Source organism: Telopea speciosissima, chromosome 11 (assembly GCF_018873765.1).
Source record: "Telopea speciosissima isolate NSW1024214 ecotype Mountain lineage chromosome 11, Tspe_v1, whole genome shotgun sequence".
Taxonomy (NCBI): domain Eukaryota; kingdom Viridiplantae; phylum Streptophyta; class Magnoliopsida; order Proteales; family Proteaceae; genus Telopea; species Telopea speciosissima.
The window spans coordinates 38,923,994-38,990,459 of NC_057926.1; the positions used below are offsets into that span (position 1 = coordinate 38,923,994).

At 42.1% G+C, this 66,466-nt stretch overlaps 3 protein-coding genes across 3 annotated transcripts; 2 read left to right on the forward strand and 1 right to left on the reverse strand.

Moving 5' to 3' along the window:
- Positions 1 to 10,000: 10,000 nt before the first annotated feature.
- On the forward strand, positions 10,001 to 16,259 carry LOC122645080 (palmitoyl-acyl carrier protein thioesterase, chloroplastic-like). Its single transcript, XM_043838428.1, has 6 exons — positions 10,001 to 10,366; positions 11,869 to 12,002; positions 14,372 to 14,485; positions 14,629 to 14,806; positions 14,910 to 14,978; positions 15,997 to 16,259. Exons 1-6 carry the CDS (start codon positions 10,001 to 10,003, stop codon positions 16,219 to 16,221), a joined length of 1,086 nt encoding a protein of 361 aa, XP_043694363.1. The 3' UTR covers positions 16,222 to 16,259.
- Positions 16,260 to 27,915: 11,656 nt separating this feature from the next.
- On the reverse strand, positions 27,916 to 28,545 carry LOC122645081. The gene has a single exon (XM_043838429.1). The coding sequence runs from the start codon at positions 28,543 to 28,545 to the stop codon at positions 27,916 to 27,918; it is 630 nt and encodes a 209-aa protein (XP_043694364.1).
- Positions 28,546 to 32,720: 4,175 nt separating this feature from the next.
- Positions 32,721 to 47,866, forward strand: LOC122645082 (putative disease resistance protein RGA3). Its single transcript, XM_043838430.1, has 6 exons — positions 32,721 to 32,772; positions 33,095 to 33,204; positions 35,860 to 36,391; positions 36,531 to 37,805; positions 37,939 to 38,113; positions 47,236 to 47,866. Exons 1-6 carry the CDS (start codon positions 32,721 to 32,723, stop codon positions 47,864 to 47,866), a joined length of 2,775 nt encoding a protein of 924 aa, XP_043694365.1.
- Positions 47,867 to 66,466: the final 18,600 nt, after the last annotated feature.

Here is a 66,466-nt window from a genome sequence, read left to right on the forward strand (position 1 = left end):
AACTCCCAAGGCGCATGGCGCCTGAGGTTGTGGCAAAGATTAAGGACAAAATTGAGAGACTTCTTAAGGCATGGTTCATTCGACCGACTCACTATGTTCAGTGGCTGGCGAACGTCGTACTTGTCCTTAAGAAGAACAAAAAGTTGAGAGTTTGTATAGACTTCCGGGACCTGAATGCCGCAACCCCAAAGGATGAGTACCCAATGTCGATGGCCGATATGCTTGTCGATTCGGCCGCAGAGCACCAGATCTTGTCGTTCATGGATGGGCACTTAGGGTACAATCTGATATTTATCGTCGAGGAGGACGTGTCCAAGATGGCTTTCAGGTACCCGGGGGCTATTGGGACGTTTCAGTGGGTCATGATTCCTTTTGGCCTGAAGAATGCTGGAGCCACGTATTAAAGGGGAATGAATCTCATCTTCCATGACATGATCAGTCACTTTCTAGAGGTGTACATTGATGATGTCGTGGTTAAATCCATGAGCCAAGAGGAGCACCTTGAACATCTTCAGAGATCCTTTGAGCAAATGAGGCGCCATGGTCTCAAAATGAACCCCTTTAAGTGTGACTTTGGGGTATCAGCAGGAAACTTCCTGGGGTTCCTGGTGCATCAGAAGGGGATTGAGGTCGATAAGAACAAGACTAAGGTGATCCTGCGGACGCTAGCTCCTGGGAATAAGAAAGAGCTTCAGAAGTTTTTGGGATAGGTCAACTTCCTCAGGAGGTTCATCTCCAATTCCGCTGGTCGAGTAAGGGCCTTTTCTCCATTACTTCGGCTTTGGTCAAGCGATGAGTTCCACTGGGGAATTGAGCAGCAGCAGGCCTTTGAGGAATTAAAGTGCTATCTAATTGAACCCCCAGTATTGATGCCACCACGAAAGGGAGTGCCGCTTAAATTGTATGTCTCAGCCTCAGAGGAATCAATTGGCAGCCTACTCGCCAAAGACAATGAGCTTGGCTTCGAGCAGGCTGTTTACTACTTAAGTCGTGCCTTAATCAATGTGGAAAGAAAGTACGTGCCCATTGAGAAGCTTTGTTTGGCGTTGTACGTCGCCTGTACCAAACTCAGGTATTACTTGTTGCCCACGACAGTGTTTGTTCTTTGCCAAACAGATGTTATCAAGTATATGCTCTCCAAACCAATTATCAGAGGCAGGATAGGAAAATGGATGATTGCCTTGACCAAGTTCTCGCTCTAGTATGTGCCCCAAAAGTTGGTCAAAGGTCAGGCACTGGCTGATTTTCTGGCTATGCATCCTTCTTTGGAGTTGGGAGAACCAAGCGTGAGCGAAGGGGTAAATGCTGTTGCGCTGGCGGCCTGGAAATTGTTCTTTGATAGGTTCAGGACTAGTGCCTCAGCAGGCGCGGGGATAGTATTGGTGTCCCCAGTTGGTGTTGAAACCCACCTTGCTTTCCAACTGTGCTTCCCATGCACAAACAACCAAGCTGAGTATGATGCCTTGATAATCGGCCTAAAAACCCTCAATGCACTCGAAGCCCGAAATGTAGAGGTTGTTGGCGATTCTCAATTGGCCATTAAGCATCTGGCCAAGGAATACTGTTGTGAGAGCCAGGCCCTGCCCCCATTTCTGTCGCTTGTCCAGCAATGCTTGGTCAAGTTCGATGATAGCTCGATCAATCACGTTCCTCGGTCAAAAAATAGCGTGTCAAATGGTCTCGCCCAAGCCGCATCTAGTGTCTCATTCTCGAAGGGAGAGATTGATAGGTTGTTTATTATCCTGAAGAAGGCGTTCTCATCCATCGTGGAAGAGGGAGCATTTGAGGTGGAGAACTTGGACGAAGTCCAGCCAGATTGGAGGTCTCTGGTCATCCATTATCTCCAAAATCCAAATGCTAGAGTTGATCGGAAGACAAGGTATCATGCATTGAACTATTTTCTACTGGGTAATGAGTTGTACAAGCGAGGTTAGGATGATCTCCTGCTGAAGTGCTTGGGGTTGAACGAGTCAATGCTCGTTATGGCCGAGGTTCACGAAGGGATTTGTGGATCCCATCCGGCCAGCATCCTGATGAAATGGTTGCTGAGGCGCCATGGCTATTACTGGCCAACCATCTTACAGGACTGCATCAAGTACGCAAAGGGGTGCCAAGCGTGTCAGAAGCATGCACCCATGCAAAATGTGCCAGCGATGCAGCTCCATCCCATCGTCAAGCCGTGGCCATTCAGGGGATGGGCCCTTAATTTGATTGGGAAGGTGACTCCCCCATCGGCCCAGGGGCATGTGTTTGTCATTGTGGCAGATGATTACTTCACCAAGTGGGTAGAAGCTGTGCCAATGTAGTCGGTCAGCCATGCTGATTTGATTAAATTTGTAAAGCGTGAATTGATACATCGATTTGGCCTTCCTGAGACCCTTACCTGTGACAATGGATCAGTCTTCTCTGGTGGGGAGGTGTTCCAGTTTGCACAAGAGTATGGCATAACAGTTACCTTTTCAACACCCTACTATGCACAGGGTAACGGTTAAGTGGAGGCAAGCAACAAGGTCATTAAGGCAAATTTGTCCAAGGTTATTGATGATAACCTAAGATCTTGGGCGGAGATGCTGTCAGATGTGTTGTGGGCTTTTAGGACTTCAAAGAAGACGGTGACAGGGACAACCCCCTATGCGCTGACTTTTGGGCATGATGCTATCCTACCTATGGAGGTAACTGTGAAGTCTATACGGGTGGCAAGACACTACAAGATATCTCCGAGTCAGTACAAGTACTCTATGATGGCCGAACTCGACGACCTGGACGAGGAGCGTCTCTTGGCTCTTGACTGGGTGCAGGCTTAGAAAGCCAAGGTAGCTAAGGCCTATAATAAAATGGTCAGACCCAAGGCGTTTGCTGAGTCTGATCTTATGTTGAAGGTTGTGTTGCCGGTCAGGCACAAGGACCCCAAGTTTGGGAAATGGTCACCCACCTGGGAAGGGCCGTTCATGGTGCATCAAGTTCTAAAAGGTGGGGCTTATCGCCTGAGAACAGTTGATGGACAAGTGCAGTTAAGACCACTGAACGGCAAGTATTTGAAAAGGTATCACCCAGCAATGTGGGAGGTTACAAAATGATAAAAACCAACTGTCGGTCACCAAAAAAAAAAAAAAAAGAGATTGTCCAAGCCGAGACACCTCGGCTACCACAAAATAACATGTATCAAGGGCTAGATCACCAAGGATCGGCCAGAGAAAAGGAAGAGTGTCCAATGGCATCAGGCAGAGTCTATCTTGCCCTCCAAGTCTTCCCGGATCTACTTCAACAACTTTTCAACCCTATTGATTTTCGACTGTGAAAATGCAACCTGGTGAGAGAGTTTTTCCTCTATCGACAGAATGATGCAGTATGTTTCTTTTTTAGCGATGACAGAGGAAATTCCAGAGGTCAGAGCGGCTTTGAACCTCGTCAGCCTCTCAGAGACAACCTTTATGTGATGCTCCAACTCAGCTAAGTTGTCTTTGAGATTGGCTTCTTCCTACTGGTACCCTCGCAGCTTGGCCGAGAGGGTCGTGAACAAGACCTTCTTTTCAGCCTTCAGCACTGAATTATCCCGTTCATCTTGCAGCGACTGGAACGCTGGGGGCAGGCTATGAACTATCAGACGAAGAAGCTCTGTGTAGCTAAGGGCTGCTGTACGCTGCTCATGAGTGGAGCTGGGGCTGGCAATGATTGTTTGCAGTGCGTCGATCATAGACTCGGCCTTGTTGTGGGTAAGCATCTGTTCCATGATCAGAAGGCTGTTTTCACCCATAGTCTGCCAGGCCACTGCAACTTCAAGGGTACCCGACGGTGTCAGTGCAACCTCTTCGGTGGTTGGAGCAACGGGGGAGCCTTTGGCAAGGAGGTCATACAGAGAGTCCAAACAATAGAGCAACGGGATCTTCTTCTCCTTCTTTCTACAAGAAAGTCTAAAGGTTAGAGGGGCCCCATTCATGCTGCTGAGTGTGAGGAAAGGACGATTGACGTACCTGAGAAGCAGGCTCTGGGGGAGGCGTGGCCTGGCCTTTTGTTTCCCCTTCTTGGATGGGGTGCAACACAGTCGATTGTTTCTCAGAAGTTGGAGCTATCTGCAGAACCACAGGTTCTTCTTTAACAGGCTTGTCAGGGATTGGTGCAGCAATGGCCAAAGGGGTAACGGCCTCAGGGGCAGCAGCAGTCCTGCTTGATGGCTGTAAGTCCAATTTCAGAGGGCTTTCTTCCTTAATACTCCCTACAGGAGGGGAAACGTAGGAGTCTATCTTGGCTGGAGATGCGTGGGAAGTGACTGGAAATGAGAGTTCTCGCGGCACGAGCTGACTTTTTTTACGGATTGATTCTGTCGGGGATGCAGAACTTGAATCTTGCTTGGATGGAGTAGACAATAGGACAACTGGCACGGCAGAGTCCTTGGGTGCACCAGACTTAAGAGTGGAGGAGGTGGACTTGCTTGAGCTTGATTGAGAAAGCCTGGACGATGAGGCTTTATCGGTCCCTTCACTCTGTTGTTTCTTCACACTTGATTAGCTTGGCTGGGGGGCAGGCCTGAGCTGTGATCGACGGGTCATCACAGTCTTTAAGGGGACATGGTCTTCGCTCTCACGGGTGCCTTCACTCTTGGCCTTCTTATTTTTGGCCATTTTTGGACGAACCCGTTTGGAGACCTACTGCTTCTTCTCTTTCATTTTTCCTTTTCTTTTCTTATTTTCTTCCTCCTCATTTGCGGAGTCCATGGTCATTACATCTGCAGTCAGAGACCGGTCAATGGGGGGCTGATGCATTCAAAGAAATCTCTCGAATTCAAAATTAACTATTAGATACAGTACCTTCACTGGGTGCCGGTCATTTCTTTGACGAAGGCAGCAATTTCAAACCCTTGGAGCCAAGTTGGTTGGATGTGGAAGATTGCCTCAGGTGTCGGCTTCATCCTCACTCGACCGATGGAAGTATTCAGACCACCATGCGTCAAAGCTCTCAGTGGTTACAGGTAGAGGAGAGAAGTAACACGGCTAGAAGGCTGAGAGAGCTAAGCCACCCAATAGGGACACATCAATAATCTGGTGGTAAGTCTTTAGGAGCTCTTGTCTAAGACCACCGTTTGACACAAAGAAAAAGCAAGGGATGGGAATGGCCTATGTGAGGCCGAACTGGTGGGTTAGAAATTGGTGTAGGGCTCTATGCTGCACATGTTGTTCATAGTGTGCTCAAGAAACACCCCGTAGTGAAGGTCTCGACAGGTCAGGTAAGAGCCCCAAAGATCTCCATGGGCGGCTGGGTTAGCAATTGCATCATCGAGCCAGTCGGGTAAACTATTCGAAGAATGGAACGGAGTGAAAGCGGTCGAGGGCCGGTCATCCTTGAGATGGAAGAAGAAATTAAAGCACTCTATAGTAGAGCGTAGCGGCGGTGGCCAAAGTAACTTGAAACCAATGACTGGGAACTCGGCAGCCAGGGGGGCTAGACTGAATTCAGGGAAGTAGGCATTCAACCACAGCTGCAAGTCCCAGAAGGGGCCCCCGCCATGAGCGAAGCCGGACTCAACCAGATCGTTGCAACCCCTGTATAGAGCGGAGAGAACAAACACTGCGAGATTGATAGAACGGGCAGCAGCCAAAGCATTGGCAAGGCCGAGACACGCTTTAGTGATCTTATCTGCCGGGGTACAGATAAGGCAGCGACAGATCCAAGACAACAGAAAAGCGACGTATTCTTGCCTGCTTACAGGACCACTTTGCTTCTAGCAGAGAGACAGATAGGAGGTGTAGCTGGCATTCTAAGTAAGATTCAGGTCCTAACCAATCCGGGAATAGTCAGAGTTACCATTGATCTCTTCACTGACCAACTTCAGGCCCAGTAGTGCGCCAATATCAAGGAGGGTTGGCCCCATCATCTCAAAGCTAAAATGAAAGCAGTTGGTTGAGCGGGACCAGAAATGGAGGGCGGCATGGAGAAAATCGACGTCGTAAGGATTGTATGCGGTGGACATTTGGATGACATCGTAGATGCCAAGTTTCTCCCAATCCTCCTTCTTAGCAATAGACATCCTTCTTACCCACTTGTCCCATTCAGGATAGTTGCCAACCTAATGCCGCTTCACGGCACTAGGTTTATACTTGAAGTTTGGGATGCCTTTGCGAAACAGAAAGCGTTCGGTCGGATGAGCAGGAAAGTCCTTGAGGGACTGAGTAGCAGAGGGGTCCTCAAAGGAATGGCAAGGCAAATGGGTTGGAAGGTGTTGCAAAGTGGAGATGAGAGGTTGTCACGCAATCAGGCGGGGTTGAGGGTTTAAGAAGGGTTCTCGCCTTTTTTGAAACTCAAAGAGGAATTATGACTACCTTGGGAAACAGAGAGGATAACCCAAAAGGCGCGAGTGTCGGAATGGGATTGGACCACGTGTCCGTAAATAGCGACCCTTCAACAGCCGCAGTCATGTCATATTATGGTATGCCAGGAAGATATTTTGAGCAAAAATTGGGACGGGCACGAGTTTCGAGGGCTCCCCTAATCGACCTCCTAACTCATGGGGGGCATTATTTACACCCAGTTTGTGCTCACGCCATCATGGTCGAGAGAGGGGCCTCGGTCGAAGGACAGCTTGGCCAGGAGAGTGACCGATCGTGCTCTGACATCTTCGATCAGGAGTCATTTCATCGGCCAGGAAGAAGTGGTGGCCTGAACGTGGCTGGACTATGGCCGATAATCAAGGGAACCGTCTCCGACGGTTACACTCAGTATAAACAAGCAGGAGGCGTGGAGAAGAGGCATCAATTAAACACATAACAAACCTGCAGTTTTGTCTATCTTTCCTTTTCTTGCATTTTCTTTCCTTTACTTCCAAGATGGTGTGAACTTAAGGTTTTCTTTCGCTTTATGCACCCTTTTGTTTTGCACTATAGATTATTCACATCAAGTAATCCAAGTGCAATTCTCTCCCAGTGTTTGGGACATTTGTTGTTCTGCTATCCTTGAGAAGTCCTCGAATTATCGGGGCACGAGTAGAACCCTAGATAGCCACATTCGGTCAGTGTCTCATTATAGATTTGACCATACTGCACCGATTGCAGGAAATTTAGCATAACAGAATGGGATCCCATTCACCGGGGGGCGGGTGAGGGCGAGAATGGGTATTAGGAGGGTGTTTTTGTACATACAAAAACCCTAGGAGTTGTTTGTGAACCCTAAGAGGGTGGGTGAACCATTCTCAATGGGTAGAGGAAAACTTTGTCCATAAACAATTTACATTCACTTCATAAAATACATTCAAAGCATTTCCATTAAAACATAAGGCATGACATTTCAAAATATTAATCCATTTTCCATTCTTGACAGTTTTAGGCAAAAAAACATTGAAGATAAGCAGCTAGATGTGCAGGTGCAACGAGTGATGCATTTCGTAAGACCTGTCGATCACGTTATAACCCTATCAAACCCAAAACATACAAAAATTGCCACCTTATCGAAACAACAGGTGGCACGTCCCATTCCATTCATCCTACGTGCATGCATACAAGGCAATCTGCTTTCTAAGCAAAGCATCTCACCCGAAGGCAAGAATTCCATTCATCCCAAACAAGCGAGGTAATCGGCCGGTCAAGCCAAGCATCTCACCCAAAAGCGAGAAACCATCAAAAGTGCAACATCCAACAACTAACCCCTATAGGAAAGGACGTGGAGGTCGACCGGCAATGCATGAAATATACCAAGTTAGGTTTTTATTTCATTTCAAGATGTTTAAAAAATAAGGAGAGATATAGAGAGAGAGAAACCCCTAAGCACCCTCTCAAAGAGGAGAAGAAGGAGAAAGAAAAAAAGGGATGGAAGCTTGAGAAACATTGTATGATCGAGGGGAAAGGTACCTTGGGTCAAAGAGGATCGATAGCAAGTTTCAAAGAGGGTTCAAAGAGGTAACCCTAAGCCCCCTCTCGATTTATGTAGGGTTTTTAGTATGGTTTGATGGCTTGGGTAGTATCCTAGTAGTGGTAGTGAGGTATTAAAATGAGTAATTAGGGTAAGAGGGAAGTGATTCCCATGAAATTCTTGGGGAAAAATATTTGTCGGTCGACCAGCCTGACCTGATGGTCGACTAGTTATGCCTAGAATGCCCAAGTAGGGCTACATAAATAGACTTGTTAAGTGGGTATCTTACCCACTATTCCAGAGTATAAAAGATAAGTTTATGTCTATAAAATATCGTATAGGGGTCCAGTTTGATCCAAATGTGACAGAGAACCGATAGATACACTATTTGAGGATAGTAGAGATATAATAGTACAGTAGAGACATAGAGAAGTGAGGAGAATTCTATCATATCATTGCATGTTTTTCCCAGTAGTTATAAGTATATCATTTCCTCTAAGATTATGAATGCTATTATTGAATGAAATGCTATTTTGTGAATTGTACAAGCAAGATGAAGAATGATAAGTTAAGTAAATAGTAATGAATAAAAAATAACTGAAACTGAATATTTTATCAATGTCTAGTTTAACAAAAGGAAATGGGAGGGAAAATGGTCCCTTAATATCCAGTTCACCAGCTGCGAGAGGATAATAGGGATTCTATCAATATCCAGATCACCCTAGAGTTGAATTAGATAATATGGACTAGAAGTAGAGGTTAGCAAAGAAAGTAAAGGAGCATTAGAGGCTCAAGAAAAGAAAGTCAAGTATAAAAAAGCATAGCAAACACTCTGTGACTGGTGACCCTTTCGAGTAGAGGTTTAGGTATTGGATGAGGCACAAAGATTAGGGCATGGTCTTCCCGGACGTTTTGGCGAATGGCTAGAGTGGAGACTAGTCTCCCCCGACGCTTTGACGACCGGCCAAGATGGAGATCATGTACCTTCTGAGATAATTGATGTCTCACAGGTCCCCAGAGTTACAGATTATCGTATGCTCACACTTATACAGCTTACCGGTAGTTCATACACATGACCTAATTAGTCAAAGAAAGAGAAGAAAAGATAAATGATGTGCATCATGCATGCCAGTAAATGTATGATCAAATATAGTATTCCAAATTTGATAGATTATGATAGTAGCATGTTCATAGCATGATTTGTTACATTCATGAGCATGATATGAACTGCATTCTTTCTCACAGAGCTAGTTTAGCTCACCTTATAATTTATGAATGTTTTACAAAGCATGCACACGTTGAGTGCTAGAGAGAGAGAGAGAGAGAGAGAGAGAGAGATTTTGATGTTTGATGTACTATGAGATAAATATATTGAGAAATATTACTTGACGTAATTAACAGAAGATAGTAGAGATGTAACCAATAATGTGATAGTATTCTGATACAATATACAAATAGATGTTGAAAGTGCAATGGGTGATTCTAGTGTTTTATAGAAATGTTTATAGTTTTATCATTGTGATATTTTAATGTCTCTGATATAATTATAGTTTTCGCATCCTGAAGATAATAGAAATAAAAAACCAATTGTTATTTAACGACGGCCTTTGACCCATATCTTCTATCCGGATTTGGGGGCATTACAAATAACTCATAATTAAACACTAATGATAGTATTGATGTGTGATTGTATAAACAAACATGAGATATGGATAATAATCCTAATGGACCGTTAATGTGACAAAGAATCCACACATACTTATTATACATAATGATTTCATGTACGACACCAAAAAAATCAAACAAGTACAAAGAACATTTTTTATTTTTTCTTAGGGTAAAAAAGTACAAAGAACAGATTGAAGAGTGAGAATACAAATTCGTGGAAAGACTTTCTTATGGTCAAATAATTTTTAATCTTGTTTTTTACTCTTACTACACATTTGACCACCTACCCATCTCCTTTTTCGGTGAACCTTCAGAGCAACCGAGGCAGATGGTTCTATAAAAGCCGCTGGAAGTAACAAGAATTTTGTCGAACACAATACACTTTGAACTTGTTGAAAGTTCTGTGGCTTGTTTTTCCTTCCTTTCTCCATTTTGATTTGCAAAATTGTTAAAATAGAAGTGTTTTAGTTAAGCTTTTAACACAGTTACATCAATTATGGCTGCCACTGTCGGTGGTATCACATTGCTTGTTCCATTTCCGACATCTACTCCGGCAAAGAGAACTACAAGAATGATGCTTGGAAGAAAATCTGATTCTTCTTCTTCTTCTTCTTCTAATGGTGTTTCACCAGTTAAGGCAAATGGGGTTGGGACAATCTTGAAGATGGCAACAGAGAAGCAGTGGAAGCTACTTGACAGAAGGGAGAGGGAAGATGATCAGCACGTTATGATTGGAGACCCATTTGGTCTTGGTGAGGTTGTGAAGGACATGCGTATTTTCTGTGAGAACTTCACAATCAGATCTTATGATATGGGTCCTAATCGCACGGCATCCATAGAGACTTTGATGAATCTTTTACAGGTTTGATTTAGAATTCATATTATTAACACGTTTTCACCTTTCCCACACGAGCACACAAGGGGTATGGGTCCTCTTGATAGAGGAGCTCTCTCACAGATCTTTATCCTCTCAAGTCTGGTGTATCGCCCGGTGCATCTAAAAGGTGCATCAGACGGTGTGCATGCACTTGGGGGGCACTTTAAGGTACAATACCCGATGCACCTTTTAGCTGCACCAGACCAGTCTTGAGGTGATAAAAATCCGCTATCTGAGTCGCTTTACTATTCATGTCAGCCATAGACAGATAACGGTAGAGCTAGAAAAACATAATTTTTATCTTCTGTTGTAACTGGAGTGCTGCTATGCGCATCGTGTAGCGCAGCAGTGGCCATGTGTGCATAGTGGGCAACACTGTGCACACATGACCGTTGCTACGCCGCATGATGCGCACAATAGCGCTCTAGTTACAGCAGCGGATTAAGGTCCAAAAAAACAACTATAGATTTTGTTATCAATTTTTTGCTGATAAGATTTTTTGATAAATTTAAAATTGAAATTTGACCATTGAGAGTCTTGGTCTATAGTTGTAGGCTTGTAGCATAGATTGGCTGATGTTATCTATAGGCATCGTTAGTTTAACGGACAAAAAGGAGTTCAGATCAGCTATGCACCTGTCCATGGGGCATGGGTCCCACACCCTAGAGGCAAGTCCCACATCCCATGGAAGGTTCAGATCTATCCCCACCCGTTCCCATGTGGGTAGCAGATCTAAACTCTTCTGGATCAACTACCCACATGAGAACGGGTGGGGACAAATCTGCCCTCTCCATAGGGGTGTGAGACCTGCCTTTAAAGTGTGGGATCCATACCCAATGGAGGGGTCAGATCTGTCCCCACCCGTCCCCATGTGGGTAGCTGATCCGGATTCGATAAAAAGGGATGGAAAAATATATGACATGGGCCCTAACTATGAAAGGAGTGAAAAAACAGCAAAGCCGAAGGAAAACAATCTATTATAAAGTGGTGGGAAACGATATGACATGTGCCGCAAACCGTAGGACTTTGTAGCGTAGGGAGGGTGCATTGAAAAAATTTAGGAGCATGTCTTTAGACAAAGTACTATAATTAATAAATGTTGTCTCCTTGATTCCCTACCTATGCAAAGAAACAAGTGGACTTTTTGATGTTTTATGGAAAATATCAAAATTATTCTATCGATTTTTTCCTATCCCAATTTTACCCGCCAAACAAATGGGGTCTTATTTTTTTCCCATTCATTATGTTTCACTTGAGTGAAATCTGATGATCTAGGGCTTGCCCTGCTGTTTGACACTTCACTCTTGGGATAGTGTTTCAGGGACTTAATGAGTGAATCAAGTTAAATGATATCTTTTGTAATTTTAGCTATTTCCTCTACTCATTCTTAGGAAGAAAACTGATTTAATAATATATACAATTTATTTTTAGGTTGATTATGTTCTAATCAATATTAATTATTCCTTCTTGATGGTACTAATGTGCAGGAAACGGCTCTAAATAATATTAAAAATATGGGGATTTTGAAAGATGGATTGGGTTCAACACCAGAGATGAGTGGAAGGAGCCTTATATGGGTGCTCTCTAAGATGCATGTTGTCGTGGATCACTACCCTTCTTGGTAAGCCACCCCCAAAACACTTTTTTATGAATATGAATTTTCTTGTTGACATCCATCAAGGTGTTAAATAATTTCTAATTTTATTATTTTGTTTTTTAATATTACTTTTATCCTTTTAATATTACATGCAAATTTTTTTTCTGATACAATATAGATAAGTTTTTCAATAAGGGAAAAATGATTATTTCACATGTTTATTCGAAATATATACATGACAATGATGTCTTTGAGACCCATTCACCGTGGGACAGGAGAGAATTGGAAAGGATATCAGAAAGATACTTTGGAACATACCAAAACCCTAGAAAGAATTTATGAACCCTAGGATCGATGGTGGGTGAACTATCTTCCATGGGTGAAGAAAAACTTAGTCCTCACATAATAATATAACTTTAAGTCTTTGGAACCTAATGTGATATATTACTATAAAAAATATCAAATTTCAAAGAGAAACCATGGTGGAAGATAATTCCTGCTTCTTCGGTCCATGCACTACCAACAAAGTCTACTGCTTTGCCGTAACATTCTTGAGTAGTGGGGAAGGAAGAGTGGAAGACCAATATCTATTTCAATTACTAAATAAATCAATTTCAATGAACCAATGACTTTTCAGAATTGAAGCTAAAGTTCATGTCTCAATGACATTGCTTTCACTAAGGTTGGCTAATCTCTGAATGCTAATTGTTTTTTCCACATTAAAACAAAGTGATATATTTAAAAATTTGATGTCACAAGCAAGGTTTAAGAGATGGAATAGGAATTGGTCCTAAGAACCTTATAATTGGTCCTTGGATCACAGTGATTCTAAGAATTTTAGGTATGAACAGGTCATATAGAATTGACCAGAGTCAGGATCTGTGAATCTATTAATTCTGATCAAATCTTGAAACCATGGTAACATTTTATATTGACCTGGTCATGTTTAGGGTGATCTATCAAATCCTTTTTTTTAAGGGAAAAAAATTATTTGGGATTCAAAAGTTTTCAAGCTACTAGTAATTGATTTTTATTGGAGTATTGGGTAGAATCTAAGGAATATCGAATTCGTTATAGTATCTTTCAAGTTTCTGGATAAAAAGTGTTGTTAATTTAAAGGGAAAATCTTCTTTGTGCAGAGGGCGTAGATTGCGGCCAGACATATGGGGATGGGAAAAATGATCACCCCACCCCTTGAATGGTGGAAATGTCGCCCTCATGTATTTGAGCGCAACCTGAGTTGTGACACAAAAAACATCAACACTAATTTAAAAATATAAGTCAAATACATAGTATAATGTGTTTTTTCACCAAAAACCTGGGGAACTCTATTAATACCCAATAAAAAAAATAGTGAAAGTTAGATTATTTTTAAATTCTGGGCATGTGATGATAAATTAGTCTTTAGTGGATTGCAAATAAGACATAAGAATGACATCACTCTATCTATGTCATGATTAGGGGTGTAAATGAATAGCCAAAATTCGTTTCTGTATCCGTTTAGCATTATTCGAATCCGCCCAAAAATTAAACGGATGCGGATATGAATGGCTATAGCTATCCAAAAAGCTATATTTACATGTAAACGGATAAAATATCCGATCCATATCTGTGTCTGTATCCGTTTAGCACTATTCGAATCTGTCCGATAGCTAATCGAATGCAAATGCGGATATAGCACTATCCGAGCCGAATCCGATCCGTTTACAGCCCTAGTCATGATGGATTAGTCGTATGAAGTCATCATTTTGTTATTATCGGATTTTCCTTCCAATTCAATTGACGAAAAATGTTCACATGTGGTCCAGCCTCCATGTTGACCGGATTTTCCTCTCAATTCCTGTTCGTTTCCATGTAAATGGGAAATTTACATTAAAATATTATTTTTTGGGAAGAGCTTGCTTCCTGGTAGCATGGCCATGCAGCAGCACGGGCCAATGAGAGCACATGCGCATGGGTATCAATATAGATGTAATTTTTAATCTAATAGGAGACATGGTAATTATTTTGTACGTTTCTATGTTTTGGCACAAGTTCCACGTGACAAGGCAGGGTTCTTTTACCTATTATCGTTTTTACATACATGTTATCTAAAATTTTCCATGTAAGTGCTTCTTACCAAGAAACGATTAAATTCTTAACAAGAAGAAAGGAAAAGTAGTTGGGTTTAGTTTCAAACAAGAATGGTAGGTGGGATTTTTATACCAATTTTTTTTTATTATCGTATTTATATTTATTTACTTATTTATTTTTTTGATGTTTAATGACACATGACTAATCCAAACCATGTCAACGGTATATCTATCAAAATCATTTGATCAATTTTCCCTAGTCTAAATGAATTAATTGATGTTGATAGATAACATTTATTCTATTTTTGAATTTGCTTGTAGGGGTGACGATGTTCAAGTAGATAATTGGTTGATCCCATCTAACAAGAATGGCCAGGGTACTGAATGGATCATTCGTGATAGCCAGACCTGTAGAACTCTCACACGAGCTACTAGGTTTGGAATACTAGTAATTTTATCTCAATTAATAAATTTACCTGTTTTGTAATTAATTTTCTTATCTCGTAGATCTAAATAATTTCTTATTTTAAAATCAAGTGGCTTAATTTAGTTGATCATATTTGTTATTTAACCTGCAGTGTGTTCGTGATGATGAATAAAAAAACAAGAAAACTATCGAAAATGCCAGAGGAGGTCAAAAGAGAAATGGAAACTCATTACATAGACTATCTTCCTACTCCTATTGCAGATGAGGATAGCAATAGAATAGTAAAGTTTGATTACAATAATATGGATTATGTTCGAACCGGTTTAACAGTAAGTATATATATCAGATTATTTTGATATCATTATATTTACAGCTTTGGTTTTTTTACTAATTACTTTTCTAATAATGACTTTTTAAACTCCTAATCTGCAGCCTCGTTGGAGTGATTTGGATGCCAATCAACACGTGAACAATGTGAAATACATTGGGTTGATGCTTGAGGTTAAATTCTTTCTTTTGCAGATTTGTTTGGTTTTGGTTTTTGTTTTTTGTTTTTTGTTTTTTGTTTTTTATGTTTTTTTTTATTTTTATTTTTTTTAACTTAAGATGGTGTAACCAGGGTTTTAAGAATCGGAATTGGATCAGTGAATCCTTCGATTCGGATCAGAATTGGCTATGATCAATCCGATACGGTCGATTCACACCCAAACCCAAGAAATTCCCTATTTTTGGATCTGAGGATCGATTCTAGGGTTCTTGAGTACCTATTCAAGCATAGTCCAATCCGATCCGGATCCAAATCACCAATGACTGATTCAGTGTTTCAAAACCCTGGGTGCAACTCTAGCCAGGCTGGGCACCGTTTGGATTTTTTTTTGTTTTTTTGGATTGTTAATGAGGCCAAGGCTTGATGTGGTTCAAATTTAGACCTAAGTTGTGTAGAAATAAATACTTATAACCATGCAAAATTCTGGATTGGCAAGATTGCCTCAGATTACTGAGAATGAACCACCGCTATAAATTTATAACAAAAAAAAAAATTAAAAAATTTTTCTCAATACCCAAATCCTTATACAACCTCTATGATACCCATTCAAAGTAGGGCTATTTTTTTTTTTTTTGGGCCTGATTTTGAATTTTCAAGCCGGGCTTTAATACCACTTGTTAGAGAATTTATAGGATAGAATTCATCCTCAGAAGGTAGTCTTTAAGGAAAAGGTATCCAAATCCTTAAAAACCCCTATATTATCCATTCATATTCGATGTGTGACTATTTTATTTTTTTTACTTTATCCTGGACTTCCCAACCCTACCACCCCCGAACCCCCACCATAGACCTTTTGGAATACAAGAAATCAAACCCCGAACAAGTTTTACCCATTAATCTATCTACTACTTGCCCATTAGGCCTTAACAAATCCTCTTTGTGATGATGTGGTTCAAATTCTTCTTAGGGTTTCTTATGAAGTTTTATTTGGCATATATTAATGAATATAAGATGATGATGGTGATATTGCAGAGTGTTCCCATTTCAATCTTGGAGGGCCATGAGATTTCTGAGGTCAATGTAGAGTACAGAAGGGAATGTGGGATGGATGATGCATTGCAGTCCCTGACTTCTGTTTGTAGTCAAGAAGCAAGTGCTGGAGGAGGAGGAGCAGGTCATCATGAGTGTTTACACTTACTGCGTTCTGAGAATGGAGCTGTGGTTGCTAGAGGGAGGACCAAGTGGAGACCCAAATAGAATATTCAAACAATTAAGGCCTAAAGTGTGGGAGATAATAACAATTAACAACTCTGTTTTAATTTCCTATTTTGTTGCTCTTTTGATGTCTAAAGATAAATGGATAATTTGTATGTATATCAGACAGATGTTTGGGAAGCAATAATATCAAAGTTATGAACCTTTTTACTTTGAAGAGTTTCAAGTTAGATATTTCAATTTGGATCTTCTGCTGCCGCCTGCCTGTGAGAGGTTCCCGTGTCGCCAGCGAGCAGCCTCTCACAGGCAGGGCGTGGATCTCACCTGGGCAGGGTGCTCGAGCAGTGGGTAGAGCTGTCATTTCACCCCTGCCTGTATGAGGCTGCACGCCGGCTGCATGAGCAGCTGAGGATCCGAATCCTAGATATTTACTTGGGTTTTTGCTAGAGTCTTGGGCTGGGCCTGCAGCCCAAGCCTGCCCATGTATTAAGTAGGCAGCATTTCCCAGCCCAACCCATTTATAATTAATACATCAGGATCACCTGCACAGAAATTAATATGGAAAAATAAAAGATTAGCTTGATTTTTGGTCTTTAGTTTCATGCATGGTAGGAGAATTGATAAAGGGAATAGAGATCATACTGATTTGAATGAAGTGAAAAAAAACACGATCTTTGTTGTCTAATAGAACAAAGACTAATACCCCCCCAAAAGTCGGTTAACCTTATGGGATTGGTGTGTGGTTTGTGTGATTACACTTTCTTAAAAAAAAAAACAAAGACTAATACCATAATGAGTCAATTAAAATCAAATCCATCAGGAATTTGAGTGGGATTATGTTTTAATACCGAGATATAGTTTTTTGTTAAATATTGATAATCTTATCTGTTACTGTTGATGGCATTGCCAAAGGTGGGGCTGATAAGATTTTTTTTGTCTCTGAATTCGTCTAGGAATGCTTGGATGTTAACCTTGTAATATTTATTTATTTTTTTTAATACTTGCTGACCTTTAGCAAAAAAATAAATAAAAAAACAGTTAAGATCAAATCTATTTATCAAGGGAAATTATCAACAACACCCCCTCTGATAGCCCATCAAATTAATGTCACCCCACTAAGCACCAAAATTTCAATTCTAGCCCAAAAACTAACGGAAAAAACATTGTAACTGTTAATTACTGATGTCATCATGTTAGTATTTTTGTAAAGACATATTTGCCCTTGTTTTATTCAATACCTTTATTTTTTTATTCCTTTTTCTTTCCTTCTTCTCCTTCTGCTGTTTTTTCCCACACATCACATTGCCTTGCTGCCACTACAGCCGCCGCTACCATCACCACCCCCTGTCCCCTCCAACCCTCCTTCTCTCGCGCCCTTGCAACCCCGCCACATCCCTCTCCAGTCTCCCCGTCCCCACATTGGACAAATCCAACTCTTCAATCATCTTCTTCAGATCCAATTTCTCACTAGAATCCATTGTTCATTTGGGTTTGAAACCCTAATCCAGCAGAAGACCCTTGGAAGCCATTGTTCATCTGGTTTGAAACCCTAATCCATTACCTCCAAGGCCAACACAAGAACCATGGCCATGGCCATTTAGCCCTGCTAACATGGCATTGATGTCATTTCCCTTATCAAGAAAGCATTCCTCAAATCCTCAAGAACCTTCACAGTATCAACCCCTTTCGTGTTCAACTCAATGAACTCATTCAACCAGGATACTGGGAAAGGAGATGCAAAAGAAAGGAATCAGGGTTAGGAACCCAAAATAGTGACGGAAGAGAATCTCAACCAAGATTCTAGAAATGGAGAAGAAACAAAAGAACATAGGGATCCAAAACTCAAGAGAGAAACAGAGAGTCTTATCCGAGACCTTAAGATTGGAGATGAAACAGAAGGGAAGCAAGATCACGAACCTAAAAGAGAAATAGAGGAGACTCTCAATTAAGATTTTAGGAAAGGAGATGAAACAAAAGAAAATGGGGATCCAAAACCGAAGAGAGAAACAAAGATTCTCATTGAAGATCCTAGGATTGAAGATGAAACAGAAGGGAGTCAAGATCAAAAACCTAAAAGAGAAACAGAGAATGATCTCAACCAAAATTTAAACAGCAGAGCTGAAGAAACAGAATCATTGTGGATATGAATTTATGAATAAGACATGGACAGACGACAGGTTTGTTTTGTAATTGGAATGTAAGAATTGGAGGAAGTTTTTCCCACCACTTTCTGATCTTCTTAGAACTATAGTGTCTTACACAGTGACTTGTGCTCAGGATGTAAAAAATTGTGCACAATGGTATTGTTGCGTGTGAAAACCTCCGTCAGGCAGTTTACCTAAGGATGGGCCTGCAAAAACCGATTTAGCACAAGAGAGCCGGTGTGACTCCAGCCAAGGACTCTCTGATGCTTAAGTCAGGTCTCCAAAGCAACAACGGTTCAACTAAATGAAAGTGAGATGAGCGTTTAAGCTCTATACCTGAGTACTTATAGAGCGAGGATAGGGCAGTGGAGAAGAGTCCTCGTATGGGAACTATTTTCAGTAGGAGTCTTCAAAGGTGGAGTCGTATTCGGAAGGGGACTCTTCGCTTGGCAAGAGTCTTTATTGAATGCAATACGATCCCATCTTTGGATAGCAATCTGATCCAGCTGAGCTGGCGTATCCCGCGAATGTCGGTGTGCCTGACGTGGCTCCATGACCTGTAATATGAGAGCTCGGCTCTGTGTTCTTACCCCATGGCCGACATCAGAGTGGTTGGCTAGGCTTATGGTTCTGGCAGACTCGGCTAGACCGTCAACCGTGGCGATAATGGCAGTTGGGCCGATGCTAGAGATGTTGACCTCATCGTCAGGGCCTAGTGCATGCATCTCGACTGTGTTGCAGACCATTGAGGATTCGACCACATTATTGACCTTGGAGGGCTTGACTTTGCTATTGGCCATGGAGGATTCGTCCATGCTGCCAACCCTGGAGCACTAGGCTTGGTGCCTCTGACAGACGACTAAGATTGGAGTGGTCAACCAAGTTGACGCCTCTGACGAGGTCGACCTAGGTTGCCGACCTGGGAGGTCTCAGCTAGGTCAAGGATAGAGGTCTCGGTAGAGCTAAGGATGGACACGTCGGCCACGTGATCTGTTTGCGGAGGACTTGGCCATGTAGCTGATTCCGAAGTGCTCGGCCGCATACTCGTCCTATCATCTAGTTCTTTCTTAGGCCGTGGTAATTCGCTCGGCCACATGTCATCCACTGATGGGTTGGTGTTTTTATGGTTCATCACTTGCCCCCACTCATCAAGGCTCAGATGACCTTGGTGAGTATGTCTCTTGGTGTGCCGATCACTAGCTCTCGCTCTCGAGGTCGACTTCTCCAGACTCAGAAGACTTGTACGGATCCTGACATTGAATGCTATCACTGACACGTCAGGCGACGCTTCGTCGTTCGTGCGATACGTCACTAGGCGATATCATTACACTTGAGTATTCGAACTGTAACTCATCGGGGACCGTTGGATCGATCGAAAGCTTCCTGATCATTGGATCTTATCATTTTGGTTACCCCTCATTCCCTATAAATAGATAACTATTTTCCTTCATTTGCACTTGCTTCCGATTTCAGAGCACTCAGATTCTCAAGCGCTTGGCTTTCTCATGATCAGAGTTTCAAGCGTTCAGCTTTCCTTCGCCTTCAACCTCGGCATCCAATAAGTCTTCTAACCCTTAGTGATGTCAGTTGGTAGTGGGTTAGAAGAGGAAGTCCTCGATGAACTGCGAGAGATTATGCAGCTGAGCCAAGCGTTCAACTTGCAGTCGCTGTTGGATGACACTCTTGATAAGGGCTCGGACGAGCCCAGATTGGTTGATCCTCAACATTTCGGCAATGCCGAGGTTCCTCTGTTTCTAGAGTCAGAACATCCTACCCAATCCTCTACCGAAGAACATGAGGGGGATTTGGGGTCATCCTCGAAAGAAGGTGAGGCTTCTGACGAAGATAGGTCTTCTGACAACGAGGAAGATGGGTCGGCAAGTTCATCTTCTGAAGTTCCTGAGCAGACTGAGGGTAGTATCGGGTCGGTGGAGAGCAATATTACTTAGGCCAATCTCGTGGACTTTAGGGAGCGATATGGGATTCCCAAGAGTATCTGACTCTGAGTTCCCAGGCCTCAGGAGTTGGCCTATTTTATTAGGCCTAGCAAAGTGGCCTTGTACGAGATCACTTTTAAGTATGCCTTCCGTTTTTCGGTTCTTCGCCTGGTGGACGAGATTTTAGATCATTTCCACCTATCCCCAGGCCATCTGACCCCAAATGCATGGCTTCTCATGTATGGCTTCCACGTTTTCTTTGGCAGAATGGGTCAGATAGAGTCTGTGGCCCTTTTTCCCCAAGTCTGGTACTTGAAGAAATTCAAGGATAACAGGTGGTATTATTTCGCTCGTCAACCCCAAAACTGCTTGACTCTGAACGCTTGTAAATACTTGGCTCGTGTACCGAGTTCCAACAAACATTAGAAGCCTCAATTTTTCTTTGCTTCTATCCTCAACTGTCCGATTAGGACCAGGTGGAAGCAAATCAAGTTGAAGTACGTCAACCGGGTGTCGCCCCTAAACGAGTACGATCAAACTTCGTACAACCAAATCCTTCGGCATACACCTTTTAATGTGTTGCAACTTCTAGAGCAGGGCTTCCTCCGACTGTGGAGTCTGACCCCGGGTAGGTAGTCTATGCCGACCTCTTATACTTGTAATTTTTATGTAATCAATTTGCTCATCCTCTTTTTTTTGCAGTGGCAGGTGATCTCCCTCAGTTAGACTCGGCTCGGATGAAGGCTGAGCTTTTGGAAGAGAAGAAGAAGAAGGCGGCCGAAAAGGCCAAGACTAAGGCCGAGAAATCTAAGGCCAAAACAGTGACTGACCTGAGCAAGAAGGACATCATCCTCGGTATTGTGGCCGATACTGCCAAGGCTGCTGCCATTGACCTAAAGAGGAAGGAGCGTGACGAGCTGAGTTTAAGGGTGGACAAGCGGTCCAAGCCCATGATTTTGGTTAACCTGACCGGTTCCACTCCTCCCGAGGTTCCACTCAACTCTATATCCAGGTCAAGGGACTTAGCTGAGGATGTCACTGCTTATCCTACCCTAGGGAGGGCCTCATCGAGTAACGTCCCCATCCGACCCGTCTGGCGGCTATTCCAAGGGGATTCCACGGTGCGTTCAATCGCCCATGCTCAGGAATGGTTGGACGTGGGTAGGCTACCCGTCGATTGAGCCTATTTGTCTGACCTGAGTGATGTCGAGTTATCGGCCACCCTCTTTTAAGTCATGGCTCTGGTAAGCTTCCTGTATTGGATGGGACTATGTGCCTCCTTTCATTGGGGCTTTTTAATATACTTCCCTTTCATCTTTATAGGGTTTCTCTAAGGCTACCGAGGCAGCTCTTCGGCTCGACATGCTGGCCTCGGACAATGGTTCCATTGAGGAACAACCTAAGAAGGCTGGGGAAGAGGCCAAAAAGGCCATCTAATCTCGTAAGGACGAGGGCAAGAGGAAGCAGGGCGAGACCGAGCTTGAGACTTTAAGGAACTCGGTGAAGATCTAAAATGAGAAGTGGGAAAAAAAGTCCAGAACTTAAAGGCTGAGCTCGAAGGTCTGAGGGAGAAGGCTGAGGCCGATGTACGCAAGGCTCGAGAGGCGGCTGTGGATGAGTACCTAGGGTCGGCGGACTTCTGTGAGTTGCTTCATCGGATGAGCAAGCCCACTTATGCCTCAGGATTTAATAATGGTCGGGCAGAGATTCTCAAGGATTTTGTACTTGTGTCCAATTTGTTCCTTTAATATTACGGAAAGCCTTAACATTGATTGGTCAGTCCTAGAACCTCGAGTCGGCCAATCTGTGAGTATTGGTCTTATGACTTTGAATTTGCTGACCTATGAGGGTCGATCTTCGGGGTCGACCCACCTATGAGGATTGGTTTTACGACCTTAGTATTGTCGACTTGTGAGGGTCAGTCTCCGGGGGTCGGCCAATCTATGAAGATTGGTCTTATGACCTTAGTATTGCCGACCTATGAGGGTCGGTCTTCGGGGTTGGCCAATCTATAAGGATTGGTCTTATGACCTTAGTATTGCCGACCTACAAGGGTTGGTCTTTGGGGTTGGCCAATCTATGAGGATTGGTCTGATGACCTTGAATTTGTCGACCTATGAGGGTCAGTCTTCAGGTCAACCAACCTATGAGGATTGGTCTTATGACTTTGAATTTGTCGACCTATGATGGTCGGTCTTCGAGGTTGGCCAACCTATGAGGATTGGTCTTATGACCTTGATTAATACACCATTTGAAATGAACTATGAACTCGGATGAGAACTTCACTTTATTGATGCCAAATCTTCAAAATTTTCAAAATTTCAAAATACACTTTGCCTACAACCGAGGCTTACAAATAACTTCTACTGATAAAATTTCTTTAAGTTCTCAGAATTCCAAAGTCGGGGTATCTTCTTGCCCCCCAGAGTCTTTAAGCGATACGTCCCTAGTCGGATCTGCTTGGAGACTATGTACGATCTTTCCCAATTTGGCGTGAGCTTTTCTTGTTCCTTCAGTTGAAATGCACTAGCCTTTCTTAGGACGAGGTGCCCTTGACAGAATAGTTGTTACTTCACTCTAGAGTTATAATACTTGGCCATTCTTTACTGGTACGCTATCTTCCTTAGTAGTGCGTTCTCCCTTCATCAAGAAAGTCTAGATTTGCCCTTAGGCAATCTTCATGTGTCCTCTCGTTAAAGCTGAGTGCTCTGTAGGATGAGGCTTTAACCTCTACCAGAGTGAGTACCTCGGTGTCGTATGGCAATCGAAATGGGCTTTCTCCAGTTGGTGTTCTTACCGTCGTTCGATAGGCCCAAAGCATGCTCGACAGTTCTTCCACCCATCTTCCTTTGGCCTCGTCCAACCTTCTCTTAACTCCTATTAGTAGCGTTCAGTTAGACACCTCAACTTGACCATTAGCTTTTGGATGAGCCACCTCCATCAGGCAAAAGTCAGTGTAGAAGTATTTACAAAATTCTCGAAAGTACGGGTTGTCGATAATTAGCTCCTTAGGAAGGGTGAATCTGTAGATGACTTTGTCCCAGAAGAACTTCTCCATATTCTTCTCGGTAATGGTTGCCAATGGTTCAGCCTCGATCCATTTGGTGAAATAATCAATGGCGACCACCAAATACTTTCTGTTTCCCGTGGCCGAGATAAAATCTCCAAGTATGTCCATCCCCCACATGGCGAAGGGGATCAGACTTAGCATTGGGGACAATCACGTCGCGGGCTGGTGTTGGGCGGGGCCAAACAATTGACATTTCTCGTAAGTCTTCATATACTTCATGGCCTCTTCTTACATTCTCGGCCAATAGAACCCTTGCCGGAGTACCTTATATACTAGTGCTCGGCCTCCCATGTGACTTCTGCATATTCCTTTGTGTGTATCTTTCAAAGCATACTTGACACCTTTTGGTCCAAGGAATCTAAGTAGTGGGGTTGAGGCTGCCCTCTTGTACAAGACTCCATCAATCATGGTGTACTTTATGGCTCAGATTTTGATCTTCCTAGCCTCATCTCGGTCCTCTAGGAGTTGGTCATTCTCCAAATAATTGACGATTGGGTCCATCCAGGTCGGACCATCCTCTTCGATGTGATTAACCTTCTTGTCGTTCAACGATGGCTCATCCAGAATCTCGATATAGACCAAACTGCTCAGACTAGGGATTTTGGCCTTGGCAAGCCGTGATAGGGAATTGGCCACGAAATTTTCTTCCTGCGGTACTTGGGTCATCTTGAAATGTTTGAACTCGGTGATTAGGCCTCGGGATCGGCCAAGGAAAGCTATCATTCAATAATCCTTTGCCTCATTTTTGCCATTAACCTGGTTTACCACCAACTATGAGTCACATCTTACTTTTAGCCGTGTGATGCCTATGGCTTTAGCGACTCAGAGCCCACCAAGTAGAGCCTCGTACTCGGCCTCGTTGTTAGAGGCGGAAAACTTGAATCTCAAGGCGTATTGGATGTGAAACCCCTTGGGGCTAACTAGAATTAGTCCCACTCCACTTTCGACTGAGTTACATGAACCATCAACATTCATAGTCCATGCCTATTCGACCTCAGCCTCGGATGTGTTTTCTTCTCGGCCTTGGGGGTCGGCTATAGTGCACTTGGCAATGAAGTTAGCTAATGCTTGCCCCTTTATCGCTATGCGGGGGCGATAGTTGATGTTGTACTCACTTAAATCGATGGCACATGCAATGAGCCGACCCGACACATCTGGTTTGTACAATATCTTCTTGAGGGGTTGATCGATGAGGACCGCGATCGAAGGAGTTTGCAAATACGGCCTCAGCTTCCTTGTTGCCGTTACTAAGGCTAATGCTACTTTCTTAAACTTTGAGTACCGCGTCTCAGCATCAATTAATACATGGCTAATATAGTATAGGCCTTCTTCCTTAAGCAGTACCGCACTGACAGCTATGGGAGTTGAAGCCAAGTGTAATTGTAGTTCTTCATTAGGCTCAGGTCGGGCGAGTAGAGGTGGATTCTCCAAGTATTCTTTTAACTCTTCGGTGGCTCATTAGTACTCATCCGTCCACCCAAAATCCTTCGGACTCTGAAGATTCTTCAATGTTTTGAAGAAGGGTAGGTACTTATCACCTGATCTTGACATAAACTTTGATAACGCAGCTACTCCCCCATTCAATCTTTGTACTTCTCGGATCGTCCTTGGAGGGCTCATCTCCTGGATGACCTTGATTTTTATTACGTTGGCCTCAATGCCTCGGACGAAGACCATGAATCCAAGGAATTTCCTTGAGGTTACTCCAAAGGCACATTTGGTGGGGTTCAACTTCATCTAGTCCCTCCTCAATACCCCAAAAGCTTCTTCTAGGTCGGCCAAGTGATTCTAGGCCTTTAGGTTCTTGACCACCATATTGTAGACACTAATTTTTTGTCACCACCTAATTAGCGATGATGACAACGGGACATGGACGATAGACGATGCACTCTCCCTCTTTTTAGACCCAAGATACCTGACCCATAAGACCAAGAACCATGCTTAACATAAAAAGGCCCATTTTAAGCCTAAAAACAAGAAAAAATGGCACTGCGCTCCTACGGCGCCATGGACTCTTCCCACGGCACCGTGGACATCTTCCCATGGCACCTTGGAGATGTGTACCAGATTTCCACGGTGCCATGAGGGGGTGTGACATCAGCCTTCTGACGTCACCCACAACTCCGTGGAGGACTTATCCGATCAGGAGAGAGAAGGGGTCCCTCCCTATAAATAGGAGGGTCCCCTCCCACATTTCTAAAGGAAGATTGGGTGGAGAGACTCTCCCCAAGTGATTCCTAGCCTATTTTCCTCCCTTTTCACCCTCATTTCTCCTCCTTCTCTCATGAGAGTGTGAGTGCTTGAAGTTTTCTTGTGGCGGACAGATCCTTCGATTGTCCCTCTGAGTATAGAACACTTTGGCTCCTTGGCATTGTTATCCCGTCTATGCATGGATAACCATCAAAACTCCTTTATTACACACGTTATTCTATCTATTTAACCCTCTCCAAATCACTTAAAAGAGCCGTTACTCTGCCGAGAAAGAATCGGCGTCAGTCCATTCGTCTATCTCCCCTAAGCCAGGGGAATACAACCATACAGGTATAATTACTGCATTTTTGTTGATTCAATGTAGTCCTTTAATATTTCATCATTTTAGTCCATATTTTGCATATATGTAATGTAGTTTATTATGCTTTAGTTCAATTCATAGCATCTGAATGTAGTTCATAATATCTCCCGTCCTCATAATAAAAGAGAGAGAAGATTCGTCCTTATGTAGCATCTAACACAGAGAGATCGGCTTTGGCCGGGCGAGGTGGGTGCCTAACACCTTCCCACACTCGTAATCTGACCCCTTACCCGAACCTTTGGTCAGACCATATGGAGTCACGTAGCCCAATTCCACTCATAACGGTTAGGGCTACACTTAATGGGTCCTAGGCCCTAACCCTAGGTGGCGACTTCACATTACAGTAGCATATTTTAATGCATGATCCCAATCCCCTATTTATCAATAGTATACATTAACAATATTATCCATATCCATATACACACACATATATCTCCCAAAATCCTATGTCGCCATATACAATAAGGGCCGGGGGAACCCTCGTCCCGAGGACCATAGTACTTACACATATCATCTACGTATACTTCTATATTTCGGCCAATCTGATCTTGGAACATGTGGTTCACCATTCATTGGTATGTGGCCCTTACAATTTTCAATTCGAATGGCATGACCCGGTAGCAAAAGTTTTCTTGGTCAATTGAGAAGGCGGTGTGTGCCTCATCTTCTTCGTGCATGAGGATCTGATTGTAGCCCCAGTATGCGTCCATGAAGCTGAGCATCTCGTGTCCGACTGTGGCGTCAATTAATAAGTCAATCCGAGATAAGGGGTACTCATCTTTGGGACACGCCTTATTGAGGTCGATGTAATTGACGCACATTCTCCACTTCCAATTAGGCTTAGGAACCATGATGATATTCGCAAGCCAAGTCGGGAACTTCTCTTTACTGATGTAGCCAGACTGTCAAAGCTTTTTCACCTCTTCTTTGATCACGATCTACCGATTATGGGCATAGTTCCTTCTCTTCTGCTGAACCGGCTTTTGGGTCTGATTAACATGGATTCGGTGCTTAGCTACATGCCTCGGTATCCCTGGCATGTCCACGGCCGACCATGCGAAGACATCCACATTCTTCCTTAGGAAATTCCTGAGCTGACCCCTTTGTTCTTCGTTCAGTAGCGATCCGAGCTGGACCGTCTTAATGGGATCCTCGTCACTGAGGGAGAAAGGGATGAGGTCTTCCATCGGCTTCCCCCTCCATTCGGTCTGCTCATCACGTTGATCTTCGAGAAGATCTTCTACACACTTGGCCATTCCTCGAACGTTGCCCTTGTTTTCCTTGACAAACGTCGTGTAGCATTCCCTACCCTTCTTTTGGTCGCCTTGAATTTCTCCAATCCCGTTCTCCGTGGGGAACTTCATCTTTAAATGGATAGGGGAGATGACGGCTTGAAGGGCGGTTAGGGTCGGCCTGCCGAGTATTGCGTTGAAGACCAGGACCGATCTCACCACCATGAACTTGACTTTTATTATTGTTTGGCACGACGCTTCTCCGAGTGTGATCAATAGTTTAATCAACCCTTTGATTGTGGCTGAGGCCTTTGAGAATCAGTGTATGGAGGTTCCCTTGGGCTTGCGTACGTCGTCGACGAAGCCAAACTGTTGGTACGCATCCAGCTACATCAAGTCCATCGATGCTCCCGTGTCTATCAATACCCGGTGAACAGGTCTCTTCGTAATCTCCACCTGCACTACCAAAGCATTATCATGAGATAAGCTTATACCTTCGAGGTCGGCCTCGGTGAAGGAGATCATTGTCTCGGTCCATGCTATCATGCTCGGCATCTCTGTGACCGCGACAAACTATGCGTTGGCTTTAGCTTTTCTTATTGACTCTTGCCCGAGGCCCCCAAGGATGGTGCATATCGGTACCCCCTTGGTACCACTCGGCCCTGAACCCTCATCTTTCTTTTTGGGTCGGGCCTTGTTCTCGTTGGGCTCGGCCCTCCTATTGTCATGCCTCAGCTCATCTTTCTTCCAATCATGATCTTCGTTGCATTGACCTCCGCGTTCATCTCGGCCCCTTCACGTATAGCTTCAAATGTCCCGCCTTTATCAGCTCTTTAATCTCTCTCTGTAGCTTATAACAATCTTCGGTGTTGTGACCGATGTCTTTGTGGAATTGGCAACACATATTTGGATTCCAAGATAACCCTGCTTGCATCGGTCGCAGTCGACGAATATAACCTTCATCCTGGATTTGCATCAAAATCTCTTTTCGAGATGTATTCAAGGAAGTGTAATCGGGACTTCGGGCTTGATCGGTCTTCTTGGGTCGGCAATCAGTCTTGGAGCACTTTTCTTCTTTGCGGTCATCCCCCGCTGATCTTTTCTTTTCACTCTTTCCGTCGTTTGCCTTTCTGGCCTGAAGCACCTCGGCCATATTTGCAAACTCATTGCATCTCTCCAGGAGCTCGGCCATATTTTTGGTAGGCTTTCGGGCTAGATCCTTGATGAGGTCCATGTCTGAAAGGCCGTTGCTCATCGCCGTGTGGACCGTAGCTTTATCTAGATCCTTGAGGTCCAAGTATTCTTTATTAAAACGGGAGACGAAGGCTCGGATGGACTCGTTAGGCTTTTGCTTCACACTCAAGAGGTTGACCATCATCTTCTTGTGTTTCATACTGCTCTGGAAATGCATGACGAAGGCTCGACAGAGCTGAGAGAAGCTTGTAATTAACTTCTCTGACAACCAGGAGAACCATGATGTCGCCGCCCCTTTAAGGGATGAGGGGAGGCTCGGCATAAGATGATTTTCGTTCCCCCATACATAGTCATCATCGTGTTGAAGTAGTTGATGTGATTAGCCAGGTCAATGGTCCCATCGTATCTTTCAAAGGGAGGCGGCTTGAACCCTGTTGGGAGCGGTGCAGTCCTGATTTTCAACGGGTAGGGATGTCGCCCGATCATTGAATAGGCATCCGCCGTCGTCCGCTTCTTTAAACCTTGTACCTACTCGGTGAGTTCATATAATCGTCTTTCCACCTCAGTCTCAGGTGCTCGCCGATCTGCACTCTAAGATGTGGTCGGCTTTCGCAGTTGTGGTTCTCGGCTCGATCACCCCCACTTGCTCGCGCATGTCCATCATTCTAGAAGTTGGACCCTTGGGGGTTTCGCTGACGATCTTCTCGACCCGTGGGGCTTCGGCATCGAGGACTGCGATGGGATCCTTCCTGACATCCATGGTTCCTTTGGGGGTCCTCCCGCTGCTCGCGGTGCCACCTCCATGGTCCGTTCCCCCTAGTCGGCCCAAGAAAACTGATCTTCTGACCATTGAATTCGCCGGATTGATCTCTTCTCTTACCCTTGAAGCTACTCAGTGTTCCTGCTCGCCAAGATGTGTGTTTCCATTTAACCGAGGTGGTGTGACTTGGTGAGGCGTTTGAGACGACGTAGCTCCGCTCGGATCTCCTCAGAGTCAACCACCATTGAGCTGCCGTAATTCTCCCACGGGCGTTGGAGTCAACAGTAATGCAGCCGGTGATTGGCCCAAAGTTCCTCCCTAAGCCATCTGGGTCATGAGGGCTCGTAGCATCTCATTGGTGCGAAGCACTTAGAGCTGAATATCCATGACTTGTCGATTATTTACTGGGGCTTTTGGTTCTAAATTTTTTGGTACGGGGGGTGGCGACGGTAGATTCACCCAGACAGTAGTCGGCTCAACCTGTGGCTGACCCTTTAGTGTCGTGTTTTGGAAGCTTCCTCCGTTGTCGCCGTCTCCCTACAAGGCCGGGTTGGCAATTGCACTTACAATGCGTTGGGTTCCCCCTCCTTGAGGAGGTCTTTCGGCCACTCCCTGATGTGAAGTCTTGGGCGGGGTGAGTTTCTCGGACCTCCTTTGGGTTACATTTCTTTCTCCTCGAAAGCGACAGTATGCTGACCCAACCTCGTGTGCGTCATTACCTTCTCTCTTTCGATCGGTAGAAACGACGATGTTTAAAAGACGTCGTTCCCACAGATGGCACCAAATCTGTTGCATGTGAAAACCTCCGTGACTCGGTTCACCCAAGGATGAGCCTGCAAAAACCAAGTTAGCAAAAGAGAGCCGGTGTGAATCCGACCAAGGACTCTCTGATACTTAAGTCAGGTCTCCAAAGCAACAACGGTTCAAATTAGTGAAAGTGAGATGAGCATTTGAGCTCTATACCTGAGTACTTATAGAGCGAGGATAGGGCGGTGGAGAAGAGTCCTTCTATGGGAAGAGTCCTATTTTCAGTAGGAGTCGTCCAAGGTAGAGTCATATTCGGAAGGGGACCCTTCGCCTGGCAAAAGTCCTTATTGAATGCGATACAATCCTGTCTTTAGATAGAAATCTGATCCGGCTAAGCTGGTGTATCTCACGAATGTCAGTGTGCTTGATGTGGCTCCATGATCCGCAATATGAGAGCTCAGCTCGGTGTTCCTACCCCATGGCCACATCCGAGTGGTCGGCTAGGCTTATGGTTTTGGTAGACTCGGCTAGACCGTCAACTATGGCGATACTGGCAGCCGGGCCGATGCTAGAGATGTCAGCCTCGTCTTTGGGGCCTAGTGCCCGCAGCTCGATTGTGTTGCCGACCATTGAGGATTCGACCTCGTTACTGACCATGGAGGGTTTGGCTTCGCTATCGGCCATGGAGGATTTGTCCACGTTGTCAACCCTTGAGCGCTAGGCTTGGTGCCTCCGACAGACGGCTGAGATTGGAGTGGTCAGCCAAGTTGACGCCTCTGGCAAGGTCGGCATGGGTTGCTGACCTAGGAGGTCTCGGCTGGGCCAAGGATAGAGGTCTCAGTAGAGCCGAGGATGGTGGCGTTGACCATGTGATCTATTCCTGGAGGACTTGACCATGTAGTCGTTTCCGGAGTGCTCGACAACGTACTCGTCCTATCATCTGGTTCTTTCTTGGGCCGTGGTATTTGGCTCAACCTCGAACCAGCCATGTGTCATCCACTGATGGGCTGGTGTTTTTATGGTTCATCAGATATTGCTGTAGTAAGAGGTTTTTTTTTTAAAAAAAAAAATGAACTCATTCAGACCAATGTGCCCATCTCTATCCGAATCAACCTCCTACTCCTCCTCTGTCGTAGGATGCCCAAGGCTCCCCATGATCGCACCCAGTTCAAACGAAGAAATCTTTCCATCGCCATTCACATCGAATTTCTTGAAAACATTCTCAAGCTCCTCGATTTGGGTCCTTGTCTATGTGAACGAAACCGGCCATGATTCAAAAGGGTTTCCTCGACTTCCATGGCTTGACCTTGCAGGCGACTGCGACTTTGTCGATGATTTCTTTCTCCGAGCAAGAAAAGACTTAATTCCCATGATTTTTTCCTGGTTTTCAAGTCTGAATAACCAAAGAAACTCAACAGAAACTGAAGGATGCACACACATTTGAGAGCTCTCACTCGATCCAATCCAAAGAAATCATCTAGGGTTTTAATTCGTTTTACAGATTCATTTGAAGTTTTTTTTTTTTTTGGTAAAAAATAGAGGTGGGGTTGGGTTTTTTCATGTTTTTAGTGTAAAGGGGAGTTTAGTCATTTTCATTCAACTCAGTTAACCCCGTTAGTTTTTGGGTCAAAATTGATATATTGGCCCTTAGTGGGGTCGCATTAATTTCACAGTCCATCAGAGGGGGTGTCGCTGAAAATTTCCCATTTATCAAAGTGCTTCTCCGGTTGCTCAAGACATCTCTTCTCCACTGAGGAACAAAACAAGATCATTTCATTCCACTTTTAGTCAAAGAGTGAAGGATATTCCATTAGTAATGCCAACAACGATGGGATCTGTATTTGTTATTCAGATCGATCAAAAGGTGTAGAAATAGCTAGAACTGAATGTTGAAACTATGGAAAAACAACTCGTAATGCATTTAACCCCGACACTGAATGAGCCCCTTAATTATGCTCTAATCTAGGCCCCAATTAGGATACCTATTTAACATTTTTAATGAAGCGTTATACTTCACTGGAAATAGTGACGAGGAAGAAAACCCTTTCTTTTTTTATAATCAAATAGAAAGGATATTGATAAGTCTCTTTATCACATTTTTAGAATCAATATTCTATCAATCATTTATTGTCATTCTTGGTCTAAAACCTGCTTTCTCTTGAGAAACCATACAAAGGAACCTCTCCTTTCTCTACTAGATTCTGGCTCGATAACTAGCACCCTCATAGAGTTCTTCTCCTCTCAGTGAGAGATAGAGCTATCTACAATTCTTGCTAGAGTAGGCTTGACTTGGTTTCAGATATTGTCTAGCTGGATATTTGGCCCCCCCTCCCAAGAATGCTTCCTCATTGGGCCTCTTCAATTCTAAGTCGGTTTGGGACCTCATCAGGACTCGAGGTAACATTAAGTTCTAGTGGAATTTGGTTTGTTTCAAGAGCCACATCCAACGTCACAGCTTCACTGTTTGGTGGGCTTTCACTGGTTGTCTCTCGACTCAATGTTTCTAATTGGACATCAGATTCTCGTCACCCCAATCCTGCCTTTGCTGGAATGCTTTGAAAGATGTTGATCATCTATTTTTCGGCTGTCCCTTCTCTTCTACAGTTTGGATTGGTTTGCTGACCATGTGTTGGCCTAGGAGGAGAAAAATTCTGCCCTTTCAAAGAGAATGGTTCGGGGTAGACATGTTCTTTGTGGGTAAATCTTGTTGTGATTTGGTGCATGTGGACCATCTTTTCTTTTCTTGTCATTTTTCTAGATTTGTTTGGAAAAGGGGTCCTAAGTAAGTGTTGGCCTCATGAAAAAAAAATTCTTTCCTTCCAAAGAGAATGAAAATGGATTTTAAAAATCTTTAGTGGTTAGTGTAAGGAATGCAGGGCGTGGAGATGGATCTGCGCCTCCCTTTGGTTCCCGTTTATGGGTCTGTTGAGGATAGAGGTGAATTGGTTGGTATTATTTAGAGTCGCTACCTATAGCAAGGTGTAAGACCTGCAAATATCTCTCTCTCTTGGGAAAGAGAAATATACGTTTCTGATGGATAAGCCAGAAGTCTTCTCTGGATTTCTGAGTAAATTCAAAATTACAAACTGGAAAGGGGTGAGACGCCCAGCAATCGCCCAATTGAGCGATCTCTTGCCCTTTTTCTTAATATAAAAAACTTTATGCTATTCCTACCACAGCCCCTACCTCACCCCTGTCCACCCCTATGCATCCGCCAAGCTCTGTTTGTCCTTTTCTTTTTTTGCTTATGGCTATGCAGTTTTTGCAGGTTCTGGCATTAGTGGTGTCTTGGATTTGGCCGGGATCAAAACCCTTCCCCTTTTCGATTGGACGGTCACCATTGCCGGCGATGGTGAAGCTACTTGGAATGTGTGCCCTAAAATCGATGCAACAACTATCAAGAACTTTTTCATTGGGCCACGTGCATATTGTGATTTTCTCTGTCTCCACTTTTCCTGTCTCCCAGGGTTGTGTCTTGCATGCTGCATAAAAAATGATGTCTTTTTTTGTTTATTGCTGATGTATTCCTTTTTTATGGCACGTTCGTGCATGCGCTTCATTATGTAAGTTGTGTCTACAGTGAGTTTCCTTAGGATGTGGTTGTTACCCATTCCCTCCCTCGACCGGTCCCACTTATGATATGTATGTCAGAACCATATGTCTCTCACTAGTTTCTGAACCTTGTCAGTTTTGAAACCTTGTATATCACATGTCAACTATCTGTCTTATGTTTCTTGTTTTCTTTTTTTTGACGTTGGTCGCGCATGAATGAATAACCCTACTTCGTACAAAAAAAAAACACTTTATGCTACGACCGGCCTTTAACTTTTAGGATGTGAATGATGCATTCTTAGCTGTAATCCACGATTGTCCTCATGCAATGGGTTCCACAGCTTCACCAAATGCATTGAATGGCATAAGCTATGCTTTTGTACTGTTTGCAATCTTCTCAAACCAAGATCCTAAAGCGATTTTGACCCCGTGAAATAAAAAATTTAGATATATGTCCCCATAACTTTTGCAGGCCCATGTGAACAATGTGTGGCCAGTACATGCTGGTTTCTCACTAATCAATAATGCATCACGCTAAGAAATTCTCAATTATTTCTTCTTTAAGACTTGATTTGGTTTGTTTTACATTGGGATGATTTTTATTTAAAAGTTATTTGGTTTGATTTTTGCATTTTATTTCAGTGAAATAGATATTAGATGGAATAGACATTCTCAAATAGTTCAGGAGTTGTTTTAATTTTGAAATTGAAATTAATTTCACTCTTGCGCTTTGATGTGCACAAGATTAATTTGATGTGAAACAATAATTTCATGTTAAAAAATAAAACACCTCATTTCTTCTCTTGATGGTCTCACCACAACCATACTCCCACCACCATCGGTGTCACTGCCACGATCACCATTGCCTCTACCGCCAACAGCTTCCGACCTCTACCTCTGCCTCACCCTTGCCACCACTACCACCACCACCACTTTCTCCCGAAGAAATATATATAGAGAACCTAGCTATTCTCAGAAATTGAACTACCAAATGAATTCCCTATTCTTAAAATATTCCAGATCATGGTTTGAGGTATTAGTATCATATCGTCCGATATGGGTGATACGTAACGATTTTACTAGTGGGCGATCTATCTCGATATTGTGATGATAACGTATTGGTGACACGGTAAGGACAAAGAGTAAAACAGTCAAAAATTCTGTTTTTGTTAAATGAAATCAGTAACAAATTTGTGTGATGTAGCTGATCCATGTGGATACCGTATTAGTATCATATCGGTTTTACAAGTAGTCGATACCCAATCAGACACTGACACTGTGCACTAAAACCATCACTTGATTAAAATTATTATTTTTGGATTATTTCATAAAATCAAAGGGAAATATCATCCCCCTCCCCTCTAAGTTTCCTTAATATCAAACCAATACCCGTTTACCAAAACAAAAAACCCAATACCCAAGTTTTGAAAATGGATAATGCCTTCTCCTATTTTTTAAAGATTATATCAACCGTATCGTAACTGTTAAAAAATGCCATTAAGTGATGACATGGCATGTCCAATTTTTCTAAAACCCTAGATTACCCTTAATCTAATTTAATTCCATTTTTACCCTCATCAATCCTAAAACCCTTTTACCCTTCATCGTTTTTCACCCCAAATCAAAACCCTTTTTTAGTTTCTGTATCTTCTTCTTCTTCTTCTTCCTCACACCTGCAACATCAAAACGAGGAACACCACCGCCCCGATCCATATAACCGATACCCGATCCGATATTGTGCGCTAAAACCATCTTTCAGATTGCAATTTCAATTTCTAGATTAAATTTTTTTTTTTCCTGGACAATTTCATAAAATCAATTGAAAATTGAAATAGACATTTTACAAATCTGGCGTACTTTAATTTATACTATAACATCAACTTTATTGGTGGATGGTTTCAAAAATCAATTTTTCTTGGTCAGTGGCTTTATTGCTGTAACATCAATTTTCTTGGCGGCATCTTCTGCGAACGAGACTGGAAAATTCCCTTTTGGATTCACATAAATCAATCAAACAATTGGTTGCGAATCTTGTGACTCTTTTCCACTTGCCGTAAGGTAAGTATGAATATGAAAATACATAAATAATCACAATGGTTTGGGTTGTCAAGTCTTATTTTTTTTAATGGCATATATTCGTAGTGAAATTTAATTCGCCCCAAAAAAAACTTGTCGTGAGATGACAAATTAGCCCCCAATGTATTAAAGGTAACGGACATCTGACATTGGACAAAAATGAGACGTTGCAAATTCCATTGTACCACCTTGGTTACAAACAGTTTTTCCCTTATCTTAATGGGCCAAGTCTTTTGTCAAATCAAGAGGTGTGGAGAAGAAATTTCTTGGAACAGAGGTTGTGGCCCTTCTCATTCAGACCAAATGGATTTGTGTTTACAACAGAGTGTGAGGGAAAAGAAATCTACTTAGCAATCAAAACAAACTCATCTTTGTGTTTTGTTCGGTTTCTTGCAGGGAGAAGGTATGGAAAGAAGTAGCGAAGACATAATTGTATCCATTCATGTAGCAGTCTTGCTTGACAAATTATCCTCAGAAGCATTAAGAGATTTTGGATCGGTATGGTGTGGGCAAAGTGAGCTACGTGCACTCTCAGATGTTCTTGAGAAAATTCAAAAATTGCTCAAGTTTGCAGAGAAAGCTCAAGCAAGGAATATCTTGATGAAAGACTGCCTTAGGAATCTCAGAGAAGTTGCTTACCGAGCTGAGGACATATTGGATGAGTTCATCTATGAAGCTTGTAAGTTAAAAGATGAAAGATATGGAGGTGGAGGAGAGGTACGTTTCTTGCACTTCCTCTCTAACTTAAATGCAGATGGGTTTTTACGTAAGCAAGAAATCGTGCCTCTTATAAATGATGAACTCATAAAGAAACTAGAGGAGATTGAGAAGAAACTTGAAGACCTCTATCTTAAAGAGTCATCAGGAAATCAGAAATCACATGGTGGTGGTGTACTTGATGAAATATTAGACACAAGGCCAAAGAGTGGTTCCCTAGTTGATGAACCTCTTACTTTGGGGAGGAAGGAAGATGCAGAAGCAATAAAAAATAAGTTGTTGTCCTCAAATCCAAATGAAAACCAAAAACAGGTTTCTGTTATTGCCATTGTTGGATTGGGGGGGTGTAGGCAAGACAACTCTAACCCAGCTTGTCTATAATGATCCTGATGTAGAGAAACATTTTGAAAGAAGAGCTTGGGTTTGTGTGTCTACTGATTTTAATGCTGTGACATTGACCTCTGCAATTCTAGAGTCCTTGACTGGGGAAAATCTTAACTTGAGCAACCTACAACCACTTCAACAACATAAGTTGAGAGATAAATTAAGGGGGAAGCGATTTTTAATCATTTTAGATGATGTTTGGACTGAAAAGGAAAGCGATTGGAAATCTCTGAGAGTTGCATTCTGGGCAGCAGGGGAAGGAAGTAGAATAATTGTAACAACTCGAAGTAGAAGAGTTTCATTAATGATGCACCCCATGTATATCCATGATCTACAAATTTTATCTGATGAAGAGTGTTGGTCGATTATGGAAAGGCACATATCTTTAAATTATGGCTCTATTGCTCCCAGCCTGGAAGAAGTGGGTAGGAAGATTGCGAGGAAGTGTAGAGGATTGCCCTTGGCAGCAAGTACACTTGCAGGACTATTAAGCTCTTCTAGTTCAGATTTAAACCTTTGGGAAGAAGTCTTGAATAGTTCCATGTGGAACTTAGAAGAGAGCAAAGATTTGCCAGCTGCACTAAGTCTAAGCTATTATTTTCTTCCCACATATTTGAAGCAGTGTTTTGCTTATTGCTCTGTTTTTCCTAAAGATTATATAATCAAGAAGAAACGTCTCATCCAACTGTGGAGCGCACAAGGTTTTATTAGAACCAACACTTCAAGAATGAAAGACAAAGCAGGTGGCCAATATTTTGATTATTTGGTGCATAGGTCTTTCTTTCAGCACTACAATATTGAAGATAAGAAGAGATTTGTAATGCATGACCTTGTACATGATTTAGCACAAGCAGTTTCAGGAGAGGTGTATGGTAGATTCGAGTGCCGGAAATTGACCCGTAGCTCCAAATTAGAGACCCGTTATTCGTCCATGTGCTGTGTAAAATCCATAAACACGGAAAAATATCATCCTGATCACAAGAGGTTATCCACATTGATATACCTTCTTTATAATTGTTTTTGGGGGGATTACCATATTGAATCTTTTGGAGGACTGAGATACTTACGTGTCTTAGATTTGTATCATTCTGAAATTAAGATGCTTCCGGATGATATTGGCCATTTGAAATGCCTACAACATATTAACCTCTCGTATTGTTTCGACATAGAACGACTACCGGAGTCATTCTGCTATCTTTTCAATCTACAGTCACTGATATTGTATTGTTGTACCCTACTAAGTGAGTTACCTAGAGGCTTGAAATATCTACGCAATCTCCGGCATCGAGTTACTTTATAGGTGCTTTAACTTACGTTCCATGCCACAAAGTATTGGGAGATTATGTAGTCTCAAAACATTGCCATGCTTTCTAGTCTCGAAGAAAGATGATGGTGATGATAATGGTTGTGGGATAAGAGAGCTGAAGGAGCTGAGGCAGCTTGAGGGTGCACTTTCAATCAGGTCACTACAGAATGTGATTGATCCTTTGGATGCTCGGGAAGCTGATTTGATGAGTAAGCCGAAAATTGATGAGTTAGAATTTACATGGTATGATAGTGGTGATAAAGAGTTGGCCAAACAACGGTCCAGGGATCAAACCATGGTTCTCTAGAGAGACCAAGATATTTATCTTTAGGGTTTTGCATGCCCTGGGTTAGCCCATGGTGTCCCATGGGTGCCCCATTTTAATTTTAGGGTTTCCCATAGTCGCCCATGGGAACCCTGGTGCATCCCTATTAGGGTTTCTCCTTCCCTTTTGCATTTCATAAAATTAATTATCACAATAGGGACGGAGAAATTCGTCTCTAGTCCATCACATGGCAAGAGAGATCCATCCTATACTCGAATGCGCAGCGGAAATTAATCGATTCGAAGTTTCTTTCGCATCCCATAAATATTAATAATCAATGAACAGAAGGAATTAATAAAGAATCGCTAACCTGGTGAGCCTCAAGTGTTGCTCCTCCAATAGGGTAGTTCTTCCTCCAATGAGCGCTCCAAGCAAAGCGGATCTCGAACCTCCAATGGTGCTACTAAGGTTCTACACGCCAATCCCGAGATGCCCTCAAACTCCTCGCTGCAGATCTAGGGTTTCACAAACCCTAACTCTCAAACACAGGTGAGAGAAGCATGAAGAAGAAGAGAGATCACAAGAGGGAGAGGGAGAAACCAAAAACGTAGGAGAGAGAGTGTCTGCTCCAAAAACGTGGAGAGCTGCTCTTCTGCATATTTTTGGTCCCCTATTTATAATAATAGGGTTTAATTAAATCCTAAATAGATTTAATAAAACCCTAGTGAGAGTCCGACTCTCTCTCTCTCGATCTGCGATTCTGTTTAAACTCAAAGTGCTACACAGGTGAAGAAGCGAGAATCTAATAGGGAAAGTATTAATTAGATTCTTTATTTAATTATTAATGGATAATTACAATTAGCACCAAATCTATTAATTAAATAAAGAGCCAATTAAATTAGCAAATTCTAAATAACTCCCTATATGATAACAATTTATCATATACAACCCCCCCACTAATCAACACCATCCTTATGGAATCTAAGGCATGTACACATGTACTGCCAAACCCCAATCCATAGTACATGTCCATATAAGAGCGTCTGTGCATCCGATTGGGTCCCGCAAAACTCGATAAAACACTTTATTTGAAATAACTATAAATAATGTATCATTTTATGTAAAATAAATTTTACAAAACCATTTCCAAAACGGTACTGGATCTAGATTCTGATCCGACCATGCACAGACAGTCTCTATCTTGGTGTTCCCCAATCGGGCAGTGGTGACCGTGTTGGATAACTCCTTCACTCACAAAGTGTTCACGCATTCCCAGAACACCGGCTTTGACTCGCTTGAGTCTCGAGTCATTGATGAACCAAAGAATGCAATCACACTTTACAGTGACGGGGTTCCCTCAGTGCAGGTGTCGGTGACACATGTCTATCCCTTCCTACATCCGGCAAGAATACATGAGGGAATCGACAAAGTAGATTCTTCGCCAATGCACACATCAAACATGTGAGCACTCGCATTCGTACCCTGACATCACATGTCTAGGCATACCCAATGCGACGACCATATGATAAGGGTGCCCAGCCCAAACCCTAGTCGTGACTACCATTATAAGTATAACTTACGGACACATAATGCTCAAAAAGTTTATATCGCATGTGACAATATTAAACTAAAATGTATAAATGTTCAATACAAAGGTGAACCGGGTTGAGCCAGACCGAACCGGGTTTGATGGACACACACTTGTCCAACAATCTCCCACTTGTACATCAAAACCAATTCCCCATACATTTTAAACCCATGCCCTCCATGTGTTTCTCAAACACACCTGGTGACAAACCCTTTGTCATGGCATCGACACATTTTCGAGTTGTGTCCACTTTGGAGATACTCACGTCACCCTCTTGGATAATCTCTCCGATGAGGTGATACTTCCCGCACGTGCTTGTTCCCCTCTGATGAGCCCTAGGCTCCTTAGCTTGTGCAATGGCCCCTCTATTGTCACATAACAGGGGAATGGGGCCCTTGACAAGATCATGAACTACCCCAAAAATGTTAGGAACTTCCTAACCCAAACACCTTATTAGCCGCATCACATGATGCAAGGTGTTCATAAAAATAGGTATCGGCTGTAGATTTCTATTTTGTACTCCTCTATACAATGGCACCTCCACTCATTAGACTCGTAACGACTCACAATACCTACTGTATAGCAAACATCTGACCTCGTACGCAACATAGCGTACATTAGACTTCCTACTGCTGAGGCATAGGGAATCTTCTTCATCTCTTCAATGTCCGTCTGAGACTGAGGATATTGAGATCTGGAAAGACTGACTCCATGCCTGAAGGGAACACTTCCCCTCTTGGAGTTCTCCATACTAAATCTGGCCAGGACTTTGTTTATATAGGTAGCCTGTGACAAGCCTAGCATCCTTTTCTGGCCATCTCTTACGAGTTCGATCCCAAGGATATGGTCTTTAATCGAAAATGTTGTGGATAACCACTATTTTACTGATGAAAGGAATCCTACATCGTTACCAATCAGCAATATGTCATCTATGTATAAAATAAGAAAACATACTGCCCTCCCACTGATCTTCTTGTAAACGCATGGTTCATCCATGTTTTGATCAAAACCAAACGATTTGATTGATTGATCAAAACTGATATTCCAGCTCCTAGAAGCCTGCTTCAGCCCATAAATGGACCTCTGCAATTTGCATACCTTTCTTTCTTCCTCCAAGGAAGAGAACCCCTCTGGCTATTCCATGTAGATTTCCTCTTGAAGGAACCCATTTAGAAATGTAGTCTGCACATCCATCTGCCAGATCTCATAATCAAAGTGTGCTGCGATAGCCAATAAAATCCTAATGGATTTCATCATCGCTACTGGTGAAAAGGTTTCCTCATAGTCTATACCCTCTTTCTGGGTATAACCCTTTGCCACCAGTCTCGCTTTGAATCTCTCGACCTTTCCATCTGCGCCCTTCTTCCTCTTGAAGATCCATTTACATCCAATCGGCTTGACGCCAAGTGGTGGATCGACTAGAGTCCAGACCTTGTTGGAATGCATCAAATCGATTTCAGAGCGCATTGCTTCCAGCCACCTAGTGGCATCAACATCCTTTAGAGCCTCAGAGTATGTCATCGGATCATCATCCGATTCAACCGATACCATGTGGAACTCTTCCACTATTTTCTCTTCGGTTAGAAGAGTTAGCCTGGTGGGTGGTCTAATAGTCCTCCCCTTTGCGTTGAGGTTCCTCGGTGTTGGTATTTCAAGCAGGTATGTCAGTTGGTCTCACTTAGGAAGTGACGTTTCCGAGCCATCGATAGCTCTTTTATGACTACTTGGTTCGGACCTCGGGTCATCATTTCTTCCTCAAAAAATGTGACATGTTTACTTACAATGACCTTTTGGTCAAGCGGGTCATAGAAATAATAGCCTATCGTGCCTTTGGGGTGGCCTAAGAAATAGCATCTCGAAGTCCTAGATTCTAACTTGTCATGCATTGCTTTCGCACATGTGCTATGCAACCCCATACCCTAAGGTGTTGAATACTCGGGCTTTCACCCTTTTCACAACTCAAAGGGTGTCTTGGCTACTGAGACTTAGATGGAACCTTATTCAAGATATATATAATCGTCTCTAAAGCGTACCCAGAAAAGAAAGAGGCGACTCACTATAAGTGAGCATCGTCCGACCATATCCAATAGGGTCCGATTCGTCGTTCGGATACACCATTTTATTGTGGTGTGCCTGGATTAGTTAGCTGACTAACTATCCCTTGGGATATGAGATGTTCTTTAAACTCATCCGATAGATACTCCCCTCCATGATCTGATCGTAAGGACTTGACGCATTTATCGAGCTGTCTTTTGACCTCGGCTTGGAATTCTTTGAATTTATCAAAGGCTTCCAATTTTCTCCGCATCAAGTATATGTAACCATATCTAGAGTAATCATCGGTGAACGTGATAAAGTACTCATACCCATATCTTGCTTGTATGTTTATGGGTCCATACACGTCAGTGTGTATCAACTCCAACAGATCTGTGGCTCTAGCACCTTTATTACTAAAGGGTTTCTTGGTCATTTTGCCCTAAAGGCATGACTCACAGGTGGGGAATGGTTCCACCCTCAGACTCTCTAAGGGCCCATCCCTCACCAATCTACTGATTTGGTCCACATTAATGTGACCCAATCTTAGATGCCACGAGATATGTTGAGTTCATCGAGTCGCTTTCCGTTTCAAATCAATATTTGAAACAACATTCGTTCTAATATGGCAATCTAGAAAATACAAACCACTTTGCATATATCCGGATGTCACAAAGGAATTATTAAAACGAATAATCAATTTAGAATTAAAGGAAAAACTATATCCGTCCAAAACAAGTTTTGAAACTGAAATTATCTTCCTCTTGAAAGAGGGTACATAATAGCAATCCTTTAAAACTAAACTAGCAGAACTAAAATTTAAAATAAAAGTTCCCACAGCCAACGCCATGGTCTCAGCTCCAGTGCCCATTCGAAGACGCACTTCATTTCTTTCCAGGTTCCTTGTCTCCTTGAACCCCTGCAAATCATTGCAAATGTGAACAGTGGATCCACTATCCACCAACCAAGAATTGGTCGGTTCAAAAGACAAATTAGACTCCTAAAGAATGTGAACATTACATGTACCTTCTTTAACAACCTCTATTTCATCCGGCTTCTTGTCTTTCAAAGTTGCCAGGTAAGCACGATAGTTTCTTTTCCAGTGACCCTCCTTCTTGCAATAGAAGCACTTGCCTTTGCCTTTATTGCCAGACTTCCCACCCTTGGCTTTCAGGGTCTTACCCTTACTTCCCTTTTTCTTCTTCTTCTCATTTGAAAAAGGCTTTGTCTTAGTTGCATTGACCTTAGCCTTGTCCTTTTTCAAGGACGCTTCAGCCTCTACCAGTGCATTAGCAAGCTCGGTGAGCTCCATCTCCTTCTCGGACATCTTTTAGGACATCCTAAAAGGTGCGTAGGCAGAAGTGAGTGATGTTAAGATCACATCAATCTTGTATCGCAGGCTGAAATCAGTCCCCATGGATTTCAATTTTTCAAACAGATTGATCATTTTCATTACATGATCCATCACTGGAGTCCCCTGGGACATCTTGGAGTTATGGATTTGACTCATCGCATCAGAATGTGCGTGTGTCAACTGCCTGTTGAACAATTCAGCAAGCTTATCCATTTTACCCCCAGAAGTGCGTATATCCTTGACTGAGTCTACAACTGACTTTTCCAACGATCCTAGGATATAGAGTGATGCCTTGGAATCCCTCATGAGGAACTCGGCATCTCTTCATTTGCCTCAAAATCGTTCGGGTCGGGTTGAGGAGGAACTTGTTCATCTAGAATATGCGATCCTTCAGATCGGGAGCAACTTAATGCTCCGATACCAATCGACATAGTTTGTACCATTAAGTTTGTATTCGCTAATGAGTGTTAACAGGTTGGAATTAACGGCAACCATCGTATATTAATCTACACATGCACAAGTAAATAACTACATGCTAATTAATGACCATTGAAAATAATAAATTGAGCACACACGCATCAATGGTCTTTCATGATTTGGGTTTTCCTCATAACCCAAAAGATGAATTGGATACCTACAACCCTTGGATGCATAACTTACCCTGTCGGGAGTCATTATACACACCATGGTAGTGTGGACTAAGCTGTCCACCTCATGGGCTTCTAATATTTTCGGCCACCTGGGTGTCATGTCCAGATGCTGTCGGCTGACATACACCCAAGTCATGTACTTACCTATTGCATTAGTTAGAATCATGAAATCATGAAAGATGGCCCACTGTCACAGTGCCCTCTCACTTTCCATACCCTAACGTATCTAGATAGAGGTAAATATAGATAAATGTGTGACAGAGGTCCTGACAATGTCCTGTCGGCTTATGCGGGGTCATGTCACACACTTTCTACATTTATCTTCAATAGGAGGCCATGGACATGTCTACCGATTAAGACTAGTCCATATCATACATGTATTGTGAATAACGAGGGATTAATTAACTCTCACATACATGGATAGATTTAAACAACATAATTAATCAACATTAATTAAAAGTGATTATGGGATGGCGGCATTTTTATCAGAAGTAATTAAAGAACCCTCCCAATAAAAATAAAACTAATAACTTTTGGTGCATTTATCATGCCATGGATGCCACGCCTCGATCATCTCCTCCGCCTGATCACGTCTTCAAAGTAGGTGACTTGCATCTCCATAAGCTTTGAGCGCCACATGTGGATCACCATCTACATGCCCTGGGAGTCCTAACTCCTCTAAAATTACAATGAAAACCTAGAAAAATTCTATACACTTTCCTTTCCATAATAATAAAGAAACCCCGCATGGAGAAACCAACCCACCATTTGGGCTGCCCATGGGGTGGAGTACATTTGTTTATAAAAAAGAAAGGGGGAGAGAGAGAAAGAGAGAGAGGCATCACATCCACCCATAACCCCATGTATCACATACATAAACAATCTATCCATTTATTAGAATGCCATTCCCATAATCACATCATAATATAATTTCATGCATGGGCATTAAAGCAAGTGAACCAAAAATTAAAACATGGATTCCTTCAATTATTGAATCACCACATCGCATGTGATAACATGTATCCAAGCCCATAAAATTAAAATCGCATTTTAATTGCAAGTGGGTAAAGAGGGAGTCTCTTCACCCATCATCATCCTCCAAAAACAAAACAAAATAATAAAATTCTGTTTTGAAAAATCTATTTTTTTTTAAAATTTTTTTTATTGTTAAACTGGAGGGAAAACAAGGGGGGTGCATGCAGCCCACTTGCACAGGCTGCAAGCACTCCCTGCGCAGCCCATAGGCACAGGGCCCACGGACAGCAACGGCCTGCTGCCCGTAGGCTAAAGCCCATGGACAGTAGCCTGCAGGCCCGCAGGCAGCAGCCCGCAAGGGGATGCGTACAAGGGTAGGTTCATGGGGAAGGGCGTGCGCAGAGGCTTGGCAGCGGGCGCTCCCCCCCCCCCCCCACATATAGAACATGATTAAAAAACTTTAAAATAAAAATTAGTAATCACAACCTAATTGGATACATGCTTCAATAATTGGAATAAACAAAACAAACCAAATCCATCATCACATGGGTAGGTTGTTACACTAACAACCTTGTAACTACCCATGTGCACATGGGAAGGTTGTTACAACAACCATATCCTAACCACCCATGTGCCAACTTGCATCCCACTCATGATAATCATATCAACCATTAATTATCTAATATTCATGGGTGGGAAAGATGGCTCTGATACCACACTGTTGGCCAAACAACGGTCTAGAGATCAAACCATGGTTCCCTAGGGAGACCAAGATATTTATCTTTAGGGTTTTGCACGCCCTGGGTTAGCCCATGGTGTCCCATGGTGTCCCATGGGTGCCCCATTTTAATTTTAGGGTTTCCCATGGTCGCCCATGGGAACCCTGGTGCATCCCTATTAGGGTTTCTCCTTCCCTTTTGCATTCCATAAAATTAATTATCACAATAGGGACGGAGAAATTCATCTCTAGTCCATCACATGGCAAGAGGGATCCATCCCATACTCGAATGCGCAGCGGAAATTAATCGATTCGAGTTTCTTTCGCATCCCATAAATATTAATAATCAATGAACAGATGGAATTAATAAAGAACTGCTAACCTGGTGAGCTTCAAGTGTTGCTCCTCCAATAGACAATGGTTCTTCCTCCAATGAGCGCTCCAAGCAAACAGATCTGAACCTCCAATGGTGCTACCAAGGTTCTACACGCCAATCCCAGATGCCCTCAAACTCCTCAGCACAGATCTAGGGTTTCACAAACCCTAACCCTCAAACACAAGTGAGAGAAGCAAGAAGAAGAAGAGAGATCACAAGAGGGAGAGAGAGAAACCAAAAACGTAGGAGAGAGAGTGTCTGCTCAAAAACATGGAGAGCTGCTCTTCTGTGTATTTTTGGTCCCCTATTTATAATAATAGGGTTTAATTAAATCCTAAATAGATTTAATAGAGCCCTAGTGAGAGTCCGACTCTCTCTCTCTCGTCTGTGATTCTGTTTAAACTCAAAGTGCTACGGTGAAGAAGCGAGAATCTAATAGGGAAAGTATTAATTAGATTCTTTATTTAATTATTAATGGATAATTACAATTAGCACCAAATCCATTAATTAAATAAAGAGCCAATTAAATTAGCAAATTCCAAATAACTCCCTATATGATAACAATTTATCATATACAACCCCCACTAATCAACACCATCCTTATGGAATCTAAGGCATGTACACATGTCTTGCCAAACCCCAATCCATAGTACATGTCCATATAAGAGCGTCGTGCATCCGATCGGGTCCCGTAAAACTCGATAAAACACTTTATTTGAAATAACTATAAATAATGTATCATTTTATGTAAAATAAATTTTGCAAAACCATTTCCAAAACGTCATCGGATCTAGATTCGATCCGACCATGCACTGAGCAGTCTCTATCTTGGTGTTCTCCAATCGGGCGTGGTGACCGTGTTGGATAACTCCTTCACTCACAAAGTGTTCACGCATTCCCGAGAACACGGCTTTGACTCACTTGAGTCTCGGTCATTGATGAACCAAAGAATGCAATCACACTTTGCGTGACAGGGTTCCCTCAGTGCAGTGGTATCGGTGACACATGTCTATCCCTTCCAATATCTGGCAGTAATACATGAGGAAATCGACAAAGCAGATTCTTCGCCAATGCACACATCAAACATGTGAGCACTCGCATTCGTACCCTGACATCACATGTCTAGGCATACCCAATGCGACGACCATATGATAAGGGTGCCCAGCCCAAACCCTAGTCGTGACTACCATTTTAAGTATAACTTACGGACACATAATGCTCAAAAAGTTTATATCGCATGTGACAATATTAAAATAAAATGTATAAATGTTCAATACAAAGGTGAACCGGGTTGAACCGGACCGAACCGGGTTTGATGGACACACACTTGTCCAACAGATAAAGACGTTGATGTTTTTGAAAGTTTACAACCTCATACTAAGTTGAGGTGTTTACATATTTGCAGTTACAGTGGGTTAACATTTCCAAGATGGTTGATGATCGATTTGACAAGCTACAACAAATTAGTTTCTCTGACACTCAGCAGCTGCTACAAATGCCAAGTCCTCCCTCCGATTGGGGAGCTACCCCTATTGGAATCTCTACACTTATTTAACATGTGGAAGTTGGAAGAGTGGTCTAGCAGCAGCTCTAAAGGGGAGGAAACTGATGAATTCCCTAGCCTCCTAAATCTAACCATTGAATACTGTACAAAACTACGGATACTGCCACAGCCACTTCTGTCAAGTCCGAGACTATGTGTATTGCATTTCAAAGGCTGTCCAAAGCTCAGGATGTTGCCTCATGCAGGAGGACTAAGCAGACTCACCTCACTCAAAACTCTACAAATTGGGGATAAGATGGAAGGGTTAGTTCAGTTTCTCGATGAGACAGAGACTCTACCTCCAAATCTTAATCGCCTTTATATCCATGATTGTAAATCGCTACCCAAGGGGTTGAGAAACCTTTCGTCACTGAAACATCTGACACTTAGTCCAGATTGTAAAGCCCACTACAACCCCGAGGAGCTCCCCACAAATGTCATCGTTGAAAAAGATTATTGGCCTGTACTGATGGGAACCTCGCCAAATGTCTGATAGTAAAATGGAGGTAACTTGAACCTACCATGCCAAAACTTTTGAAAACTAATACATTAATGCAGGCAACTTTACCCTGCACTAGAGATATAAGTGGTTTACACAGTTTTGATTGTGGAGCCTTGCTCTATTCTAATCTGCCTTCTTTTTTATTTTATCAGGAGGTTGGCTTGCGGTGAAGATTTATTGTTGAGATTTTGCATTCAATGATGTAAGACCTCTTCTCTCTCTCTCTCTCTCTCTCATGCTCATGTTCTGCCCTTTGAACTTTGAAGTGATCTTGGCAATTTCTAGTTTCTGAACTTAGAAAGCTGATTGGAAAATGCATTCAATTTTATGTTTCACATAGATTTTATATATTGGATCTTGGATGTATCTTATGTTGGAAAAGGAATTCCGTTAAGAATTGGATTCTGATTCCCACTAGGAAAACCCAGGGGTAATTTGATAAGAATGAATGGACAAGAGAATATCACATCTTGCTAGATATAGGTGCATTGTATGAGGACAATATGGGGTTTTTTTTATATTTTTTGATGAAAATAAAAGCTTATATAAACTAAGAACATGAATACATATGAGATGCAATGGCCCTTGCTCTGCCTTTACAGTAATGAAAAGTGATATTGTCAAAGTTATCAATTCTTTCAGCTAAAGCACAAAAGAGCGGTAGAAGGTTCCATGGTATGGGGTGGTTGTTGTGATAACTAAAAAGTTGTAAAAGTTATTTGTTGCAAAACCAAACATGGTTAATAGGTATGTGTTCTTTTTTTACTCTTTCCCATCCTTGAAGGAACCCAAAAAGCTCCGCTTCCTTCGAATCCTGCACTCGGATGCTACCTGCATCTAGTAGAAAACTTTGTCTATCTATCAAAATGTTAAAGTTCCACTTTCCTAGTTTATGATCGGGTTCAGAAACTCCTGCGTTCATTAAACAAGGCAAATTCATTACAAAGTTAGTTGGAGTCATAGAGCAAAGTGTAAGAGATCCATGAGATGGAGATGTTAATAAAGAAGAAGCCATGGTAGATGGAGTGATTTTAAGGTCCTTTGCCCTTTTCAAAACGTTTTTAATGACCTCAAAAGGGTCAGCATTGGCTGCACACATATAGACCTTGTTTCTTACAAACAAAATAAAATAACAAGTAATTATAAAAATAGAGAAAACCCAAATCAGAGATTGTTTATCAAACTCAGGAGATGCAAGTAGAGAAGCCCAAAGATTGATGAAGGGCCAATGAGATGCTCAGTTCTTAGTCCAAGAGGACCAGAAGCCCAAATACGCTTAGTCCAATCACATGATAGGAATAAATGCCAAATCGATGCATCACTATTGCCACATAAAACACATGAAGGGTCGACTGGCAGCCATTTCGAAATAGAGGCTCTGACTGAGATCCCTGCATGCAAGAGACGCCAAAAGAAAATTTTAAATCAAGGATGTAGACTAATTTTCCAAAAAAAATTCCACCATTTCGCTAAGAAAGGACTTGGACAATCAAGATTGGAAATGTAAATGGTTGCCATTTTTGCTAAGAATCGTCCATTCATTGTTAGTGAACATCTCCAATAATCATCTGAAGATGAAATGTTAATCCTAAGAATATGCCTCATAGAATTAGTACTGAAGCAATCATGTAATTTAGCTCGATCCCAATGATAATTAGTAAGAAAATCAGCAACAAGGTTGTAATTGGAATGTAAGGATAAATTATGAGTTGAGATATTACCTGATTCTAATGGAAACCAAAGATCATACCAACAAGAAGTAGAGAGACGATTCCCAATTTATCTATGAACCATGTTCTTTAAAGTTGGCAAAATCTTAGCAATATTGTTCCAGGTTCATGATCCTTTTTTTGCATAAGTTTTAGGATAAAAAAATAGAAGATCTAGAAAAGTAGTTTGCCTTAAGCACCTTGGCCCAAACAGAATTAGATTCAGATAACAGTCTCTAACCCAGCTTTAAAATTAGAGCCTTATTATGGGTTGCAATTTTCCTAATACCTAGACCACCATTACTCAGGGGTCTACAGATATTATCCCAGACAATTAGATGGCATTTCCGTTTAGTAAGATCATTATGCCAAAAACGACAGTTAATAGAGTCCAGCTCAAGGCAAGTCTTGTTAGGAAAAAGGAAACAAGACATGAAATATGATGGGGTAGAAGCAAGGACTGATTGAATCATCACTCTTCTACCAACAAAAGACAGAAAATTGGCTTTCCAAATAGTAAGTTTAGAGCACACTCTTTCAATAAGAGGAATCAGGTCCTTATGTTTGGATCTATTATGGTACAATTTAGTACCAAGGTACATGGAATTCGAAGACATTTCCTTCATATGCAGAAGGGAGCAAAGATGCTGCCTACAATCCTGAGAGACATTCTTGCTGAAAGAAATCTCGCATTTATTAAAGTTTACTTCTTGCCCAGTGAGGTCAGAGAAAAGATCCAGTATTGATCTAATAGTTAAGAAATCCTCATCAGTAGCTCTGCAAAAAATGAAAGTATCATCTGCAAAGTGAAGATGGAAAATTTCACGTGCAGCATGGGCAATTCTAATACCTTTGAACAACCCAATTTCCCTATAGGCATCTAGAAGTCTAGACAAAAGAAAGAGGGGAATTAGGAAATAAAACAAAGAAAGAAAGAAAAGGTGTGGTTGAAGGATCTTGGGAAGAACAAATAAGGAGGTAAGGGAAGAGATGCTGCCTCCCACCAATTTGAGAAGACCCTTCCATCGCAAAATTCGTGAGAAAGAGAGGAAAGAGAAGAAGGAGACGTTGGACCTTTGGAGTTTTCTTCAAGGAAGGAGACCTATAGCCAAAGAAGAAGAGATCTTGGAGCACTTCTAGAGGAGACCCTTGGAGCATGGTGTGACTGGAAATCGAACTACTTCAAGGGAGTAGTTGGCTTCACAAGGATCGTACATCCATTTCTTTAGAATTAGGGCTTGGTGCTCAGTTTAGGATTTGATTGTATGCTTATTGTAGGGTACATTTCGCTTAAGCTTTGAAATGTATCCTTTTGCATGTATATTATTATGAGTAATGCCCCTTCTGAATTAGTATGATCCTCATTTCTTGTAATACGTCATACTTCTATCTTAACCCTTAGGATCAAATATTGTCCCTGCACAATCTTTCTTGCGCAATGATTTTGGGAAAATCATAATTTTGGAATTTATATGGTCGTAGAATAGACGATTGAACTTTGTATGCATGTATTATCTAATGCACATGCCTGATATTATGTGTGTAATTCGAGTGACTTTAAGAGATTGAATAATTTTAGTGTTTAACTCTTCTAATTATTAATTTGTAGCCCTGTGAGTCTAGTTTCATACATAAAAAGCCCCCATCCATTTGGTTTCTGGAAGAGAGGTAAAAGATATTTTTAATGGTCTGAGTTCATTTCTGGTCACAGGTTATTTGCATTTTTTAACCCGATTTAGGTTTTGAGTTGGGAAGGACTTAGATTTCATGCACCCATTAAAATCTGAGATCCATTTGAATTTCTGGTGATGGAGTTATAGTATTGTTATTGCTTGGTGGTCAAGCTGTTGACAAAAAAAAAGGGTTCTGTCAATACCCTGAGTTGGGATTTAATTTGAGGGACCTTAGCGACTTAATTTGCACTGTTGCGAGCCCTGCTGTGGCAAAAGCTGCCGCTGTGCCTCTGCTTGGATCTTCTAACAAAGGCCATTCCCCCACCGATTTGGGCACCTCTGGAATAACAGCAACCTCCAAGCCGTGCCCCTGCTCCTCCAACATCTTCGAACCCTCCGAGGCAATCATGTCCTTCCCCAGGAGAAGAGTCGAGAGCTCTGCTGTACCACCTGTGGTCCTGCCATGACTAACGTCCAAGGCCTTCTCTTGCTGTGCGCCAATTTCCAGGGATTCCTCGTCAAGATCCTCCTGTGGGGGCCGTACCTCCAAGGCCAAAACACCCTGCTTGCATGGATCGACCATGTTCCCCATGCAAGGGTCCTCGGTAGCCACATCTAAACCCCTTTGCTCCAGTCCCTGCTTGGAGGTGCCCTCCATCGCCCTAGCCGCCTCATGGGGACCCTCCATTGTCTCATTCCCAAGCCCTTGTTGCTGAACCCCCACCCCCCCCATTGTTGGAAACATTCAAACTCACCCTCTTCTTCCTGCAAGCTTCGCGAGAATGCCCTAGTTTCACACACCTAATGCAGTAGGCTGGTAGGCGTTCATAAAACACTTTTTGGAATAAGCCATGATTGCCACAGCCTATCCAAACCTTCTCCGGTAGCTCCGTACGCAGATCAATCTCCACACAGGCCCTAGCCACGATTGTATGTGAGCACGCGGTTGTGGCACCATCCACCTTCAACACACGACCCATCACCCCTGCTATCGAACGAAAATAATTGCCCTAATATAGGTTAACAGGCAAGCCCGAAAAGGAGACCCAAATTGGCACAATGGGGGACTCCACACTAGGTTTGAAGAACCTGGTCCACTTAAAGAAGCGAAAGGGGTAGCCCTTGATGAATATATGCTCCTTCAGCCAAACCCTAATGAAGTCCTATTGATTTGAAAACCTTAGTAACAAGTTCCTGGGATCCAAAGTGGAGATTAAAACATCCGCTGCCAGATGAAACATTGATTGCAATGCACGTTTGACGTCAAAATTTGAAGGGCGCCCATAGGAACACTTTGCAACCAACGCTAGTTGCAGCATGCATTCAGACCTAGAAGACTCTTCTTCGGAGAAGAATATAGCAGGTGCACCAAGATGGGACGATGGGGCCTTCACAGGGACCACCGGCATAGAAGAAGTGGACGAAGCAGCCAACGTCGACGCAAAAGAGGGGGCTAATGTCTGTAGAGCCACCGAAAGCTGTTCCTCCCGCGGGGGAACAGCAGCCATGAAACCCCCAAAAAAAATCCTACTGCTAACGTGCACCTATAGAGCCCTCCCTAGACCTAACTTGCTAACGTGCACCCTGCCATCTCATGGTATCCGAAAAAACTAATCTACAAAGCTAAAATGATTACCTGTCACCAATCCCTAGTATGTCACCTTCTACTCTTTCTCATCCATTAACTCTGCTGACTACCTTTGATTCTTTTCCTTCCTCCTCCCCTATTTTTTCTGGCTAGCGTGTCCTTTTTGTTGATCTTCCCTTTTTGGTGCTTCGGTGGTGGTCCCTGCTTGGATCCTGTTTGGGTTATTTTTGGCAACCATGTCTCAGCTCCGTTCGCCGAAATGGTGCTCATCTTCGTCATCTTCCGATCGAGGGAAGACCCATGTTGAGTCTGGTTTGGGTCTGGCCCCTCGTAAACCCCCTTCCTCTGTTTAGAGATTACCCCTTCCCTCGAACCCTAGTCTGCAAAATTCTCGGCCTCTCCTCGCCTCCAGGGTTCTGTATGGTATTACGTTGGGTTACCCACGGCCATCTCAAGACACACTTTGCTCCAAGTTGGTTGATATTTGGGAACCTTTAGGGGCGGTTTATCAGTGCTGCTATGAGAAGGGCAGGTTTATGGTTGAATTTAGTTCCAATGCTGACCCTGACAAGGTCTGGGCTTTGGGTCCCTGGTGGTGCGGACGTTCCTTGGTCAACTTGGTGGAACATGCTTTGGATGATAATCGCTTCGAATTCGAGAGAAAATTCTTCCCTATTTGGCTGCAACTCTTTAAAGTCCCTCCTACTGTGTGCACCTTCGACATTGTGAAACAAGCAATGTCCTACATTGGTAAGCTCCTGGATCTCCACATCCACACTCCAGATGGTTCTACCTCTATGGTGCGTGCGAAGGTTCTTTTTAAGCTCAAGCAGCAAGTTTGTTTGAATTCTACCATATGGACTTCAGATGGTACATCGCTACCTTTCTCTCTTAAGTATGAAGCTTTCAAGATTTTCTCCCACTGTGGGCATTTCTTCCACGTGGCTGACTACTGTTTGTTTGTTAAACCCTTTGGGCAATGCACCCCTTGGGGCAACTTTGATGCGGCTCTTACCACCCCTCTATTTATTAACTCTGCTATTGTGCACCCCTCTTCGGTTATGGATGTGACTATGTTGGAACCCAACTTAACCTCTTCTGATGAATTGGTGTTACCTTTGGTGAGTCTTGATGGCTCGGTTTCTATAGATGTTGATGTGGCGATGGATAAACCTCCCGTGGGGTCACCTCCCCCCTTTTTTGGGACAGACCCTCCCTATTGGCACCGTCCCTCTTACCTTTCCTGACTCGGCAAAAGCTCCCGCTTGTCCTGAAGCTACCCAGGCGAGGTTCCCCAGCCCACAAACTAGTGAAGACTCTTTTCTCTCCTCTCTATTTATTGATTTCAAGCCGTTACCCCTTTTTGGTGATGCGTTTGCAAACTTGCTCTCTGTCTAGTCTGGGATCCCTGCTGGACCGCTTGCAGAACAACTGCTCCCTCCCCCTCTTAACTCTGAACCTGTGATTGCTCCTCTTGCTTGTCCCCCCGCTGGTATTCCCGTGGTTCCCACCCCCGTCCCTGCTATAGGGAAAATATCTTTCTTGGCTCTTTTGCCCCCTCTCCTATGAGTAAAAAAAGGAAGTTTTCGAAACCTGATATCCCTCCTTCGTTGGTGTCAGCCTTTCCCTCTTTTCGACAATCGCTTGAATCCTCTCTTGCCTCTGCTTCGGACCTGGATGCCCTGATGGCTTTGATCAAAAAGTGGCTTTTGGATAGACACTCCTGTTCCTCCTCCTTGGCAGCTGGTTCCTCTGATGGTGCGTCCTTGACATCTGAACCTAGTGAAGTGCTGGGGCCACTGCCCTCTAGCTCGGTACAATTCTTCCTTGAAAACTCTAATTTTTTTAATTTCTGTATAATCTTCATTACTGTACTGTTTTGCTTATCTGTCTCTTTATGTTTGCTCAATTTTTGCTATTCATGTAGAGCCTTTTGCTCTCGTTATAATTTCTCCTAGTGTCTGGTTATCTCTTGGTTTTTCTTTGTTCTCGTTTCTTGGTGCATCATGTTGATTCTTTCTTGGAATATTAGAGGTATAAATAATGCTTTTTCTAAAAAGTGTTTAGGGTTACATGCCAAAAACCACCGGTCGGACCTAATTTTCTTATGTGAGACTAAATGCTCTGACCATTTGGTCCTTCGTGTTCCGGCTATCTCTTAGGACTACTCTCTGATCACCTTCTCTGATAGCCCCAAGGTTTCCAAAGGCAAAGGTGGTATCTGTCTATATGCTAAGTGTGGTATGAATATTATTGATGTTATTACTGACCCTCTGTTCCTTGGATGCCTTATTAAAGACAGTTGCGTGGGTAATTTCTGGTGCTTTTTCGTTTATGCCCCCCCTCATCCACATATGAGAACTCTCTTTTGGACATCTCTAACTCTCTCTCGGCCCTCTCTGAACCCTTCTGTATTATTGGCGATTTTAATGAATTGCTTACGATCTCTGACAGATTTGGTGGATCTGATGAGCACATTTATGTGTGAAATTATTCCATTTAATTCTGCATTTTTATTTGCTTAGAATGGAGCTACCTCTGGTATTTTCTGTTATTTTCAGGTTTAGGTCATTTTATGCGATTTCATGCTATTTTGGACTATCGGGCATCGTATCTTCATATTTACACGTAAAGTGGTCCAGTTTCTATCATGGTTGCAAAGAGGGCTGAATTTTGAGCAAGATGGACGTGTTGCATTAAAAGTACGCATTGGTTTCGGAGTCCATTCATGCGATTATTCATTTTGGGCCAGAAAAGAATAATGGACTGGAAAATGAGTTGAAATGCAAGCTCGAGCCCAGAACCAAGGAAGATTGACTAGCATAATACAAGTGGGCCCCTCCTTCATTGTTGGACGAATTTCCTCCCCTATTTTCTCTCTCGTCTATTTTATTCTCTTATTTTATTCCCTCTCCTATTTTCTCTCTCCCATATATTTTATATATATTTTATATTTTTTTTCTTCTTTCTCCCATTCACTTTCTTTTTTTTTTTAATTATTTTATTCAAACCTCACACGGTTTCCACTTTCCTAAATTTATTTTACCCTCCTAATTCCCCATTTCACACGTTCCCTCTCTCTCATCCCCATCTTAACATGTTACCTCTCTCTCTCTCTCTCTCTCTCTATCTCTCTCTTAGTTTCCTATTCAAACCCTATTCTATCTCCTTTTCTTTTTTTTCTTTTTTATCTTTTTCTAATTTTAAAAACACCATTCCCATCTCCTAACGTTTCTACCTCTCTTAACTCCCATATGCTGCCCATATCTTTTTCTCCCCATCTCACGTTCCTATCTATCCTCTAATTCCCATATTTCAATCTCCCTAACCCCCATCTCCCTCAGAGATTCTCTATCTTTACCTCTCTTCCATCTCTCATGTTCTCTTTTTCTTTTTTTTTATTATTAAATTCTTTTTAAAAACAACAACTATAAAACCCACGGACAGATTCATTCAACAAAAACATGCAACCGTGCTCTCTTTCTCTTCTTCTTCTCTCTATTTTTCCTCTTTCTTCTTTTGTTTTTTTTTTGTTTTTGGATCTTGGGTTCGGTAAGGGGAGGAGGATCACCTTTCTAGCAACTTCATCTCCAAAGATCATCATCACCATTACTGCCCTGTGTCTCTTAGCACCATGATTGGCTAAGTTCCCTCTATCTTTAGGTGTAGATGAACTAATGATGTTTGCTATTGAAAATTCTGGTTTGTATTCTTGATTGCTTGATGTTAAGACCCCATCCCTGTTTGGATGATTTTAATTGATGTATTTAGTTGGAAAATTCTGTTTTTGTGATTCATTATTTTTCATTCAAGCAATGGTATTTTGTTCTTATGTGGTTGTACCGATGATGGATTATAGCTGAACGAACTAAGCGTGCCAAGCCCTATAAGTGAAGGACGATAGTACTCTACAAGATAGTCCATACCTAGGAGGAACCCTACATTCTATGGTATTATTAGGCCTGTGGTTATAATAAACCGAAGCATGCAACCGAATTGAATAGCAACCCATTGGAGATTCGAACCCTAAAGATAATCTTCTCCCGTATTTGCATATCGTTATTAGCTTAGATTTGTCTCTTTTGTTCGTAGTTTAAAAATCAGATTTATTACAATTTAATTTTCATCACTTTCATCTAATCATCTTAGTAATTTAGCCTTCCAGTTCCCTGTAGATCGACCCCTTACTTGCTACTTGCTGGATTAATTTAAGGTTTTATTTTTGACCGGTTAACGACACGATCAGGATCCTCCTTTCACCCCTCTGCATCTTTCACTTCTCTTACCAACATGATTAGCCTTCTCGGCTTGGAGGAAGTGAGATTGTGTGGGTCACCTTACACATGGTCTAATCGCCACAAACCCCCTACCCTCATCAAGGAATGTCTGGATTGGTTGTTCTGTTCCCTTGGATGGTTTCATTGGTTTCCTCTCACTTCCCTCACCAAACTTGCTTCTGTTGGCTCTGACCATAATCCAATTGTTCTCAATACCAACCCAACTCGATCTTCCTTCAAGAAATTATTTCATTTCCAATTGGCCTAGACTCACCACCCCAACTTACCAACCTTCTGTAATTCTTTTTGGGACACCCCCTCGCAGGATACTTTCCCTTGTCGGCTCACTACCTTCTCCAACCTTCTCAGGGGTTGGAATAGATCAGTGTTGGTAATATTGACAGTATTAAGCAGCAGCTGGTCTCTCAGTATGGTTTTTTGGAGGACAGCTTTTCTCCATCCAGTGTTGACCTGCAGGTTTGCTCTGATAAGCTGTGATGGGTTCTTGATGCTGAGGAAAGCTTTTGGTTTCAAAAATCTAGGCATAATTACATCACCTCTGGAGATAGGAATACCCGATTCTTTCATTCTATGGCTGCACATCATATTAGAAAATGTCAAACTTACTAACCCTAGCTCTATTGCTTTGGCCTTTGGCAATTATATGGGTAAGATCTTTACATCTTCTGACCCCCTGGATGCAAATTTTGTGGAATGTCTCTTTTCCTCTGTGTTGCCGATTTCCTCTGCTGAATTTCTCTATGCGCTTCCTTCTCTTGAAGACATCAAGGAAACTGTCTTTTCTCTGGGGCCTTTTAAGGTTCCTGGGTGTTTATGGGTTTTAGGTATTTTTTTTTCCAATTATTTTGGGATAACATTTAGAATAGTTTGGTTAACTTCTTTACCAAATGTTTCACTTCTCTTTCGATCCCTAATGGGATTAATCATACCCTTATTTGTCTAATTCCCAAGTGTGACTCGGCTTGTAAAGTCCAAGACTTTAGACCTATTAGCTTGTGTACTGTGGCTTACAAAATCGTTGCCAAAATTCTGGCCAAAAGACTCAAAGTTTTTTTGCCTTTGTTTATCTCCCCCTTCCAGGGGGCCTTTGTGAAAGGTAGGCTGATTACTGATAATATTGTGCTTGCTCATGAAGTGTTTCCTTTTCTTAACCATAAAAAAGGGAAGGAGGGGTTTGTAGCTATTAAGATTGGCATGTCAAAGGCTTATGATAAAATTGAATGGACCTTCCTGGTTTCTATTTTCAAATTTTTGGGTTTTGGACATCAATGGTGCAATTTTATCTTGAATCTAATGTCGTCGGCCTCTTTCTCTATCAAAATTGACGGAAGTCCTTTTGGTCATTTTAAGGGCTCGAGAGGGATATGGCAAGGATGCCCTCTCAGCCCATACCCTTTTATCACTGGCATGGAAGTCATGTCACGACTCTTGTCTGCTTATAGAGAGCTTAACATGTTTCATGGTGTGAAGATAGCCCGGGAGACACCTGAGATTACACATTTACTCTTTGCGGATGACATCTTCAAATTTTACAGAGCTAATTCTGAGGACCTGCTTACTAGTAAGGCTATTTAGGACTTATTTTTTTATTTGTTTGGCCAGGAGATTAATTTCTCTAAAAGTGGGCTATATTTCAGCAATAATGTCTCTGAGATTGACAAATCTCATTTGAGCTCCCTACTGGGGATCTCTGAAATGAATCATGAAGCTTCTTACCTTGGAACCAAGTTGTTTTATCCCACTTCCAAGACTAAACACCTGACCCCCTTTGTTAGTAGAATCAATAGTAGACTATCTCATTGGAAAGCTAACCTTCTCTCTTTTGCAGGTCAAGGTATTCTTATTAAGTCTGTTCTTAATTCTCTGCCTACTTATCTTATGAGCTGTTTTTCTTTTCCCTCCTCCATATCCAGGAAAATTGATTTGATTTGTTATAACTTTTGGTGTGGCGGTTCTCAGAACAACAACAAAAAGCCCCTGGTTTCCTAGAAACGCATATGTCTTCCCTTGGCCCGTGGGGGGTCTTGGCTTTCGACCCTTTCGTACCCAAAATACTGCCCTACTCCATAAGTTAGGTTGGAGACTTCTTGTTGACCAAATTCACTTTGGACTAAGGTTCTAAAAGCTAAATACTTTCCTAAAACTTCTCTTTTTGACCCTAGGACTAAATCTCAGAAGGGGTCATGGGTTTGGAATAGCATCACTAAAATTATCCCTACCCTGAGATCTTTTTGTATTAGGAAAATTGGTAATGGATTGGACACTTATTTTTTGACCGACCCTTGGAACCCATCTATTCCCTTTTTCTCCCTCAAACCTGAGGAACCTCAGAGGTCCTTTCCTGAAAAGGTCAATTTGTTTATCACAAACAACTATTGGAACCTGGATCTTTTGAGGATTTTAGTCCCTTCTTTTTTACCTCACATCATTCACATCCCTTGTTCTCCCTCCTCTGACTCGTAGTGGTGCACCCTCAGGGATGGACGGTTTATCACTAAAAAGGCAGCTAATTTCATTTCTAACTCCTCTTGCTTTGATTTGTCTTTATCATCTTGGTGGAAATTTTTTTGGAAACTCAATCTCCATCCGAAATTTAAAATTTTTTTTGATGTGTATTAAATGCAGGGATTCCAATTAAGGATACTATTTTGAAATGGACTCAAATCGACCCAACTTGTGCTTTCTGTGGCACTTGTAATGAGACCCTCTGGCATTTACTACTATCTTGTGACTGGGTTAAACATATCTGGGCAGCTGGTCCTTTGGGTCTGAGAACAGAATTCATCTCTTTCCCATCTCTGAGACAATTCTGCATTTTTACTTTCCTCAATCACAAGCTTGATAAGCCATCTCTTGTCTGTTTTTTGTTTCATTTTTATTATAACTTGTTATTTTATCTGGATCTCCAGGAACAATTTTATTATCTGCTCTGTTAAACCTCATCCTCTAACTATGTTAAAGAGGATCGAACTTTGGATGCAAGACCTTCATATTGCCCCCCTCTGTTAACCTCAATACTGTACTTTATAATAATCAGGATATGCATGTTAATCATAAGCTTCATTTACCTACTTTGGACTTTCCTGTTTTATTATGCGCAGGGCTTTATTCCATTGACATAGACTGTTCCGGATGGACTCTTGGCATTTTGTTACATGGGAAATTCATTTTGTTAAATGCAGGGAGTGTTAAAAGCTACCATAAATTGGAATCAGAACTGTTAGCTATTCTCAATGGATTTGATCTGGCTAACTCGAGAGGTTTGAAGCTGAAAAAGTTTGGTGCTCTAACAAGGTGCTACCTGGACTTCTTCCAACTCCATCCCATTCTCCGTAACCTCTAAAAGTGTTGGAATACTTTCTGCAGATTTTGGATCATTCATCAGGCATTTTGTTCAAATATATGATGGATCCCTCTCTATTATGTTGGCTTAAGTCCCTAGCACAACAAACTTTGACGACTAATGTACCTTGGATAGACGATAGTTGTACCATTTTATCTGCTTAATAGAAGTCTTCTTTTCTTTCATCAAAAAAAAAAAAAAAAAAGTCAAAAGTCTTCTCTAGATTTTTATGTAAATTCAAAATTACGAACTGGAAAGGGGTGAGACACCTAGCAATCGCCCTCTCTTGCCCTTTTTCTTAATATAAACTTTATGCTATGGCCGGCCTTTAACTTTAAGGATGTGAATGATACATTCGTAGCTGTAATCCACGATTGTCCTCATGCAATGGGTTCCACAGCTTCACCAAATGCATTGAATGTAGGGATGTAAATGAATAGCCAAAATCCGTTTCCGTATTCGTATTCGTATCCGTTTAGCACTATCTGAATCCATCCGAAAGCTAAACGGATACGGATACGGATAGGTTGTAGCTATCCAAAAAGCTATATTTACATATAAACGGATAAAATATCCGATCCGTATCCGTGCCTGTATCCATTTAGCACTATCCGAATCCGTTCGAAAGCTAATTGGATACGGATGCGGATATAACACCATTCGAGTCGAATCCAATGCGTTTACATCCCTAATTGAATGGCATAAGCTATGCTTTTGTACTATTTGCAATTTTTTCAAACCAAGAGCCTAAAGCGATTCTAACCATAAGATATAAAAAATTTAGATACATGTCCCCATCACTTTTGCAGGCCCATGTGAACAATGTGTGGCCAGTACATGCTGGTTGCTCACTAATCATTAATGCACCAGGCTAAGAAATTCTCAATTGTTTTCTTCTTTAAGCCTTGATTTGGTTTGATTTGTATATCAGTTTTATGGGGTGATTTTTATTTACAAGTTATTTGGTTTGATTTTTGCACTTTATTTCAAGGAAATAGAGATATCAAATAGGGTAGACATTCTGAAATAGTTCAGGAGTTGTTTCAAAATTGAAATTGAAATTAATTTCACTCTTGCTCTTTGATGGGTACAAGGTTAATTTGATGGGAAACAATAATTTCATGTTAAAAATAAAACACCACATTTCTTCTCTTGATGATCTCACCACAACCATGCCCCCACTGCCATCGCTTTCATTGCCGGCCACGACCACCATCGCCAGTACCACCAACACCTCCCGGCCTCTACCTTTGCCCCACCCTTGCCAGTTGCCACCGCTACCACCACCACCTTCACCCGAAGAAATATAGAGAACTTATTCTCAGAAATTGAACTATCAAATGAATTTCTTAGTCATAAAAATATTTCAGACCATGGTTTGAGGTATTGGTATTGTATCGTCCGATATGGATGATATGTAACGGTTTACTAGTGGCCGATCTCAATATTGTGCTGGTATCGTATCGATGACACGATAAGGACAAAGGGTAAAACATTAAAAAAAAAAATCATGTTTATTTTTTTAAAATGAAACTAGGGGCAAATTTGTTTGATGCAATTGATCCATGCAGATACCATAGGATCTGATACCCCACCCGATACTGTACACTAAAACCATGTTTCTAATTGCAATTTAATAATCTTGATTAAAATTTTTTTGTGGACTATTTCATAAAATCAATTCCAAATTGAAATAGACATTGTACAAGTTTGGCGCGTAAGGTGGACCACTTTTATTTATACCGTAACATCAACTTTCTTGGTCTGGTGGCTTTATTGTTGTAACATTAACTTTCTTGGCGGCATCTTCTACGAAGGAGTCTGGAAAATTCCCTTTTGGGTTCACATAAATCAAGATTCTCTTCCTCTCGCCGTATGGTAATTATTAATATGAAAATATAGAAATACCCCCAACGATTTGGGTTGTCAGGTCTTATTTTTTTTAAGGGTAAAATATAAGTACCCCTAAAATGCACCCAATATTCCTCATACCCCCGTATGGTTTTGACAAGTCCGCGTATCACCCCTGAAAATGCCACGTACCACCCCTACTTTACCCCCTAAAGCCATTTAAGTCCACACCAGGTGTTAAATGCCAAAAAATGACCAAACTACCCTTTCTTCTATCTTTTCTAAAATTTGGAAAGACCTAATTGCCCTGACCTATTTGCTAAAATTTGAAAAGACTAAAATGCCCTCATCTTCCCCAAATCATCATTTGTAGATACCCACCAGATAAGCATCACTGACACAAGCTAAAAACGCCGTGGTACAAATATGACACTACATTTCCTGATACTTTGGCGGCATTTCTAATAAACGCCGTTAAAGGCTATAGCAGCATTTTCTAAGGCTACAACGGTACTTAAAAACGCCGCCGTAGGCCCCTTTTTTTGTAGTGGTCGAGGGACTAATATGTGAGAATTGAACCTTGGCAGCTCAATCAAAACAAAAAGAGTCATGACGACACCAGAACCAAAAGATACTATGAAGTAATCGCCCAGATCAAAGAACATCTGGGTAACGAAAAGATGAAAAGCGATCAAAGTATCCTCATCTATACGGATCCTCAGACACGCCAAATTTCGAGGACGAAATTTTTGTAAGGTGGGGAGAATGTCACAGTTTGGCTCAATTTCAACCTGAACCCTAACCCGAATCCAATTGTAGGTCTGGAACCCGAAGTTGTAGCCTCATGTACGTTAAGGAATGTTGGTTGGGTATTCGAATGGGTAGAAGATGAAGAAGGAATTCTGGTGGTAACAAGTCGCTTGCTGGCAAAACAACGAGTACCTCCTCCGTACAAATGCAAAATTCACAATCTAATGTATAAATCATGGTAAACGACTCTAATCATGCCTTGGGGTATTTTGAGAATATGAATAATGCTGGAAATGTGTTTGCGCGGAAAACACCAATTCCCGGGGTGTCCCGATACTTGGACAACATAAAACGACACATTAGTCGATGGCACTACTCTCTATCTCGGGAGTGCGGGGCCTAGTGTCTCGAGTTGGGGATCTCACTGCCGCGTCCCAATTACCTTGTGGGTATGTTTTTCCAATAATGTTGGTACGTGGGACCCACCTAATTGACCCACGTAACTAATTCGACTTTAAAAACAGTTTTGAACCAATTTAAGCCAAACCAAACAGACCCTAATAATCACTACTATATAAAACCATCTAAAAACTAAATCCTACACTATTACAATCATTGGAAGCAGACAAGAAAAGAAAAGAAAAAGAAGAAGAATAGGAGAGGAGAGATTGAAGGTTGAAGTCTAGTGTTGATCAATTCCTGCCTTTAGGTGAGAATCATCACCTTCCCCATCCTATATCCATCTAAATTCACTCTCCATGCTGAACCATTCCTAAATTCTGCTTTCCTTTCTAATTTGCTTAGCCTAGTTGAAGAGATCAAGTTGGAATCCATCTCTGTTTACACTCACAAGGTAAACTCTAACCTTAATTGAAAAACCTATCATCTAATTCTGTTCCTAAATATGGAATTCAAACTGAAACCATGAATTATCAAATACCATCTATGTTTAGATGTAAATTAATTGGAAGATCATGGAGTTAGAACTTAAAACCTTGATGCATGTTTGATCCATCCTTAATTCCTTAGACCTAAATCTGTTTTTGAACCAATTTTAACCATCCATCATTGTTTATGTTTAAATTGTATCATTTGGGATAGAAATTCTGCCATGCATGGTTTGATTCATGTGTTGGGAACCAAATCCCTACCATGCATGCCTAATTCGATCTCTGTGACCCAATCCTAACCATATTTAGGAATGAATTTCACTATCTAATGTCTGGAACACTTTGTTTTGGACAATTAAAAACTTAATTCTGCTATGTATGTCTGAGTTTATTTAAAACCAAAACCCATTGCATTTACCCAATCCCAACTCCAATTCTTCCAATTGCCCATTTCCCTAACCCAATTTGAGTCTTGATAACTCAATTCTATATGTAGGAATCATATCTAGAACCAAATGGTGGAAACCAACCCAAAAGTCCCTCCAAAACTTTTATGAAATTCGTATTCTGCAGCCCACTGGTCTGTGTCAGTGGTTGACTTGTCACATAGACCAGTGTTGCTGTCAAGTGTGTTCTTGACTCCAAACTTTTTCTAGCTTAACACTAACCTACCCTATGACTCCAATAACATTAGGACACCTCATAATTAACTTATATGTTTGGTTGATTACTAATAGAACATAACTCTTTGGCCATCGAATCAATCGGCAACTAACTCGAGAACCAGCCCGGCTTCATAAACACAAGTGATACAAGGTAAGTGGGGATAGACCTTGAATTATTTTGAAAATGTTTGTTTGATTTAGATTGTTTGTTACGAATCATGCACATGAATGTATGCTATTCTTATTTGGGAATGATCTATTGGTTAAACTGTTTATGGCTTATGGATATGGAACTGTTGATTGATGTTGATGCAAAGTAGAATGGTTTGAGATGTGGATTCTTATGTTAGAATAGATATTGTAGTCGGCTTGGAAACGAGAGGTATGGTGTGCCATAGTATGGGATGTGGGAACACTATATACCTCGTACTATGCCATTTAGTCTGCATAAGGCTAGGAATATCACTCCTTGATGCTACAACCCTTACCAGTAGGGGTTCAGGTGTTGGGTGATCATAACCCCCTGTCGCTGAGGAGTGTGGTGATAAGCCGGGATGGGGTTCAGGCTATGATTATCAGGGTCTACCCATGGGGAGGTATTTTAATACTATTGTCAGTGTGGGCTTCATACAACAATTGAGGTTACATTTTGGGGAAGTTGGAAGGAACCGAGAATGTTATCCGAGTTTTTGGCATAGCACAAACTGAAAGACTTAGGTATTGTTTATTAGGTGGAATTAAGATTAAAATTGAATCCATGCTTATAGGATTTTGATTTGTATGTAAATGTGTTTGTGTGTGGTCTGTCCTTTACTTGTTGGGCTCGGTGGAGCTCACCCCTGTGGAATATTTTCTTTTAGATGATCTTGCAGGTGGATGTAATGGTAGTAGGGAGGATTACTTCGAGGCAGAGGCTGATGACTATTGTGAACATGCTGGTGTAGACCCAGAGGAGTGTGGCCCCTATCACGCGAGTGATTAGGGTATCCTTAGAGAACAGGGACTGATGACGTGGTTTTATCTTTTGATTCCTTTTGTTTATTACTATCTTTTTTTGTGGAAGAGTTTCCATAGTATGTATTTTAGAATGGTTGTGTGTGGGCCCGATGGTTGTGAACTTAGGGATATTAGGCTGTTGGCACTTTCAATGTAAATAATATATATAAACTTTTAGGCTTTTACTTTCCGTGCACTCTGATTAATGAAACACTTGTTATTTTAATATTGTGTTGTGTTTGTGAAGTGTAAATACTGTATTTGGATCCTAGAGATTTTTGGATACTTCGGGTATTCGGGTCACTAGCCGAATCCTCCCAGGGGTGGTTTGTGGGCATGACATAAGCATTGGAGAGTCCCCCTCCAGAGCAAGCTGGCTTCCTTGTGCTTACTTTGCTCTTCTGTGGAGGCTACCTAGTAAGAGGATCCCCTTGACGGTTTCTTGATGCAACAATTTGGTGCCGTCTGTGAGAACGATTATTCAGTTTCCAAACCCACTCGGATTCTCTACTAATGCCAGGATCAAACCACACCACTGACAATGTGCGAAGGAATTCTCCTCCTCCAGAGACCTCGTACAGAGGGGAGGAATGACCACTCTGCTGGTGCTAGGTCCACTCGTGGACGCCCTCATCGGTAGGACCCACCACAGTAACAGAATCATCAGGTAAAAGAAGTCAACCTTGCAGCAGTAGTGGCCCCTAAACCCCATACTAAAGAAAGATTGCCTACGGAATAGCTACTACCACCGCCATCGCTACCGCAATCTCTTGACCCTAATGCACCGGCTACTAACGCCCATATATAGGACTTGTAGCTTCAGATATT

Excerpts from the sequence above, each read along its gene's own strand:
- LOC122645080 (XM_043838428.1), top strand. The coding sequence starts at position 10,001 with ATGGCTGCCACTGTCGGTGGTATCACATTGCTTGTTCCATTTCCGACA. Across the intron at positions 10,367-11,868 it reads CTTTGATGAATCTTTTACAG|GAAACGGCTCTAAATAATAT; the intron begins GTTTGATTTAGA and ends ACTAATGTGCAG. Across the intron at positions 12,003-14,371 it reads GTGGATCACTACCCTTCTTG|GGGTGACGATGTTCAAGTAG; the intron begins GTAAGCCACCCC and ends ATTTGCTTGTAG.
- LOC122645081 (XM_043838429.1), bottom strand. The coding sequence starts at position 28,545 with ATGCATTTCCAGAGCAGTATGAAACACAAGAAGATGATGGTCAACCTC.
- LOC122645082 (XM_043838430.1), top strand. The coding sequence starts at position 32,721 with ATGGATCTGCGCCTCCCTTTGGTTCCCGTTTATGGGTCTGTTGAGGAT. Across the intron at positions 32,773-33,094 it reads TGGGTCTGTTGAGGATAGAG|TTTTTGCAGGTTCTGGCATT; the intron begins GTGAATTGGTTG and ends ATGGCTATGCAG. Across the intron at positions 36,392-36,530 it reads AGACACAAGGCCAAAGAGTG|GCAAGACAACTCTAACCCAG; the intron begins GTTCCCTAGTTG and ends GGGGGGGTGTAG.